The sequence below is a fragment of the Giraffa tippelskirchi genome, chromosome X (assembly GCF_054371585.1).
Source record: "Giraffa tippelskirchi isolate mGirTip1 chromosome X, T2T-mGirTip1v1.2.pri, whole genome shotgun sequence".
Taxonomy (NCBI): domain Eukaryota; kingdom Metazoa; phylum Chordata; class Mammalia; order Artiodactyla; family Giraffidae; genus Giraffa; species Giraffa tippelskirchi.
In genome coordinates this window covers 127,346,168-127,417,594 of record NC_137289.1, presented here as the reverse complement: position 1 = coordinate 127,417,594, position 71,427 = coordinate 127,346,168, and the positions used below count along the sequence as shown (strand labels likewise).

At 44.5% G+C, this 71,427-nt stretch overlaps 3 protein-coding genes and 2 pseudogenes across 5 annotated transcripts; 3 read left to right on the top strand and 2 right to left on the bottom strand.

Annotated features, from left to right (window-relative positions):
- Positions 1-15,174: 15,174 nt before the first annotated feature.
- Positions 15,175-31,701, top strand: LOC145535495 (melanoma-associated antigen B4-like). Of its 2 annotated transcripts, none has more exons than XM_081563936.1 (2): positions 15,175-15,251; positions 30,040-31,701. In XM_081563936.1, the coding sequence occupies exon 2, from the start codon at positions 30,101-30,103 to the stop codon at positions 31,202-31,204; it is 1,104 nt and encodes a 367-aa protein (XP_081420062.1). In that variant the 5' UTR covers positions 15,175-15,251; positions 30,040-30,100; the 3' UTR covers positions 31,205-31,701. The 2 variants fall into 2 exon arrangements, with proteins under 2 accessions (XP_081420062.1, XP_081420063.1); XM_081563937.1 differs by lacking the exon at positions 15,175-15,251 and adding an exon at positions 27,678-27,771.
- On the bottom strand, positions 21,759-22,508 carry LOC145535496 (ubiquitin-conjugating enzyme E2 D3-like; annotated as a pseudogene).
- A 3,756-nt stretch (positions 31,702-35,457) lies between the features above and the next one.
- On the top strand, positions 35,458-39,506 carry LOC145535897 (melanoma-associated antigen B1-like). Of its 2 annotated transcripts, none has more exons than XM_081564239.1 (2): positions 35,458-35,549; positions 37,816-39,506. In XM_081564239.1, exon 2 carries the CDS (start codon positions 37,877-37,879, stop codon positions 39,008-39,010), a length of 1,134 nt encoding a protein of 377 aa, XP_081420365.1. In that variant the 5' UTR covers positions 35,458-35,549; positions 37,816-37,876; the 3' UTR covers positions 39,011-39,506. The 2 variants fall into 2 exon arrangements, with proteins under 2 accessions (XP_081420365.1, XP_081420366.1); XM_081564240.1 differs by lacking the exon at positions 35,458-35,549 and adding an exon at positions 36,043-36,274.
- Positions 39,507-58,097: 18,591 nt separating this feature from the next.
- LOC145537172 (ubiquitin-conjugating enzyme E2 D3 pseudogene) lies at positions 58,098-58,543 on the bottom strand (annotated as a pseudogene).
- Positions 58,544-63,731: 5,188 nt separating this feature from the next.
- LOC145535434 (melanoma-associated antigen B4-like) lies at positions 63,732-67,383 on the top strand. The gene is given in 5 exon segments (XM_081563873.1): positions 63,732-63,823; positions 65,375-65,431; positions 66,088-66,392; positions 66,423-67,184; positions 67,187-67,383. Coding segments are annotated over 3 exon segments (1,203 nt in total). The 5' UTR covers positions 63,732-63,823; positions 65,375-65,431; positions 66,088-66,148.
- Positions 67,384-71,427: the final 4,044 nt, after the last annotated feature.

Genomic DNA, 71,427 nt, shown 5'->3' with positions numbered 1-71,427 from the left:
GCAGTGCCAGAAAACAAATTGACATTAGACAATCTGGCAGAAGCGTTCTGAGTACTCAAGACTGCTTTTGACTTCTCGTACGGCATGGACCCTTCTATGATCCGGGCACTGGAACAAAAGCAAATGGTGGAAGGAGGACTGATAACACACAGAAACGTGTTTAGAGAAATGAAAAAGCAATATCTTTGGAGAGAAATTACAATGTATTTCCGTAAAGGTACACTGAGTGTGCCTGCTTCTCCCGCCTGCCTTTCCATCTCCTCCACTGTTCCATCGCTGCCACTCATCAAGGTCAACCCCTCCTCCTCCTCAGCCTACTCAGCACAAAGGAGATGGGAATGAAGACCTTCATAGTGATCCACGTCCACTCAATGAATAGTAAATAATCATTGTCCCATACAGGTAATAATCTTACCTGTTGAGTATGTGTGTGAGTGTCTTTGTGCTAAGCGCTAATAACTGTAGGCAAGGACTGTATGAGATGCTTCTGTGTCATCATCACCACCAGCTAAGCAATCGTCCTGTAGAACATAGCATGCAAGACTTGTATTGAAGTGGATAGCCTACCATTACATAGGCAGAAGGTGAGTGACATTTAATATAAAATTAATAATGTTTACATTCTCTGTTTTATAATTTTGCTTTCAAAGAATTGTATTACTATACACTGTCCCATCTCTCTCTTGTGAATGGATAAAGTGCACATCAGCCTGTCATCGCAGGTAAGTGTTTTCTCTTAAAGTAGCAATGTTTTCAGTACTCTATTATAAATATGACTGAAATAGTGTAGGATATAAAAACGTTTAGTGATCCACTCATTACTATATATGCTCAGTGACCATGAAGCAATCCTATCAATTATACTAGGCTACTGTAAAGCAATCATATTGCTGCTTCTGCATTATCAACGCTTGAATCATTATACCTGTAACTAAATATGAAATGCTTTTCACATTATTTGTTCCTTTCTGATATTTAGTGTTTCGTATCTATAGTCTTTTGTGTCAAATAAGGCACTATAATGTATGTACTGACAGACAATTCTTGCAAATGCATGCTGTAAAATTACAATATTGATAAATACAGTACTGCGAATATATTTTCTCTTAAAATTTTCTTCATAACATTTTGCTTTCTCTAGCTTACATTATTGTAAGGATACAGTAGCTAATACTTAGAGCTACGTCAACTAGAAAGAAAGGAGTACATCAAGGTTGTATACTGTCACCCTGCTTATTTAACTTATATGCAGAGTACATCTTGCAAAATGCTGGGGTGCATGAAGCACAAGCTGGAATCAAGATCACAGGGAGCAATATCAATAACCTCAGATTCACAGATGATAGCATCCTTCTGGCAGAAAGCGAAGAAGAACTAAAGAGCCTCTTGATGAAAGTGAAAGAGGAGAGAAAAAGTTGGCTTAAAGCTCAACATTCAAAAAACGAAGATCATGGCATCCAGTCCCATCACTTTATGGCAAATAGATGGAAAAACAATGGAAACGGCGAGAGACTTTATCTTGGGGGGCTCCAAAATCACTGCAGATGGAGACTGCAGTCATGAAACTAAAAGATGCTTGCCCATTGGAAGAAAAGCTATGACCAACTATACAGCATATTAAAAGGCAGAGACATTACTTTACTGACAAAGGTCTGTGGAGTCAAAGTTATGGTTTTGCCGGAAGTCACGTATGGATATGAGTGTTGGACCATAAAGAAAGCTGAGCACCGAAGAATTGGTGCTTTTGAACTGTGGTGTTGGAGAAGAATCTTGAGAGCCCCTTGGACTGCAAGGAGATCCAACCAGCCCATCCTCAAGGAAATCAGTCCTGAATATTCATTGGAAGGACCGAAGCTGAAGCTGAAGCTCCAATACTGTGGGCCACCTGATGCAAAGCACTGACTCACCGGAAAAGCCCCTGCTGCTGGGAAAGATTGAAGGCAGGAGGAGAAGGGGATGACAGAGGATGAGATGGTTGGATGGCATCACCGACTCAATGGACATGGGTTTGAGTAAACTCTGGGAGTTGGTGACGGACAGGGAGGCCTGGTGTTCTGCAGTCCTTGAGGTCTCAAACAGTCGGACACAACTGAGTGACTGAACTAAATACTTAGAGCATACAAAATATGCATTGACTGTTTATCAGTAAGGCTTCCAGTCAACAGTAAGTTAGTAGTAGTTAAGTTTGGGCAGAGTGAAAAGTATACAGGGATTTGTGACTCCATGGGGGTGGGGTTGGTGCCTCTAACCTCCACATGGTTCAAGGGTCAATTGTACATCCAAAGGAAGTGAAATCAGTATCTCGAAGAGACATCTTCACTCCTGTGTTCACTGCACCATTATTTACAATAGCCAAGATATGGTAGCAACCTAAATGTCTACCAACAGATAAATGGATAAAGAAAATGTGTCTGTGTCCCGCAGACAATGGGATATAATTTCCCCTTAAAAATGAAAGAAATCTTGTTATATGGGGCAACATGGAGAAACCACAGGGACATTATTCTAAACGAAATAAGCCAGTCACAGAAGGACAAATGCTGCATGGTTCCACTTATGTGAGGTAGCTAAAGTCTTTATACACATAGAAACACAGAGGGCCCAGGGCAGGGAGAAATGGGCAGTTGCTTTTCACTTGGTATAATGTTTCAGTGATTTCAGATCGACAAATTCCATAGAACTGCTGTGTAACATTGTGCCTATATTTAGCATTATTGTATTGTGTGCCTAAATATTTAAGAGAATAGATCTGATGTTAAGTGTTTTTACACAACAATAATTTGAAAAGTTGGTTGTCTTGCTCCCTCTCCAGGGCAGAGTAAGATGATTAAGTGCAAGCATTTAGAGAACTCTTGTATAATGTTAGTGGGAATGTCAATGGGTACAACCATGGTGGAAAACAGTATTGAGGGTCCTCAAAAAATTAAAAATTGAATTACCATATGATTCAGCAAGCCCACTTCTCGGTCCAAAGGAATTACAATTAGACTCTCCAAGAGAGATTTTCGTTCCCGTATTTGTTGCAGCATTATTCACAATAACCAAGACAGGGAAGCAGCCTAAACATCCTTTGATGTACCAATGGATAAATATATGATATATACATATCATGGAGTGTTGTGTGTGTGTGTGTCCTCAGTCACTCAGTTGTGCCTGATTCTTTGAGACCCCGTGGCTGCAGCTTACCAGGCCTCCCTGCCCTTCACTCTCTCCCAGAGTTTTCTCAAACTCACGTCCATTGAGTCAGTGATGCCTTCCAACCATCTCATCCTCTGCTGCCCCCTTCTCATCCTGCCCTCAGTCTTTCATTCCTAGCATCAGGGTCTTTTCCAATGAGTCGGCTCTTCGCATCAGGTGGCCAAAGTATTGGAGCTTCAGCTTCAGCATCAGTCCTTCCAATAAATAGTCAGGGTTGATTTCCTTTAGGATGGACTGGCTTGATCTCCTTGCTGTCCAAGGCACTCTCAAGAGTCTTCTCCAGGACCACAGTTCGAAAGCATCAGTTCTTCAACACTCCGTCTTCTTTCTGGTCCAACTATCACATCCATACACGGCTACTGGAAAAACCATAGCTGTGACTGTAGGGACCTTTGTCGGCAAACTGATGTCTCCGTTTTTTAATACACTGTCTAGGTTTGGCGTCTTAGGAAAACGCAGAGCCTTCAGTGAGAGGTCATTTCAAGTGAACTTGCCTGGTGGGCTAGAGAGACAGTGGGAGTGGTGAACACGGCCAGATCCTCAGATGGAGGGCCTCGGAGAGTCCACAGTCTCCTGGACTGGTGACATTTACCCTGGGTTGAGGGAGCAAGAGACCTCTCCTTAAGGAGGTACTCGATTATTTTATCTTGTGTGTAACTGGGCAAATTCTAGGCAAGTTCTAGGTTTTTTGTTGGTAGTTTACTTCGTGGAAATATTCATTATTTAGATGAAAGGGTAGCTGGGAGGGAAGATACTGGTCAGTGACAAAAATTCTAAGGACTTTGAGTTGTTTCCAACTGGGAAAGATTCTACCTCAAGCACATTCTATGTTACATCCTCTGGTTTGACTGTTACATGATTGTCCTTGCTAGGCAACATTTTAGTTCCCTGTGATTTTCTTTGTCTTGGAGTTTGGTTAATGTGCTGGAGTTCCGGGGGGCTAGTGAAACAGCATGTGAAACAATTGACCAGCTTAAACTGGTTTTACCTTCTCAAAGAGATTGTTGATTAATCACACCTGGAGTCATTTTACAAAGAAAGAACTGCATGTGTCCAAGTAGGAACACATGACCTCAGGAAGACCCCGGAGCCAAGATCTTCAGTCTGCAGAACTCAGAGAAGAGAAATGTTGCCCCAAGGGCCATTTACAAAGTGAGAAGTCCTTCAATAAGGAAAGCCTGGCTTCCAGTAACCTGAGTAGCTCAGATGGATTAATTGAAGACTAGCCAATTAGCTTCCAAGTTAGAAATTCCCATGACCCCTTAGATTTCCCCCAGGCTGCCGGATTGAAGAGAGATTTGAAACCTCGCCTCCTGCACTGGTCGGCCTTGCAGCAAAGCTCTTTGCTCAACAGCTCTTGCCATAAGTATGGGCTTCTGTGCACATCAGGCAGTGAGCCCATGTTCAGTGAGTTTGAGCAGCCCAGTTGAGATTTCGGACTTGTGACCATCTGCCTGAGGCACTGTAGCCTCTGGCAGAGTGTGGGTCCTCAGCACCCACCCTGAGTGGCCACCTCGATTGAGTTTCGTCTAGAGAGTCATCTCTTGGGTTCCTGCCTCCTCACCATGGCCCTCCGGGATCCTCAGGATCCTTTCACTTTTAAGAAAACAAACAGCTCCTGGAGCAGACATCTTTGGGGTGAGTAAACTGATTATAATGTCCCTGTAGGTAAATGTGCTAAATGCAGTTAAAACGTGTCTGTGGTCTAATAATCTCATCAGGACTGTGTGTTAGACAGGGTTGGATGGCATCCCCGACTCAGTGGACATGAATTTGAGCAAACCCCAGGAGATAGTGAAGGACAGGGAAGCCTGGCGTGCTGCAGTCCATGGGGTGGCACAGAGTCAGACATGAGAGAGCCACTGAAGAACGACAACACTGGGTTAGAGTCCCACCTGGGGGGTTTCTTCTGTATGGTTAAAATCCAAGGCTACAACCGTGGGTTAGAGACCCACCCTGAGAGGACAATGCAAGAGGTTAGAGCTGCTGAGGTACTCAAAGGATTGGGTTAGAGCTCTGAACACTGGGTTAGGGCCTCAGGCCTTTGGATTGGCTTGCCTATGTTGTCTATGTCTGACTGTTATGTGTTGGGATTGCCTAATAGGAGTTGGCTATTGGGTCACTGTGGCAAAACTTTATTAAACCTTATATTAGCGAGGGTCCTCTGAATCAGGAGATAACCTTGCTCTTGGACTGGAAACCTTGCTTTCTGGAGGTGACAGAGTTTTTCGCCCATGCCCTAGGTGATTGCCCAGAGGTATTGTTACAGATGTATATTCCTTTCAAAAAAAGAAAAGTTATTGGAGATCGTTGATTTACAGTCTTTTGTTAGTTTCAGGTATACAGCAAAGTGATTCAGTTGCACTTAAGTTCATTCTTTTCCCATGTAGGTTATTACAGAATGTTGACTAGAGTTGCCTAGGCTATATAGGAGGTCCTGTTCGGTTATCTATTTTATATATTGGTGGTGTGCGTATGTTCATCTCCAGCTTCTAATGTTTCCTTCCCCCCAGATTTTCCCCTTTGGTAACCATACGTCTGTCCTCAGACTCTGTCAGTCTGTTTCTGTTTTGTAAATAGGTCCATTTGTGTCATTGAAAAAAATTAGATTGTACCTATGAGCAATATCCTATGGTATTTGTCTTTGTCTGACTTCACTCAGTATGACAATCTCTGGATCCATCCATGTTGATGAAAATGGCAATATTTCATTCTTTTTTATGGCTGAGTATTCTTCCATTGAATTTATGTATCACATCTTTTTCATCTGTTGATGGACCTTTAGGTTGTTTCCATGTCTTGGCTCTTGTGAACAGTGCTGCAGTGAACATGGGGGTGCTTGTACCTATTCAAATTATGGTTTTCGTTAGGTGCATGCCCAGATAGTCTATTTTTAAATATTTTATTGGAGTATGCTTGTTTTGCAGTGTTGTGTTAGTTTCAGGTGTATGGCAAAGTGATTCAGTTACACATATAAATATAGTCATTCATTTTCAGTTTCTTTTCTCAAATAGGTTATCACAGAATATTGATTAGAGTTCCCTGTGCTATGCAGGAGGTCCTTATTGGTTATGTATTTTATATAAAATGGTGTGAGTAAAATCATCCCAAGCTCCTGTTTTATCCCTCCCTCACTACACTTCCCCTTTAGTAACTGTAAGATTGTTGTCAATATCTGTAACTCTTTCTGTTTTGTAAATAAGTCCATTTTATCCCTTTTTAAAATTAGATTCCACATATGAGGGATATATTTGTCTTTGTCTGCCTTACTTCACTTAGTATGACAATCCCTAGGTCCATCCATGTTGCTGAAAATGGCATTCTTTCGTTCTCTTCTATGGCTGAGCAATATTCCTTGGTATTTCTGGACCACATATTTATCTATTCCTCTGTTGACGGACGTTTAGGTTGCTTTCATGTCTTGGGCATTTTAAGTAATGCTGCAATCAACATTGTGGTGCTTGTACATTTTTCAAATTATGATTTTCTCTCAATAGAGTCCCAGGAAAGGGATTGCTAGATATTATGGTAAGATTAGTTTTCTGTTTTATTTTATTGGAGTATAATTGATTTACATTCACACCAGTCAGAATGATCATTATCAAAAAGTCTACAATAATAAATGCTGGAGTGTGTGTGGAGTAAAGGGAACGCTCCTGCTCTGTTGGTGGGAATGTAAATTGATACAGCCACTATGGAAGATGGTATGAAGATTCCTTAAAAATCTAGGAATAAAACCACCATATAACCTAGCAATCCCGCTCCTTGGCATATACCCTCAGGAAACCAAAATCGAAAAAGACACGTGTATCCCATTGTTCATTGCAGCACTATTTACAATAGCTAGAATATGGAAGCCACCTTGATGTCCATATACATATACACATATACATATACACAATGGAATATTACTCAGCCATAAAAATGAATGCATTTGAGTCAGTTCTGATGAGGTGGATGAACCTAGAACCTATTATACAGAATGAAGTGAGTCAGAAAGAGAAAGATAAATATCATATTCTACTGCACATATATGCAATCTAGAAAAATGGCACTGAAGAATTTATTTACGGGGCAGCAATGGAGAAACAGACATAGAGAATAGACTTATGGACATGGGTAGATGTGACGGGAGGGTGAGATGTATGGAAAGAGTAACATGGAAATTTATATTACCATATGTAAAATAGACAGCCAACAAGAATTTGCTGTATGGCTCAGGAAACTCAAACAGGGGCTCTGTATCAACCCAGAGGGGTGGAATGGGGAAAGAGATGGGAGGAAGGTTCAAAAGGGAGGGGATATATGTACACCTATGGCAGACTTATGTTGAGGTTTGACAGAAAACAACAAAATTCTGTAAAGTATTTATCCTTCAATTAAAAAATAAATTAAAAAAATAGTACTTCTGTAACTTATCTCAAAGAGTGTTCTGCCTAGGTTTCCCTCTGAGAGTTTTATAGTGTCTGGCTTTACATTTTGATCTTTGATCCACCTTGAGTTTATTTTTGTGTATGGTGTTAGCGAATGTTCTAATTTTATTCTTTTCCATGTAGCTGACCAGTTTTCAGAGCGCCGCTTATTGAAGAGACTTTCCTGTTTGGTTTGCTAGTATTTTATTCACTATTTTTGCATCTATGTTCTTCAGTGATATTGGCCTGCCATTTTCTTTTTGTGTGTGCGTTTCTCTGCCTGGTGTTGGTATCAGGGTGATGGTGGCCACACAGAATGACCTTTGGAGTGTTCCTTCCTCTGCAAATTTTTGGAAGAGTTTGAGATGGATAGGCATTAACTCTTCTCTAACTCTTTGATAGATTCACCTGTGAAACCATCTGGTCCTGGGCTTTTTATTTCAAATTTTTAAATCACTGTATTAATTACAGGACTTGTCATTGGTCTGTTCACATTCTCTATTTCTTCCTTGTTGAATCTTGGACGGTTTTACCTCTAAGAACCTGTTCATTTCCTCCCGGTTGTGCATTTTATTTGCATATAGTTGTTTGTAGTAATCTCCTATGATCCTTTGAATTTCACACAAGTGTATTCTCGATGAAACCAACCCTGATTACCTTGTTGTGGTGCGAGCGTAAATGTACAATGAGGGAGTGTGAAGCAGGAAAATTCTCCCCCCGCAGAAGAACATACCATGAGCCCAGGTAAAGGAATTTTATACAATTCGGCACATTCTGGTGTTTCCTCACTAAAAAGTCTAGATCTCTTTTGTATCGGCCAGAATAGCAGAGAATTAGAACTGAATCGCTTGTGTGTGTGTGTGTGTGTGTGTGTGATGTTAAAAATCAAATGTTACCAGGAGAAATAACCATTGGTTGTGGTGCTAAAGGCCATGGGCTACATAGAGGCCTTGCGGTGAATGTATTCCCCCTGGAAATTACACAGACATCTAGATTCGCATGTCTGTAGTCTCTGCTGGAGGGGTAAAATGATTTGGTCATCTACCAGAAAGATTAAACCCCAGCATGCTCAGAAAGGAAGGGAGGAAATTGGTGTTTCAACCTGTGTGCTCCTGAGTTGCTCTTTGAAAGACAATCACTCTTTCACCCTCCTCCTCACTAGGTAAGATTTTCAAGGTGGAAAGGGAGACAGTGCCTGAAATTCCTTGGGCCTCTCTTCAGTAGACAAGCTCGACCTCAGCACATGGCGGAGTGGGAAATATTAGGAGCCTCTGACCAAATGGGCTCCAGTCATGGAACTGGACAAATTCCTTGGAAGTTGGGTAGCACGTGTGACTCTCAAGCTATGCTTTGAAAGCCACCTGTAACGGAAAACTTTTCAGGGTTCTTTAAGTGAACCCTCAATTCCAAATTGGTCACCATTGAGACTGTCCATTCTTCTCGGTGGCTTCTCCAGGGAATTCATGCAGCCAAGTCTTCCCAGAAACCAAGCTAGGAGATGGAATTGGGTCCTAAATTAAGGGGAGATGCCTCTAGTTTGCCCATTTTTCTTCCTAGAAAGTAACAAAGAGCTCTGAGCCAAGATAGATAAGTCCTGATGGCTTTCCAACAGCTCCCATGAATGCAAGGCTTTTCCCGGGGGAAGCCAACACTTCTGCCTCATCCAGAGACCTCAAGTTCCTGTTAAGAGTTCTGGTTGACGTTGGCTGCAATCCATGAAGGCTGGGAAGAGGCAGCAAGCATTGGTTAAAGAAAGTTGGTCCAGGCTGTCTGCTGGCCAAGATGTAAACTATTTTGAGCACTAGAGTGGAAGAAATCGGTCAGTCAACTGCAGAGCTCAGTTTGGGCTGATGAGTGGCCAGGAAGAGCCAATACAGCTGACCAAATAGTAACAAACTCCATCCAGGCACCAAAACTCCAAATTTAAAGCAATAGGCTGTAAAGAGACATGTGAAGGAAGCAAAGCCTCTGATAATCACCTTTCTTAAATACCAAGTAATCCAACCTTCTCAGTGCTTATATAACAGTCCAGTCCTGTTGGTACAAAACTCTCGGACCTGGGATTATCATTTTCTACAGAATTTGAGAATTATTAACCAAATTGAGGATGATTTCCCACTAGCTTGAAGAATGTACAAGGAGAAAATCTGGCTTCTACAAACATGAATAGCTTAGATGAACTGATTCAAGACTAGCCAATTAGTTTCCAAGATTGCAGTTCCCCTAAACCCTTTAATTTTACCCCAAACTCTGGATTGAGGGGACGGATTGAGAGCCCTGCCTCCTGTCTTCTTGCCACTCCACCTTGGAATAAAGTTTTTCCCTCAAATGCCCATTCCATCGTATTGGCTTCCATGTCCATCAGGTAGTGAGCCCTTGCTAGGTGGCACTAGTAACTGATAGGCCTGGAATTAGACTCCTCTCTGAATTCCTCTAGATCCTACGCTGTTAGACCCCTCTTGTCCTAAAGCAGAACTTGTGTTCCTTGACACTCCAATGTATATTGGGATAAAAGTAAGGACTCTGGATATATTCCAGTACACTTCTTGAGGCACAAAGCCTTGAAGGCTACCTCAGGAAATGACAGCAATAAGGAGGAGAAACAGATGATAGTGACAATAAGATCATCCCTCTATGCCGTGTCAGAAAACTTCCATCAATATAGCAGAGAACCTTGTTCGACTGCTCCTTTCCTTTAGAAATATGCGCATATCTCAGCTATGGTGGGTTGGGTTCTAGATCACTGCAATAAAGTGACTATTGCCATAAAGTATATCACAGCAATTTGGGGGATTCCCCGTGCTTATAAAGTTTGTTAACCCTGTTGTACACTTACTAGAAGATGTTTAAAAAATGTACATAGCTTAATTCAAAATTAGAATACAGCTACAATAGTAACAGAGACCTGATCAGAGCACCATAAGGAATAAAATAAGGGAAGAGTTTAAAATATTTTACAAATTTACAAAATGTGGCACACGGACCCCAAGTGAACACAACGGTTTTGGGGAAATGGTGCCATAGTCATTTTGAATGCATGCTTACTGTAAACTTTCAGTTTGTAGTGAAACACAAGATATGTGAAGCATGGTTAAGTGAACTACAATTTTTTAAAGGTGTGCCTATAAATCAAGTAAAACAATTCACAAAAGAGACTGACTCTGGCTACGGTTTTGTTTTTTCTTTTAAGTTAATTTAATTGAAGATTAATTACTTTAAAATATTGTGGTGGTTTTTGCCATACAGTGACATGAATCAGCCACGGGTGTACATGTCCCCCCATCCTAAATCCCCTCCCCCTCCAGAAACAGAGAGATCAGCATGTTTCTCTGGGAGCGCACCCCATCCTGCCCCCTGCCTTCTGTGGCATTTTCCCCATCTCACAGCAAGTCTGGGACATGAAAGTGTAAGGTTTGCTTTAGGGACACTTCTCAAGATTTTGCAGGGATGTACTGTACCCCAGAAACCTATTAATCCAAGACATAGACAAAATGAGGGCCCACGTGAGTGAAGACTGGAGGGACAACCACCCTAAAATATAGGTCCTTCACAGACCTGCCCAAACTTGCTCTCAAACCTCGAACACCCAGACAGGGCATTCCCTATTCCAAACCTTAGAGTTCTGTGTGAGGTCAAAGTCTTTCTCTAAGAAAAATGGCCTCAGTTCAGTAGAAGGAGAATATCAGGATGGAGGGTCAGGTCTGAGGACTGGCCAGGATTATGGTGAAGTCCCTGAGTAAAGAAAGAAGTATCACTAGACCCACAAATGAGGAGACTTTAGAGACCCCTGCCCCTATTCCTAACCCCAGAGGCTCCAGGCAGAGTTATAAGGATGAGAAGCCTCTTGATTTCTGTCTGGTCTCAGTGAGGGAAGGGCTTTTTCTATTACGATCAAACCCCAGTTCTGCAGAGGGAGGCATCTTGGCCATCACCACAGTAAAGGTGAGGACCATCAGCGCTAATGAGAGGGTCACTGCCACCAAGGAGGAAGGCTCACAGAGGTGTCCCTCCTGTCAGGGAGAGATGCTCAGAGAAGCACCCTGACTCCCCACTAGGGATTTGGGGAGGCTAGGGCTTTGGGTTGGGAAAAATTTCTTGTGACTCAATTGTCATATTGACTGTCCTTCAGGGGTTGGGAACCAAACTTGCAGTATTTCTGGGTCTGCCTGTGCTTTGGGATTGAGAGTAAATCGGACAGAAATCACGTGAAGCTGGCATGGAGTGGATCATGTAGCTCTTGTTCGGGTGCAGGTAAGCAATATGCAGATTAGATGTTTTATTCACGTTGCCTTCTATCCACAGATTTTCTGAGAAATGAGGGTGACACTCCCCTGAGGTGGGATGATGCCCAGAAGCCGCTAGAATGACACACTCTGCCCTCGCTGGGCATAACTCTCAGCTTTTAGCTTGTGAATATTTTTTAAGTCTACAGTTCCTTCTCATTCACCCTCCCATAGCCCCTGGCAACCGCCACTCTGCTCTCTGCTTCTTTGACTTAGACCATTTTAGACTCCTCATGGAAGGGACATGCAGTATTTGTCCTTCTGTGTCTGGCTAATTTCACTGTAGCATAATGTCCTCTAGATATATCCTCGCTGTCGTGACAGGAGAGGTTAGCTTCTTTTTAAGGCTGAATGATAGTCCATTGCATGTATAGTTTCCTTATTTATCCACTCATCTGTCACTGGACAGGTAGGCAACCTCCCTGTCATGAATATTGTGACTAGTGCTGCAATGATCATGGGAGTGCAGAGCTCTCTTTGAGGTCCTGATTTCAATTCCTTTGGATAGTAGTGGAATTGTGGAAAATATTACGTGTACTTGTTGATGTTTTGAGGAACCCCTATACTGTTTTCCATACTGGCTGTACGAATTTACATTCTTACCAGCAGTGTTGAATGTGTATAGTTTACTAAGAAACTTGCAAACTGTCTTCCAAAGTGGCTCTACCATTTTGCATCACCACCACTGAGGAATGAGAGTTATTGTTGATTCACATCCTTACCAGCATTTGGTGTTTTCAGTCCTTTGGATGTTGGCCATTCTGAAAGGCATGTCGTGGTATCTGCCTGTTTCTTTAATTTGCACTTCCCTAATGGTAGATGATGTGGAGCACCTTTTCATATGCTTGTTTGACATCTGTGTTTCTTCCTTGGTGAGGTATCTATTCCTATCTTTTGTCCATTTTTTATTAGATGTTAGTTTTCTTCTTATGAATTTTAAGAATTCTTTGTATATTTTAGATTAGAGCTTTCATCAGATATGTCTTTTGCAAATATTTTCTCCCAGACTATGGCTCATCTTGTTCTCTTGATGTTGTTATTTTTACAGAGCAGAAGTTTAAAGGGAATGGAATCTAGCTTATCAATTATTTCTTTCATGGATCCCCATCACCTTTTTCTTTGATGATCTTTTATTGACCAATTGATTTGGTATGTGGCATGTGGGATCTTAATTCCCCAACCAGGGTTTGAACTGACACCCGTTGCACTGGAAGCACAGTTTTTTTCTTTAATTTTATTTTTTTATTTTGTGTTGAAGAATAGCAAATTAACAATATTGTGACAGTTTCAGGTGAACAGTGAAGGGACTCAGCCATACATAGACACATATCCACTCTTCCCCAAACTCCCATCCCATCCATACTGCCACATAACACATTACCAAAATAATTAAGAGTGACAAACAAAGGAGACAAATAGATAATAATGCTCAGTAACCATATGATCATCTGCATGCGCAAAACCAGACACCCTCAAGGGATCAAGGGCTTACAAGTTTATCTGGTGCTATCCTTCTATGTAGAAAGTAAATATTTTATTATTTGTACTAAAATATTTTTGTCAATTTATTTTTTGGCTATGCTTGGTCTTAGCTGTGACACTCAGGATCTTTGTTGCCATGTCTGCAGGCTCTTTAGTTGTGGCACGTGAGATTTTTAGTTGTGGCACATCAACTTTTAGCTGTGACATGTGGGATCCAGTTACCTGACCAGGGATCGAACCCGCGCCCCCTGCATTGGGAGCACAGAGTCTTAACCACCGGACCAACAACAGGAGGGTACTGAAAGTAAAGGTTTTAAAACTATCCTAAATCTGGTGCCTCAGATGGTAAAGAATCTGCCTGCAACGCGGGAGACCTGAATTCAATCACTGGGTTGGGAAGATCCCCTGGAGGAGGGCAACCCACTTCAGTACCCTTGCCTGGAGAATCCCCACGGACACAGGAGCCTGGCAGGCTACAGTCCACGGGGTTGCAAAGTGTCAGATATGACTGAGCTACTAAGCAGACACCATAAATCTGGCTGAAGAGAAGGAATATATCAGCCCTTTTTCTCTGACAGCATAACATCTTTCCTGAGTCCCTTGACTTCTGGTGCGTTTTCCTAATCTTAGATCACTTTTGGGACCAAGACCTGTTTTCTCCAACATTTGCTAGAGGTTAACTGTTCAACGTCTGTAGGAATATGCATTTCCCAGGAAGCCTTTAATTAAGAGACAGAAGCTGATATGGGGACCTCCATGAAGGAGGGAGGAGACAATCACCGCTGAATATAGTGGTCATCCAAAGACTAAGAAGAGGAATCTTAGATCAGTAGAAGGCAGAGACCCAGGTTGTGGTAGATGTACTGAGTATGCTGAGCAAAAGGAATCTGAAAGGACTAGAGTTGCATCCCCACGGTCTGTTCTCAGTGGCCCAGATGGACTATGATCACATGAGGATCACCCTGACTTCCCACTGGGAATTCTCAGGAGACTAGGACCTTGATATAAGCAGCTTCATAAAGCAGAGAGTGGAGTTAGAGGATTCGTCATGAGTCAATGTGAGGACCTGAAAATGAACTCATGGTACCACACACTATAAAAGGAGGCCTGGAAAATATCTGACGCTGTGGTCACCAGGAAGCTCTGGGCACAGATGTCAGGTTGATTTCTGGAAAGTCTGGAAAGTCTCAGCAAGGGGAGGCCTTTGTCTAATAGGATCAGCCTCAGTTTCGCAGAGGGACAGACGTGAACCCCGGGAGGATCTCACATGTGATGCTGAGTGTTAGAGGGGACCCCTGGAGAGGGAGCCCAACAGAATTCTGTAAATTCTTAGCCCTAAGAGACCCAGAAGAGCTATTTCTGAGTCGTCTCCTCATTCAACCTGTGTGATCTTAGGGAGGGCAGGGCCTCCTCTAGCAGAATCGGGCCCTAGATCTGCTGAGGGTGTCATCTTGACCATAATCGAACTTAAGGTGAGGACCATTAGTGCTAGTGAGAGGGTCTCTGCCCCAACGAGGGAGGCTCACAGAGTGGCGTCCCCTCCTGACAAGCAGAGATGCTCAGAGCAGCGTCCTGACTCCCGTCACTAGCGACTTCCGAAGGCGAGAGCTTTGTCTGGGAGCTGGAGGACTCGGGTCCATAGAAGGAGGCCTCCTGGGCTCTGATACACTGCACAAGGAGGACCCAGGGACGGATGAATATTGAGCTACCGGGTTCCCGTAGCATGCCGCCCCTGCCCTTGCCCCTCCCCTGGGAGACCCCACGTACGACCGTATGCAGCGCCCCTCCTTTTCCGGTTCGGAGGCGAGGAGCGCGCCTGGTAGCTGCAGCGTCTGTTCAGTGGAGATCGAGTGTAGCAGACTCGTCCGGAGCCAAGGTGAGGACCTGAGTGTAGCTGAAGTGAATTTTCGAACCCCTCCCTGTAAGAAAAGTGACCCAACCGCCTCCCACCCCTGCAATCTGCAGTGTAACACGCCCTGTCCTGAGTTGCGGGCCAAGGAGCCATCTTGTAGTCGCTACGTGGAGGGTCGGTGGCGCGTCGGGCGGCTTTGTTCAAAGAGGATGGACTCTATGCATTGGGAGTGGTCTTGTCCTCAACAGGTGAAAAGATGGGGCTTTCAGTGCTCACAGGGCTGTCTCCTTCCAAAGTGGTGGCTGCACAGAAGCCCTTCCTGCTACCAATGTTGCAGTGCCCTGGAGTAGTGGCCCCCAATTTTTTGGCCCTGGGGGACCGGGTTCTAGGAAGACAATTTTTGCTTGGAGTGGGGTGCAGTGTGTGATGGGGCGCGATGGGGTGGACGAAGGAAGGTGGGGTGGCATGAGGGTAGGGTGAGGTAGCCTAAAGGGATGGTTTCAGGATGCTTCAAGCGCATTACTTTCTTAGTTTATTTCTGTTATTATTACATCGCCTCCAGCTCAGATCATTAGGCATTAAAATGGGAAGGTTTGGACCATAGGGGTCCAAATTACCATAGAGTAATATAGGCTGAGTGCACCCGTCATTTTGCACAGTGTGCGGCGGATGGCGGGCGTTGGGCATAAGGGACATTCAGGTAGAGAAAAGCCTTTATATAAAAGGATGTGGACGTAGAGGGTATTATGTATGCTAAGTGAAGTGAGTCAGAGCAAAAGAAATACTGTGTGATTTCACTTCTATGAGGAATCTGAAAAACAGAAACAGTTGTAGACGCAAGAGAGAAAAACCAGGTGGTTGATGGGGGTTAGGATTGGGGGTGTGGGGGAGGAGAGAAATAGGTGAGGAAGGTTAAGATGCAGAAACTACCAGTTACACAATAAAAGCAATGGTTGTGAAAGGTAAATAAATAAAGAGATAGAATGATAGATAAGGTAACCCCGATAGGCATAGGGAGGAGTCTCAGACTTAGAAGGAGTCAAGCTAGGACCTCTAGTGCTAGTCAGCCGACCTGGCATCCAAGCGGATTGCTGCACTAAGGAGCATCCCTGCTCTCAGATCTGGGCATCCCCAAGCAAGGTAGCTGGATATGGAGCCCCAGCTTCTCCTCCAGCCACTCAGGAGGTGAGAGCTTTGCTCTGGGGCATGGAGACTCGGGTCAGCAGAGGGAAGGCTCCCAAGCGCTACCCAGAATCCTGATTGAGGACTCAGGGAGCCCCTGACTCCAGAACTGGGGGGATCGAGAGTCCCACCCTTGTGGTTAGCGGCACAGCCCCAAATCAGCTTTGGCAGGATGTGGCTCACTCTGTCAGCTTGGGTCCGGGAAAGGTGAGGACCTTTTCACAGGGTCTTGGGCTCAGGTCGGCAGAAGGCAGAGTCCCAGGAAGGATGCGGAGTCGAGGGGAAGATCCATACACGGTAGAGAGAGCCACATCTGATGCCGCCTCTGCTGTCAGCCCCGGGGGATCCCGGGCAGAGCTGGCCAGCTCTGGTGCCCCTGACTTCCGCCTGTGGGGTCCGAGGGAGATGAGGGCCTTGGTTTCAGGTCCGGCTGCCCAGGTCAGCAGAAAACGAGGACTCCCAGGCCATGACAGATGTTGAGGCACCAATTCTATGTGAGGAACGAGACAACTGACACCCCCAGAACAGAGGAGCCCACACAGAGTGCCACCTCTGCCGTCGCCCTGGGACGCCGGGTTAGAGCTCTCAGGCTGAGGTGCCCTCTCATTTCCTCCAAGGATGGTCTCAGAGACATCAGGGTTTGGGTCTGATGGGTGAGGCCTCATTGAACATAGGGAGGAAACCCGGTTCCTAAAAGGCATGACAGTGGTACCACTGAATGAACATGCGAGACCCCCACCCAGAAGGAAGTGAACCACATAGTCGCATCACTCCTCTCAGACTTGGGAGACCCTGGTGTCTCCTTTATTCCCATCATTTCTTGAGCATCTGCTCTTCAGAAGGTTGTGTACTGGTGGGGGTGCTGTGAAGATAAAGGAGACCCTGCACCTGCCTGTAGATGTCTTGAGTATATGAGCAGTGATTCCATAAGGAAGGCGGTGTGATGATGTAAGACAAGTGAGAAAAAGCAGGGAGGATACTGGGGAGGGAGGTGGGATGAGAGCAGTGAGGTGTAAATTCTCTCAGCCTTGATTCTCTCAAACCAAACCTTTGAGGTTTGGTACTTTGGCCAAGGTCAATGGTAACATCCCCAGTGCCTTCCCACCCCATTGTGAAGAGTCTGAGCGAGGACGACGAGAGAGCCCGAGCTGCAGTCAGGGTTTGTAGTCCTGCCAAGGCCAGTGTGTGCTCCAAGGTCACGTCTAGCAGTCCCTCCGGCCCTAGTGAGGTCTGAGGCAACTTCTTCACTCTGCATTTGACCAATACTCCCAATCTTTTAAGTTGTGAGAGGCTAAGGTGGCGCTGGAAAGCTAATCATAATATACATCTTTGCGTTCCTGTTCCTTCTTGGGAGGTCATTTTAAGTTGGCTGCGTGGTGGGATGGATGAGCCTGTGATGATGTTGAGCCGGGCCCAGATCCCCGGTTGGGGGGCCTCGAAGTTGGGAGGCCGAGACTGAAATGAGAAGCTGCCCTGAACAGTTACCCTGAGATTGTGAGTTAGCCAGAGGGAGTCTCCATCTGGGGAAAGAACAGAAGGTGTCCACTGCTCCTGCCCCAGGGCAGGTGAACACAGTCCGCAAACCAGGTTTTTGATGCATATTATTGTCTCCTTTGTGATGGGATGTTAAGAAGTCACTGTGCTGGCCCTTTGGGCCCTGAACGCAAGGAGACCCAGCACACTCCAAACAAGAGGGTGTATCGAGTGTAATCTAGTAGACCTTCTGAGAGGGGCTAGATTTTTGTGGTGGTGAAATACATGAAAATCTAGTTGTTTAGTTGGGAGGGCTTTGGGAGGCAGGGGAGTTACTGGCCCTTGACATGAATTCTATAAGGTTTTGAGTTCCATCCTGGTAAAATACTTGCCTCTAAACTCAATAACATATTCTCTTATAGAGAAAATTTACTTAGGGTTACTTGTTTAGTTGCTAAGTCATGTCTGACTCATTGTGGCCCCATAGACATCAGCCTGCCAGTCTCCTTTGTCCATGGAACTTTCCAGGCAAGAATACTGGAGTGGGTTGCCAATTCCTTCTCCAGGGGATCTTCACAACCCAGGGATTGAACTGGCATCTCCTGCTTGTCAGGTGGATTCTTTACCACTGAGCCCCTGGGGAAGCCCTAGGGTTTCTTGCTAAGCAGCAGTTTGATTGACTTAGCTTTCTTTGTTTAGTAGACCACACAGTCTCTAGTTTCTCCTGGATAAAGCAAAATTCCCATAGATGAAGGTAGACATTCCCATAGATTTTCTTCTGGTGTGAAAATAAGCGTCATAAGACCTAAACATTGCTAGCTGCATTGCCAGGCGCTTTACACAAGCTACATATGTTCCGATACTTCAGTTCAGTTGCTCAGTCGTATCCGACTCTTTGCAGCCCCGTGAATCGCAGCACGCCAGGACTCCCTGTCCATCACCAACTCCCGAAGTTTACCCAAACTCGTCCATCGAGTCGGTGATGCCATCCAGCCATCTCCTCCTCTGTCGTCCCCTTCTCCTCCTGCCCCCAATCCTTCCCAGCATCAGGGTCTTTTCCAATGAGTCAACTCTTCGCATGAGGTGGCCAAAGTATTGGAGTTTCAGCTTCAACATCAGTCCTTCCAATGAATACCCAGGACTGATCTTTAGAATGGACTGGTTGGATCTCCTTGCAGTCCAAGTGCCTCTCAAGATACTTCTGTAACACAAGGCTTATCAAACTCACTTAACAGACAAAGAACTTCCGGCTGATAAAGTGATAGAACTGAGTGTAGAGTCTGGTCTGCATTGCTCTAGAGTCTATAATATTTCACTCCTCCCAGTCTGAGGCTGACATTTTGTCAATTTGTTTCTCTTCACACTGCCTGGCCATGATCCCCTCACAATGGGGGGATCCAAGAGTGCTCCTGTGGGGTCCCAGAGCACTTATGGAAACCAGCAAGGTGAAAGTCCTGGAGTTTTTGGCCAAGGCCAACGATAAGGTCCCCACTGCATTCCTGCCCCATTATGAGGAGGCTTGGAGAGAGGAACTAGAGAGCACTGGGGCCAGAGCTGCAGCCAGGGCTGGCACTTCTGCCTCGGGCAGTAATGGCCCTTCTGCGGCCAGTGCCCACTCCATGGCCGCATCCAGACACTCACCCCAGCCCTAGTGTGGTCTGAATCCATTCTTCACTTTGTAATCAGAAAAGCCTGTCAACCTGTGTTCCTGATATGCAGCAATAACTTTCCGACTTATCCTTTTCTTGCGGCGGTGGGGTGGTAATTTTCAGTGATTTTCTTTTCAGTAGAAAGTTTATTTAGATTCAGAACATAAGCTTATGAATGACACGGGTCACACACTTATTGCTGTTTATCAGATTTGGAAATAAGAATTTTGCTTTCTGAAATACAAACTGAAAAATTTTAAATCATCTCTGTGATCCAGAGCAAGATTGCATGGTATTGGAATAGGGATATCCTTGGTAATGAGGAAAACCCCACACTAAGATAGGATAAGAAGAGAAAAAAAATTTAAAGTGGTTCAGTTATGAGTCTAGCTTACTGTATTCAGTCTCTCATTCCTAAATTTCAAAGATATATGCCTTTTAAATTTAGAAACATATATAACTTTTGCATTTAGGATATACTTATTAATGAAAATGTGACTTTATGAAAATGTAAATTGATGCAGCCACTATGAAAAACAGTATCGATGCTCATAAAAAAAAATCGGAAAATAGAACTCCCATGTGATCTGGCAAATCGACTCCTGGAAATTTAGCTGAAAGAAATGAAGCTACACCTGGAAAAGATATCTGCACCCCCCATGTTCGTTGAAACATTTACCATAACCAAATTATGAAAACAACATAACTGTCATTAATGGATGAATGGATAAAGAAAATGTCACACAGACACAAAGACGCACACTCATCCTCACTCAGATATTATTTAGCCAATAAAAGTAAAAAGGGAAATGTGGCCATTTGCAGTAACACAGATGCACCTTGAGGGCATTATGCTAAGTGAAATAAGTCAGACAAAGACAAATTCTATATAATCTCACTTACATGTGGAATTTTTGAAAAATGAACTCACAGAGAATAGATTGGTGGTTGCCGCAAGTGGGGGTTGGAGGATGGATGAAATGGGTGTAAGTGGCCAAACAGCATCAACTTTCACAACTTGCATGTACAAAATAAAGAAGTCCTGGGGACGTAATGTACAGCATGGTGACTGTAGTTACTAATTGTTGTTAAGTCGCTAAGTGGTTTCCTACTCTCTGCAAACCCATGGATTGTAGCTCACCAGGCTCCTGGGTCTATGGATTTTTCCATGCGAGGATACTGGATTCAGTTGCCATGTCCTTCTCCAGGGGACCTTCCCAACCCAGGACTCGAACCCTCATCTCCTGCATCCACAGGCAGATTCTTTACTGCTGAGACACTAGAGAACCCCATAGTTAATAATACTGTATTGTATATGTGAAAGTTCCTGAGAGAATAGATTTTTTTTAAAGTGAGGTATAGTTGATGTGGGCTTCCCTGGTGGCTCAGATGGCAAAGAATCTGCCTGCAAGGCAGGAGACCTGGGTTCAATCCCTGGGTCAGGAAGATCCCCTGGAGAAAGGAATGGTCAGCCACTCCAGTATTCTTGCCTGGAGAATTGCATGGACAAAGGAGCCTGGTATGCTACAGTCTATGTGGTCAAAAAGAGTTGGAGCAGACTGAGCAACTAATACTTTCACTTCAGTTTCATAGTTGATGTACAATATTTTATAAATTACAGGTGAACAAAAAAGTGGTTCAGGTTTTAAAGGTTATGTTCCATTTACAGTAATTATCAAATACTGGCTATATTCCCTTTGTTGTACAATATATCTTTGTTGCTTATTTTATACATATTAGTTTTCACCTCTTAATCTTCTGTCCCTGCCCTTCCCCTCCTGCTTGCCACTCCCCACTGGGAACCACTAGCTTGTTCTCTATATCTGTGAGTCTGCATCATTTCCCTAGTCTGTTTTATTTTTAAAATTCTCCATGTCAGTGGTATCATACAGCGTTTGTCTTCCTCTATCTCACTTATTTCATTAATACCCTCCAACTATTTACTACTTACTAGCATAAAACCTTCCAACGCCATAGATGTTGAAAAATGGCAAAAGTTCATTCTTTTTAATGACTGAGTAATATTCCATTGTGTGTGTGTTTGAGTGTGTGTGTATATAGGTTGTATACATATAGGTTACCTTTGTACCTTGGCAAATGTCAGTAATGCTGCTATGAACATTGGAGTGCATGGAATTTTTTAATTTGTGGGGTTTTTTTTCATTTTTGGCTGTAATTTAAAGTTTATTCAAGCTTTAATGCCGGTTATTCTAACTTTAAGGTAGCATCATATGGCATACTTCTGAATCCACTCCTGAAAAATTCTGTTGTACTTATTTCTGTCTGTTTTAAAGACCTGAACAACTTCTGGCACTGGGGAGGGTGTCATCAGGGTTCGGAACACGTAGCAGTGAACAAATGGATACCAGAACTTAGAAATCATGAAAGCAAGAGACCACAGTGATCTTAGAATATCGAACCAAGTGCTGCCCTTAGTGTCCATGTCTGGATGATAGATTCTTTTTTTTTTTTTTTAATAAATTTATTTATTTTAGTTGGGGGCTAATTACTTTACAATATTGTAATAGTTTTTGCCATACATTGACATGAATCAGCCATGGGTTTACATGTGTTCCCATTCCTGCACCCGCCACCCACCTCCCTCCCCATCCCATCCCTCTGGGTCATCCCATTGCCCCGGCCCTGAGCCCTTGTCTCATGCATCGAACATGGAATGGTGTTCTGTTTCACATATGATAATATACGTGTTTCAATGCTATTCTCCCAGAACGTCCCACCCTCACCTTCTCCCTCAGATAGATTCTGTTGCAAATGCAACCGTAGGTAGAGTGAACGGGTATTCTTAAGGGAACTGAATTGTCACAGAGAATACACTGCCTCGATATGGGCTGCCATTCTTTTTCATAATTGTGTTTTGCCAGTGAAATGTATCATCCCCAACTGGACCTGCAGAATATTGTGCTGGAGGGTCACTGGCCACATCACTAAGTTCCTTATTCATCCATTTCAGCGCCATAGTCTGTGCTTTCTGTCTGACTCCTCACTGTCTCAGTGTGTGCTCAAAGGTCAGGCCAAAACTCTTGATTCTCTGGTGGCTGGGAAGGACTGTCTCCTCATCTCACACTGGCTCTGCCAGACACAGGTGCCTTCTTAATAAACAGGGAGGTTGGACTGGGGTGGGGTCGCTGGCAAGGAATAGATGAGGCTGGAGGGGAAGGGGAGATGAGCAGTGGAAACCCTTAGACTCAGACAAGCATCGAGTACCTGAAGGAGACCATCCAAATTAGTGGGTTATTTTTTTTTCAAATATACTGCGAGGAGTGGGAATGCTGGGTCTTTTGCTAGTTCTCTTTTTAGGTTTTAGGAACCTTCTTACTGTTACCCATGGTGGCTGCACCAATTAACATTCCCACCAACAGTGTACAGAGCTTGTCCACATGCTCACTAACACTTGTTACTTCTCTTCCTTTTGCTAGATAGCCCTTCTGATAGATATAAGATAATACCTCATTGTAATTTTAATTTGCATTCATATGATGATTAACGATGTTGAACATCTTTTCATGTGCCTCTCGGCCATTTGTATGTCTTCTTTGGAAAAATGTGTAAGACATCTGCCCATCTTTTTCTTGATTGTTTCTTTCAAAACTGTTATACAAACATTATATATTTCAAGTATTAACCCCTTATTGGTTATAACATTGGCAAATATTTTCTCCCATATAGTAGGTTGGCTTTTCATTTTGTTGATGGTTTCCTTTGCTATGTAAAAGATTTTACCTTTCATTGCATCTCATTTATTTATGTTTGCTTTTATTTTCCTAGCTTTAGGAGACAGATCCAAAAAAATATTATTATGAATTACATCAAATAATGTCTCACTCATAGTGTCTTCTAAAGTTTTATGGTTTCCACTCATATCTAGATCTGTAATCCATTTTCAGTTTATTCTTGTATATAGTGTTAGAGAATGTACTAATCTCATTCTTTGAAAGCAACATGTCAAAGAATAAGATTAGAGCCTAAACACAACTTGGTATTATCAGAAAACTAAATATGCTTTTACATTTGAGCCAGTAATTAGAGTTTTCAGAAGTGAACCCTGAAGAGACGTCCACAACCATATGAAAATACTTAAATATCCATGAACATGTTAACTGAAGGAACATGATATATCCACAGAGTGGAGTACTACACAGGTATAAAAAAGACTGACCATGATGTTTGTAAACTAACATGCAGTGCTTCCATGATAGATATATAAAAGAATATGGGAGTTTGAGGCTAATGTCAGTGATACCAAGTCCAGTGCCTTCGCATCCTGGTATGAAGAGGCTTTGAGAGCTGAAGAGGAGAAAGCCAGAGCCAGAGTTGCAGCCAGGGCTCCTACGTGCCAGGGCCAGTGCACTTTCCGGAGCATGTCCAAAGCTCCTCCCAGCCCTAGTGAAGTCTGAGCAGATACTTCACATTGCATGTCAAGAAAGCAGGCAATCTTCCAACTAGTGGAGGGCCAAGGTGTTTCTCATGGAAACAGCATGTAACATCTTTGTGTTCCTATACAATATGAACAAATTGGAGGATTTTCTTTTTTCTATTTTTAAATGTTGTTCCTTTTAATTAAAGATGTGTTTAGCTTCAGCGTCTAAGTATACTAATGGCAAATCTCCCACATATACTGCAGATTATCAAGTTGAAAAATAAGAATTTTCATATTACATAGCACAAACGGAAATCCTTGAATCATTTCTTGTCATTTGGAGCAAGAAAATATGATAATTGGAATGTGGATGTTTTGCAAAAATGGAAATTATTCCACGGTGAAGTCTGTGATATTATCAGATGCAGAAAAAAAATCTTGAGAGGTATTCACTTCTTTGTTTGTTTTATTCCCTTTAGTCTTTCTTCGTAAAAGTGAAATGTATATACCTGGATTGGCTTAGCTTATGTAAGAATGTGGGAGAAGTGAAATCCCAGTAAACTTGACTTCTTGCACACTTGCAGTGTAATTCTTCAAATATCAATTTAGCATCTGTTGTTTGGAGGCTTCTGAGTAGTATTGGGGACGCTGAGAGCAATCTGTTCAGTCCATGGGGTAGAAAAGGGTCAGACACGACTGAGCGGCTAAACGGCAACATGAGTAGACCAGAGGGAAATCCCCCCTGGGGTGGGGACGGAATGTGCCCCGTGCTCCTGTCCAGGTGCCCGTGAACACAGTGCACAACCTAGATGTTTCATGCACATCACGGCCAAGGAGATTCTGTGAAATAAATGTAATAGTAGAGTGAAACTTGGAACTCAGAAGCCAGTGGATGACACTCTATGTATGCTGTGAGTCAGGGAGTCAGAGCTCATTTTATTGAAAGGGCATTCCATTCAGCGTTTTTGGCTGTGTTGATGATTCTACAAAGTGTATGAGATGAGTATATTTTCGGTGATGTTGAAACTGATGAAGGTAGGGGCTTATTTTATTTAGTTACTTATTTATTTGACGGTGCTTGGTCTTATCTTTGGCACGCAGGATCCTCGCTCTTCCTTGCAGCCTGAGAGTTCTTTAGTTGCGGCATGAGGAATGTTTTCGCCGTGGCATATAGGATCTTTAGTCGTGGCATGCAAACTATTACTTGTGGTGTGTGGGGGCAAGTTCCCTTATCAGAAATGGAGCCCAGGCCCACTGATTTGGAGTACAGATTCTTAGCCACTTAGCTACTGGGTCACTAGGCAAGTCTCTAGGAGTTTTTGAAATGAAAAAGCAGCTTGGAAGGAAGAAAGAGTCTCAGAACGAAATTCTGGATTATTTGAATCTCGTTCAGTTAAAAAACGACCCACACTCAACATATGATTTAGTAGTGGAAATGAAAGATTCTTTCTAAACAGCATTTTGGACTGATTTGTTGTTCTATGTCCACGAATGCCACAGATTCTCTGACATCTCCTGGATTTAAAGAATTCATCAGGGTAGGTGGTATCCTCTGGGGACAAAATAATCATAATCATAGTAAAAACAGATATTGTGTAAATTCTCCGTGTGGTCCAGGCACTGTGCCAGGTGCTTCAGCTACATGCCACTAGCCCTACAAAAGCCACTTCACCTGAGGCTCCCAGAGTTTGGGGATGGACCCAAGTCCACACAACAGATAAGTGACAGAGCTGGGACTGGAGCGCTGGTCTGAATTTGTCCAGAGCACGTACCCTTCCACTTGCCCGGCCTGAGGTGCTCATGAGTCAGTTAATTCACTGTCTTCTAGCACTCCAAAACGTGTCTTGAGTGATAGAAAGAACTCTGTGACCAAAACACTGGGCTGGGATTCACAGGCAAGGCAATACAAACACCAAAATAATTAAGAGTTATGACTAAAGGAGAGAAGGAGATAATGCTCAATAACCGTATGATCATCTGCATGTGCAAATTAAGACAGCCTCAAGTGATCGAGGGCTTATAAGATTATCTGACGCCATCCTTCTATGTAGAAAGTAAACTTTTTATTTTGTAATGAAAAATATTTTTTTTATTTTTTGGGTGCGCAGCATTTTAGTTGTGACACTCGGAATCTTTTATGCCACATGCAGGCTCTTTAGCTGCGGCATGTGACGTTTTTTGTTGCGGCACGTGAACTCTTAGTTCTGGTATGTGTAATCCAGTTATCTGACCAGGGATCGAACCCAGGTCCTGTGGATTCGGAGTGCAGATTCGTAAAGAGTGGACCATCAGGCAGGTGCCAAGAGTAAATATTTTAGAACTACCGTAAACCTAGTGGCTCAGAAATTAAAGAATCCACTTGCAATTTGGGAGTCCTGGGTTCGATTCCTGAATTTGGTACATCCCCTGGAGGAGGGTATGGCCACACACTTCAGTATTCTTGCCTGGAAAATCGGTGGTCTGCAGTCCATTGGGTCACAAAAGAGTAACACGTGACTGAGGGACTAAGCACACACCCTTAATCTGGCTGAAGAGCAGGAATATATCAGCTCTTTTTCTCTGACAGCGTAACATCTGTCCTGAGTTCCTTGATTTCTGCTGCGTTTTCCTAATCTTACATCAGTTTTGGGACCTACTCCCCTTTTCTCCAAGATACGCTAGAGGTTGTAACTGCTAACTGTTCGTAGGAATATGCATTTCCCAGGAAGCGTTTAATCAAGGGACAGAAGCCGCTATGGGAACCTCAAGGAAGGAGGGCTGAGGAGACAATCACCCCTGAATATGGCGGTCACCAAAAGACTAAGAAGAGGAATCTTAGATCAGTAGAAGGGGCAGTCCCAGGCTGTGGTAGATGTAGTGAGGATACTGAGCAAGAGGAATCCGGAAGGACTCAGGTTGCATCCCCACTGTCTATTCTCAGAGGCCCTGATGGACTAGGATCACACGAGGATCACCCTGACTTCCAACTTGGAATTCTCAGTAGACTAGGACCTTGATGTAAGACAAGAAGCTTCATAAAGCAGAGAGTGGAATTACAGGATTCGTCACGTGTCAACGTGAGGACCTGAAAGTAGACTCACAGTAGCACACACTATAAAAGGAGGCCCTGGAAAATCACTGACGCTGTGGTCCCCAGGAAGATCTGGGCACAGATACCAGGTTGATTTCAGTCTAGAAAGTCTTAGCGAGGTGAGACGTCTGTCTAATACAATCAGCCGCAGTTTTGCAGAGGGACAGATCTGAGCCCAAGGAGGACCTCACATGTGATGCTGAGTGTTAGAGGGGACCCCTTCAGAGGGAGCCAAACAATTCTATAAATTCTTAGTCCTGAGAGACCCAAAAGAGCTAACTTCTGAGTGGTCCCCTCATTCAACATGTGTGATCTCAGGGAGGGCTGAGTCTCCTCTAGCCAGATCAGAACTCAGATCTGCAGATGGGAGTGACTTGATCATAACCGGACTTAAGGTGAGAACCATCAGTGCTAGTGAGAGGATCTCTCCCCCAACGAGGGAGGCTCACAGACTGGCGACCCACCTGACAAGCAGAGATGCTCAGAGCAGAGCTGGACTCCCGCCACTAGGGACGTGGGAAGGTGAGGGCTTTGCTTGGGAGCTGGAAGACTCCGGTTCATAGAAGGAGGCATCCTGGGCTCTGATACGCTGTACAAGGAGGACCCAGGGACCAATGAATATTGAGCTACTGGTTTGCCGTAGCACGCCGCCCCTGCCGTCATCCCTGGGAGACCCCACGTAGGGCCTGACGCACCTCGCGTCCACATCCGGTTTCAAAGCGAGCGGAGTGACCGGTAGCCGTGGCGTCTGTTCAGTCGTGATTCAGGGTCCAGGACTCGTCCGGAGCCAAGGTGAGGACCTGAATGTAGTTGAAGGGACTTTCCCAACACTCCCAGTAATAAAAGTGACCCATCCACATCCCACCCCTGTGATATGGCTCTTGTGAGTCCCTCAGAGCTATCGGGTGAATGCAGTCTAGAGTACGTCAGGGTGAAGGCGTTGGTCTGTGGGTATAGGCCTGGATATTACCCCCAGAGGAGGTCTAGGTCTAGATAATGACCCTGAGGGCTGATGAGCAGACTTTGACACTGCAAGGGGGCCACACTGAGTGGCTCCCCTATACTGGGCTCTAGGAGGCCCCGGGTAGAGCTGGCCAACTGTGGTGCCCCCTGGTGTCCTCTGGAGGTGGCATCGGGGAGGTGAGAGCCTTGTACTAATGGAATAAACCCAGTTCAACAAAGGGACCTAGTCCCCAACAGTATTAATGGCTGTGACGCTGAGTGAGGATGGGGCCTCCTCCCATAAGAAATGGAGTTGCATAAAGCACCAGCCCTATTTTCATGCCTGGGAGAATCGGGAGTTTTGACGTGACACTTCCCAGGACATCTCAGGGGAAGTGAGAGTCCAGATCAGTGGGGGCAGCCTCAGGTTGGCAAGGGAGGGTTTCGGGTTTTCTGGTGGATGGAGAGAACCTTGGGGGCTGTGGATGTTCCACACCACGTCATTCGGACCACATCTCGCTGTCGTCATGGCTGGGAGACCTCAAGGATACATGTCGGTTCCCACTGCAGGCTAACGGGGAAGTAAGGGTCTTGGTCTGAATGCAGTGGTCAGCAGAGGGAGAAATCTTAGACCCTGTCATGAGTGAGATGTAGACCTTGGTTGCTTCGATGTCCTGGCTATTGTAAATAGTGCTGCAGTGAACATGAATACAAGTGTCTTTTTCCGTTACAGTTTCCTCAGGGCATATGCCCAGTAGTGGGATTGTTGGCTCGTGTGGTAGTTTTATTCCTAGTTTTTTTTATGCAGAGTGAATTAAGTCATAAAGAGGAAAGTGAATATCGTATATTAATGCATACATGTGAAATCCAGAAAGATGGTACTGATGAACGTATTTGCAGGGCAGCAGTGGAGATGCAGACATAGAGAACAGACTCGTGGACACAGTGGGGGAAGGAGAGGGAGGGCCAGGTTGAAAGAGTAACATTGGAAACATACACATTACCATGTGTAGAATAGATAGCCAGTGGGAATTAGTCACATGACCCCGAGAGCACAAACCCAGTGCTCTGTGACAACTTAAGAGGGGTGTGACGTAGGAGGGAGTTTATCGATGGAGGAGACATAAGATATGCCTATGGCGGATTCATATACATGTGTGGCAGAAACTGGTACAATATTATAAATTAATATTGTGATATTAAAAAAGGTAAATTTACTGTTAAGAATACATACAGAAAAAAATAGATGAAAAAGTATATTTTAGACCTTGAATTGGGATCTCGTGAGGGTCCACAGGGACATGAACCTGCCTGCAACAGATTTTATTCTCAGGAGACCATGTTTGGTAAGATAAGGTCATCTTCACTTCCTACTTTTGGGACACCGGGTGGTTGGCTTTTCCTATCAAGCAGTGATCACTTCAGGAGAAAGTTGAGCTTCTCTACCAGGAGCTCAATTGAGGAACCTGAGTGAGGACTCAGTGCATCCATCCCAACCCTCAGATTTCAGCCCAGGAAACCTCAGGGAAGGACTGTGAGGTTGAGCATCTTCTTTACTGTTTAATACAAAGTCTACGGGAGGGGGAATATCTAGCCTGAAGGTTCAGACACCAGTCAGCAAATGGAGAATGGTGCCCAACGTTTTAAGGAGCCAAGGTAAGGACCTTGAATGATGATCCCAGTGAACTGAGGATAGAAAAGACCCTAATAAGTTCTCAGCACATGTGATCTATCTCTTGACAGGGAAGCAGACTGAGGCATCCCTTCACTTGCTTCTGGATCATGGGGAGGTCTAAAGTGTCTGCATCAGAGTAGCAGAGGGAAGGGTGCCCAGGCTTCGCCAGGACTTGATGTGATAATACTGAAGTAAAACTTAGGAAACCCCACTGCTGGCACCTGAGTAAATCCAAAGCAGGGCTGAGAGGACGCAGAGGAAAAGTCAGGCCTCTGCTCTTCCTCCGTGGGATTCTGTGAGGACAGGCTGAGCAGAAAAAGATGAGCCTTGTCAGTTCCTAGGGCAGTGTCCTCATGGACACCTGCAGAGGCAGCCTTTGATGAAGCCAAGGTGGAATCTCCCTGTTGTAAGGTGCTCATGTCACCTCATTCTCCTTCCTCCAGGTGCACCAATCCCCTGTCTGTTGACCCAGACTCCCGCCTGAGGTCCCTGACCACAGCCGTCATGCCCCGTGGGCAGCAGAGTAAGCACCGTGCTCGCGAGAAACGTCGCCAGGCCCGGGCTGAGACCCACGGTCTTCATGATCAGACCACCACATCTGGGGGAGAAGAGACCACCTCCTCCTCCCCTCCTGATTCAGAGAGCGCTCCCTCAAGCTCTTCTGCTGCTGGCACCCCCGAGGGGGCTCAGGGAGCCCAAGGCACCAGCAGTGCTGCTGCAGGTGCTATACGCAAAAGATCTGGTGTAGGTGCCGAGGCCCAGGTTCAGGAAGGTGAAAATTCCGGCCAGGCCTCAGCTGCTGCTGAAAGTTCTCACACAGATCTTCTGACCAGGAAGGCAGAGATGTTGGTGGAGTACATGCTGTATAAGTATAAGGTGAAGGAGCTCATTAAGACGTCCGAAATGCTGAAGGCAATCGATAGAAAGTACAGGAAGCGATTCCCTGAGATCCTCAGCAGGGCCTCTGAGCGCATGGAGCTGGTGTTTGGCCTGGTGCTGAAGGAAGTCAGGCCCAACAGTCAGTCCTATACCCTGGTGAACAGCCTAGATCTCAGCGACAGTGAGTCTATGAGAGGTGTCTGGGGGCTGCCGAAGAATGGTCTTCTGATTCCTCTGCTGGGTTTCATCTACCTGAATGATAACCACGCCCCTGAGGAGAAGATCTGGAAGTTCCTGAATATGCTGGGCATCTATGATGGAAGAAGTCACTTAATCTTTGGAGAGCCCCGGAAGCTCATCACAGAAGATCTGGTGCGGGAAGAGTACCTGGAGTATCGCCAAGTGCCCGGCAGCAATCCCCCTCGCTATGAGTTCCTGTGGGGTCCTAAAGCATTCACAGAAACCAGCAAGACAAGAGTCCTGGAGTTTTTGGCCAAGGTCATGAATTCAGTCCATACTGCCTTCCCGCTGCATTATGAGGAGGCTTGGAGAGAGGAGGTAGAGAGTTCCGGATCCAGACCTGAAGCCAGGGCTTGCCCTTCTGCTTCAACCAGGCCTGACACTACTGCCGTGGCCAGTGCGGTCCCTTCTGTTTGGGCTAGGCCTGGCACTACTGTGTTGGCTACTGCGCACCCCAGGGCCACATCCGGCCGCTCGTCTCGCCCCTAGTGTGGTCTGAAGCCTGTTCTTCACTTTGTGGCCGAAGAAGCCTGTCAACCTGTGTTCCTGATATGCATCAATAACTTGTTGACTTTATTTCCCCCACATTTCAGTTCTTAAAATTTTTCAACAGAGAGTTTATTTAGATTCATGATATAAGTATATGAATAACATGGGTCATACACAGTTTGCTGTTTGTCAAATTTAGCAGTAAAAATTTTTGTTTTCTGAAATAAGTATTGGAAATCCTCACATCACTTTTGTGATCCAGGATGAGAAGAACATCACTTTAGGATAAGAACCTCCTTAGAAATGTGAAAGACACCACACTAATAGAGGCTCAGAACATCGATCCATCAGTAGGGAGATAGCTGAAATTTCTTGAGTTTTTGGCTTGCTTTACTCTGTTTAGTCTCCCTTTTTGTAAATGTAAAAGATACATACTTTCTTCTGCTTATGGTTTACGGTTTTCAAGAATGTTTGAGAATATAAATTATAGCAAATGATTTATTTGTGGCTCTTCTTTTACACAAACATTGAGAATCTGCTCTTCAAAAGTCTTCATGCTTGTACTGGTGATGTTTAGTCAAAAAAAGCCCTAGCCTCCGTCCATTATAGTTTCTCAGAGATGCTGTCATTCTATGGAAGAGGCTGAGATACTCTCTACTTCAAGAAGAACAAGAAAGAAGCAGGGTAAAGAGGGGTTGGAGACAACACATTTCTTTGGTTTCATTGCTAAGCGGAATTTTGGCTGATTTGGGAGGTTGGGTCTTTTTTTCTTTCCACTTGTAACACTTCATAATTTCTAACACCCGATAGATCAAAAAAAATCTAGCTGATGTAACATCTGAGGTCAAGATAATCATAGTAATAACTGACATTGCTCCTAATGTCTGAATAGAGACAGGCGCCATGACAGAAGCTTTCCATAAGTACTTATATTCCACCAATCTGACAAGAAAGGGCTTTTCACACTTACTTCACAATGCAGAGTCCAAGGCTCATAGAGTTAGAGTTTGGTTTTGTGCCGAACTACATAAGGCTGGAAAATATACCTTGTCTTTTTTTTAACAACTACTTTGAACATTTGACATTTCCTTTTCCTTATTGATTTACTTTTTATTTATTGATTTATTTGGCTGTGCTGGATTTATCTGCGGCACGTGTGGTCTAGTTCCCTGACCAGGGATAGAACCTGGCCCCCTGCATTGGGAGCCTGGAATCCTAGCCACTGAACCACCAGGAAAGTCCCCACCCTGTATCTTTTATTTCAGTGCTTTTCTCTGTACTCCAAAATTTGTCCTAGGTGATAGAAAAGAATGCCCTGTGCTCAAGTTACTGGATCAAAATTTGTAGCCAGAGCAGTAAGAATACCAAATATACTTAACCAAAGATACGTATCCCTTGTTCATTCCTCATAGATAAGTGAAAGAAACAATATTCAGGGACAGTGTAAGCATGTACATTGGCCCTGGTAGATAACCTCTGAAGACCGAGGAGTTTCCATATCATCCTTACAGTCTCTTCTCTGTAGAAAGTAAACCTATCAGAACAGGAATGACATGAGAATCTTCACCTGGCTGTGATAGATTGATCTACCTTTTTCTCCCTAAAGGACTACCACTTGTCCTGGGACTCCTCCTGCCTTGGACTAGAGGTTCTCCATCTCCCATCACTCCTGGGACAGGGACCCATTCTCTGCAGCACTGCAGAGCAAACAGCTCAAGGGTTTGTAGAGACGTGGGATTTCCCCAAAGGCCATTAATCCAAGACAAAGAAAGCAAGATGAGGGCCCCATGTAGGAGGACTGAGGAGAGGAAGACCCAAGAATATGGGGGATGGTGGTCGCTGGGACAGCACTCCCTTCTGCTCTTAGCCTCACTTGTTCTTCAGGGTTCTCAGAGACCTAAGAAACTTGGTCTCCACGCAGAGTTCTGAGGTTGGTAGAGAGAATCAATCTCTCCAGAAATGATGGGGATTAACCTGAATGAGGGTAATGGAAAGACCCATCCAGACCAGAAGGATCCTGTAAAGACCCGTCCTCGTTGGCAAGCCCATGAAGTCCAGAAGTATCTGGGCTGCTGTGGTTAACACTTTCAACTCAGGTCCCGGGAAGGTGGGGACACTGGGAATCAGCAGAGCCCTCAGCCTCAGATCAGCAGACAATAGAGCCCCAGGGAGGGTGCAGAGTCAAAGTGAGCACCCAGGGTGTGGACATGGAAGCCCCTCAAGCTGAGCCGACAGGGCTACACTTGGCCCCTCTTCTCCAGTTAGCCCTGGGAGGTGTAGGTAAGTACTGGCCAGCTCAAAGGCCCCATGACTTCTGCCTGGAGGGTTTCAAGGAGATGACCTTGGTTTATAGGCTGGCTCTTCATCAGAGAGTGGAAATCCCAGGCATGGCATTTGCACAGTCCTGTATGAGGAGTGTGACAGCCACGTACCCCATTACAGATAAATTCTTAGAAAGTCCTGCAAATGTAATGGGCCCTGGGAGGGAGCAGGCAGGGCTTTCAGAGTAAGTGTATCCCTTATCTCCTGAAGGAGAATGGCTTCAGGGCATTAAAGTCCTTGGACTAATGGAGGAAGCCTCTATCAGCTGAGGAAGGGTACCCAGTTCCTAACAGGAGTCAACTGATGATACTGACCGACAACAAAGGATCCCTCCCAGAAAGAAGGGGGCTACAGAGGGCACTGTCCCTGTTGTCAGGCCTGAGACTGTGCCACTTAGGCCTGGTGACATGGTGGGTCCTACGCACTTCCTCCCAGAGCATCACATGGAGGTAACGAACCTCATCCTGATCAAAGGGAGCAGCCACAGCTCAGCAGAAGGATGTTTTCCAGGTTGTGCCAGAAGTCAAGGTAAGGACCCTGAAGACTTGAAAACCCACCCGCCTCAAAACAGTGGAGTCAGAACCATTCCTTCCACTACTGTTAGCCTCAGAAGACCATGGCCTGTGGTGGCCCTATGAGGCAAACTCCTCTTCTTCCTCAGGGATCAGGGAATTAGTGGCCTGGGTGGAGAAGTTTTAAGGCAAGTCAGGGAATGTTTCCAGTTGGTGAATATTTCCAGGTTATTTCCAAGACTGGGTGAGGACAGTAAAGAACATGGGAACACACATCCCAGGATGGCCACACAGTATCTTCCCTACTCTCAGCCTAGAAGGCCTCAGCAGATTTACCAGGCCAAGGGGCCCTTCAGTTCTGACCGAGGAGTAGCAAGAAAGTTAGGATTTTGGTCTGATGGTGGTGTTCCCATGTGAACAGAGGGGGGATTCTAGGGCTTGGCTGAGAGTCAAATTTGGGACCCTGAGAGGAACTGTCTGTCATCCTCAAGGAGCTTGCCACAGCTTTCATTCTTGTGAGACTATGGGCAGGGGTGGCTAGATAAGGCCACCCTTATTTCCTCCTCCAGGCTCACTGGGAGGTATGGGTCTTACTATGAGGAGATAGGCCTCAGGTCAAGAAGGAAGGGATTCCCCAGGCCCCACCAGAAGTCAAATTGTGGAGCCTGAGTGATGACGGAGGGGTCTACTCATCCCTGAATAGAGGGGACAAAAGAGAGTCATGCCTTACCCTTTGATGTCAGTTCTAGAAAGCTCAGGCGAAGACTGTCAGGCACGGCTCTCCCTCACTTCTTTATACCAGGCCTTCTTGTTGTTGTTGAATTGCTAAGTCATGTCTGACTCTTTTGTGACTCCGTGGACTGTAGCCCACCAGGCTCCTTTGTCTATGGGATATTCCAAGGAAGAATTCTCGGGTGGGTTGCCATTTCCTCCTCCAGGGGATCTTGATGACCCAGAGACTGAGTCTGCGTCTCCTGTAGCTCCTGTACCACAGGCAGATACTTTACTGCTGAGCCATCAGGGAAGCCCTATATCAGGGAGGGCTGAGTCTCCTCTAGCCAGATCAGAACCCAGATCTACAGATGGGGGTGTCTTGATCATAACCGGACTTAAGGTGAGAACCATCAGTACTAGTGAGAGGATCTCTCCCCCAACAAGGGAGGCTCACTGACTGGCGACCCACCTGACAAGCAGAGATGCTCAGAGCAGAGCTGGACTCCCGCCACTAGGGACTTGGGAAGGCGAGGGCTTTGCTTGGGAGCTGGAAGACTCGGGTTCATAGAAGGAGGTATCCTGGGCTCTGATACGCTGCACAAGGAGGACCCAGGGACGGATGAATATTGAGCTACTGGGTTCCCGTAGCACGCCGCCCCTGCTGTCATCCCTGGGAGACCTCACGTAGGACCTTACGCAGCTCCCGTCCACTTCCGCTTTGAAAGCGAGCAGAGCGACTGGTAGCCGTGGCGTCCGTTCGGTGGTGATTCAGGGTCCAGGACTCGTCCAGAGCGAAGGTGAGGACCTGAATGTAGTTGAAGGGACTTTCCCAACCCTTCCAGTAATAAGTGACCCATCCACATCCCACCTCTGTGATATGGCTCTTGTGAGTCCCTCAGAGCTATCGGCTGAATGCGGTCTAGAGTACCTCAGGGTGAAGGCGTTGGTCTGTGGGTATAGGCCTGGATTCTACCCCCAGAGGAGTTCTAGGTCTAGATAATGGCCCTGAGGGCTGATGAGCAGACTTCGACGCTACAAGGGGGCCACACTGAGTGGCTCCCCTATACTGGGCTCTAGGAGGCCCCGGGTAGAGCTGGCCAACTGTGGTGCCCCCTGGTGTCCTCTGGAGGTGGCATCGGGGAGGTGAGAGCCTTGTACTAATGGAATAAACCAAGTTCAACAAAGGGACCTAGTCCCCAACAATATTAATGGCTGTGACGCAGAGTGAGGATGGGGCCTCCTCCCATAAGAAATGGAGTCGCATAAAGCACCAGCCCTGTGTTCAGGCCTGGGAGAATCGGGAGTTTTGACGTGACACTTCCCGGGACATCTCAGGGAAGTGAGAGTCCAGGTCAGTGGGGGCAGCCTCAGGTTGGCAAGGGAGGGTTTCAGGTTTTCTGGTGGATGGAGAGAACCTTGGGGGCTGTGGATGTTCCACACCACGTCATTCGAACCACATCTCCCTGTCGTCATGGCTGAGAGACCTCAAGGATACATGTCGGTTCCCACTGCAGGCTAACGGGCAAGTAAGGGTCTTGGTCTGAATGGAGTGGTCAGCAGAGGGAGAAATGTTAGACCCTGTCATGAGTCAAATGTAGACCTTGGTTGCTTCGATGTCCTGGCTATTGTAAATAGTGCTGCAGTGAACATGAGTACAAGTGTCTTTTTCCGTTACTGTTTCCTCAGGGCATATGCCCAGTAGTGGGATTGTTGGCTCGTGTGGTAGTTTTATTCCTAGTTTTTTTTATGCAGAGTGAATTAAGTCATAAAGAGGAAAGTGAATATCGTATATTAATGCATACATGTGAAATCCAGAAAGATGGTACTGATGAACGTATTTGCAGGGCAGCAGTGGAGACGCAGACAAAGAGAACAGACTCGTGGACACAGTGGGGGAAGGAGAGGGAGAGACAGATTGAAAGAGTTACATTGGAAACATTCACATTACCATGTGTAGAATAGATAGCCAGTGGGAATTACTCACATGACCCCGAGAGCACAAACCCAGTGCTCTGTGACAACTTAAGAGGGGTGTGACGTAGGAGGGAGTTGCACGATGGAGGAGACATAAGATACAACTATGGCGGATTCATATTGATGTGTGGCAGAAACTGGTAGAATATTATAAATTAATATTGTAATATATAAAAAATAAATTTATTGTTAGGAAGACATACAGAAGAAAACAGATGCAAAAATATATCTTAGACCTTGAATTGGGATCTCGTGAGGGTCCACAGGGACATGAACCTGCCTGCAACAGATTTTATTCTCAGGAGACCATGTTTGGTAAGATAAGGTCATCTTCACTTCCTACTTTTGGGACACCGGGTGGTTGGCTTTTCCTATCAAGCAGTGATCACTTCAGGAGAAAGTTGAGCTTCTCTACCAGGAGCTCAATTGAGGAACCTGAGTGAGGACTCAGTGCATCCACCCCAACCCTCGGATTTCAGCCCAGGAAACCTCAGGGAAGGACTGTGAGGTTGAGCATCTTCTATACTGTTTAATACAAAGTCTACGGGAGGGGGAATATCTAGGCTGAAGGTTCAGACACCAGTCAGCAAATGGAGAATGGGGCCCAACGTTTTAAGGAGCCAAGGTAAGGACCTTGAATGATGATCCCAGTGAACTGAGGATAGAAAAGACCCTAATGAGCTCTCAGCACATGTGATCTGTCTCTTGGCAGGGAAGTAGACTGAGGCATCATCCCTTCACTTGCTTCTGGATCATGGGGAGGTCTAAAGTGTCTGCATCCGAGTAGCAGAGGGAAGGGTGCCCAGGCTTCGCCAGGACTTGATGTGATAATACTGAAGTAAAACTTAGAAAACCCCACTGCTTGCACCTGAGTAAATCCAAAGCAGGGCTGAGAGGACGCAGAGGAAAAGTAAGGCCTCTGCTCTTTCTCTGTGGGATTCTGTGGGGACAGGCTGAGCAGGAAAAGGGAACCTTTTGGGTTTCTTGGGCAGTGTCCTCAAGGACACCTGCAGAGGCGGCCTTTGATGAAGCCAAGGTGGAATCTCCCTGTTGTAAGGTGCTCATGTCACCTCATTCTCCTTCCTCCAGGTGCACCAATCCCCTGTCTATTGACCCAGACTCCTGCCTGCGGTCCCTGACCACAGCCGTCATGCCCCGTGGGCGGAAGAGTAAGGCTCGTGCTCGTGAGAAACGTCGCCAGGCCCGGGCTGAGACCCAGGATCTTCATGATCAGACCACCACATCTGGGGGAGAAGAGACCACCTCCTCCTCCCCTCCTGATTCAGAGAGCGCTCCCTCAAGCTCTCCTGCTGCTGGCACAGCCAAGGCGCGTCAGGGAGCCCAAGGCACCACCAGTGCTGCTGCAGGTGCTATACGCAAAAGATCTGGCGTAGGTGCCAAAGCTCGCAAAAGATCTGGCGTAGGTGCCGAGGGCCAAGTTCAGGAAGGTGAAAATTCTGGCCAGGCCTCAGCTGCTGCTGAAAGCTCTCACACAGATCTTCTGACCAGGAAGGCAGAGATGTTGGTGGAGTACATGCTGTATAAGTATAGGGTGAGGGAGCTCATTAAGAGATCCGAAATGCTGAGGGTAATCCATAGAAGGTACAGGGAGCGATTCCCTGAGATCCTCAGCAGGGCCTCTGAGCGCATGGAGCTGGTGTTTGGCCTGGTGCTGAAGGAAGTCAGGCCCAACAGTCAGTCCTATACCCTGGTGAGCAACCTAGATCTCAGCGACAGTGAGTCTATGAGAGGTGTCTGGGGGATGCCGAATAATGGTCTTCTGATGCCTCTGCTGGCTATCATCTACCTGAATGATAACCACGCCCCTGAGGAGAAGATCTGGAAGTTCCTGAATATGCTGGGCATCTATGATGGAAGAAGTCACTGCATCTTTGGAGAGCCCCGGAAGCTCATCACAGAAGATCTGGTGCGGGAAGAGTACCTGGAGTACCGCCAGGTGCCCGGCAGTGATCCTCCTCGCTGTGAGTTCCTGTGGGGTCCTAAAGCATTCACAGAAAGCAGCAAGACGAAAGTCCTGGAGTTTTTGGCCAAGGTCATGAATTCGGTCCATACTGCCTTCCCACTGCATTATGAAGAGGCTTGCAGAGAGGAGGTAGAGAGTTCCGGAGCCAGAGCTGAAGCCAGGGCTGGCCCTTCTGCTTCAACCAGGCCTGGCACTACTGCCGTGGCCAGTGCTGGCCCTTCTGCTTCATCTAGGCCTGGCACTACTGCCTCGGCCACTGCGCACCCCGGGGCTGCATCCGGCAGCTCATCTCGCCCCTAGGGTGGTCTGAATCCTGTTCTTCACTTTGTGGCCGAAGAAGCCTGTCAACCTGTGTTCCTGATATGCATCAATAACTTGTTGACTTTATTTCCCCCACTTTTCAGTTCTTAAAATTTTTCAACAAAGTTTATTTAGATTGATGATATAAGTATATGAATAACATGGGTCACGCACAGTTTGCTGTTTGTTAAATTTAGCAGTAAGAATTTTGTTTTCTGAAATAAATATTGGAAATCCTCACGTCACTTTTGTGATCCAGGATGAGAAGAACATCACTTTAGGATAAGAACCTCCTTAGAAATGTGAAAGGCACCACACTAATAGAGGCTCAGAACATCGATACATCGGTAGGGAGATAGCTGAAATTTCTTCAGTTTTTGGCTTGCTTTACTCTCTGTTTAGTCTCCCTTTTTGTACATGTAAAAAATACATGCTTTCTTCTGCTAATGGTTTATGGTTTTCAAGAATGTTTGAGAATATAAATTATAGCAAATGATTTATTTGTGGCTCTTCTTTTACACAAACATTGAGAATCTGCTCTTCAAAAGTCTTCATGCTTGTACTGGTGATGTTTAGTCAAAACAAGTCCTAGCCTCCGTCCATTATAGTTTCTCAGAGATGCTGTCATTCTATGGAAGAGGCTGAGATACTCTCTACTTCAAGAAGAACAAGAAAGAAGCAGGATAAAGAGGGGTTGGAGACAACATATTACTTTGGTTTCATTGCTAAGTGGAATTTTGGCTGATTTGGGAGGTTGGGTCTTTTTTTTTTCAACTTGGAACACTGCATAATTTCTAACATCTGATAGATCAAAAATAATCTAGCTGATGTAACATCTGAGGTGAAGATAATCATAGTAATAACTGACATTGCTCCTAATGTCTGAATAGAGACAGGCGCCATGACAGAAGCTTTCCATAACTACTTATATTCCACCAATCTGACAAGAAAGGGCTTATCACGCTTACTTCACAGTGGAGAGCCCAAGGCTCACAGAGTTTGGTTTTGTGCCGCAATACATACGGCTGGTAAATGACAGATGGGAATAGACTCCTGCTCTAAACTACTTTAGCACTCATACTGTTGTTCTCCCCCCAACCTGAGACATACCCTTGTCTTTTTTTTTAACAAGTACTTTGAACATTTGACATTTCCTTTTCCTTATTTACTTTTTATTTATTTGGCTGTGCTGGATTTATCTGTGGCACGTGTGGTCTAGTTCCCTGACCAGGGATAGAACCTGGGCCCCCTGCATAGGGAGCCTGGAATCCTAGCCACTGGACCACCAGGAAAGTCCCCACCCTTTATCTTTTATTTCTGTGCTTTTCTCCGTACTCCAAAGTTTGTCCTAGGTGATAGAAAAGAATGCCCTGTGCTCAAGTTACTGGATCAAAATGTGTAGCCAGAGCAGTAAGAATACCAAATATACTTAAAGATATGTATCCCTTGTTCATTCCTCATAGACAAGTGAAAGAAACAATATTCAGGGACAGTGTAAGCATGTACATTGGCCCTGGTAGATAACCTCTGAATACTAAGGAGTTTCCATATCATCCTTACAGTCTCTTCTCTTTAGAAAGTAAACCTATCAGAACGGGAATGACATGAGAATCTTCACCTGGCTGTGATACATTGATCTACCTTTTTCTCCCTAAAGGACTACCACCTGTCCAGGGACTCCTGCTGCCTTGGACTAGAGCTTCTCCATCTCCCATCACTCCTGGTTCAGGGACCCATTCTCTGTAGCACTGCAGAGCAAACATAGCTCAAGGGTTTGTAGAGACATGGAATTTCCCCAAAGGCCGTTAATCCAAGACACAGAAAGCAAGATGAGGGCCTCATGCAGGAGGACTGAGGAGAGGAAGACCCAAGATCTGACCTTGTGCCCTTAATTCCCTTTTTATTCTTGTTACTGAGAAATGTATGAAGGATTAAGAAGAGGGACTCTCGGGTCGAACTATCATATTGTAATACACAGCCAGACCAATAATAATATTAATGCCAAAATAAATGTGACATATGAAGAGAGGAAAAAAGAGATAGTATTTGCTGACAATAGGATCATCTATCCATACGTATGAGGTTTCAAACATCTTAAAAGATATGACAATTTTAAGTTTCAGATCAGCTTATAAGATCAGTAAGGGACTCAAAAAAATCATCTCACAGCCATTTCTTTGCATAAAGTAATATCTATTAGATGTAAAATATAAAGTTTATTTATTAGAACAGAAGTTGCCTGAGAAGTCTGGCTGAAGGAGAGAAGGGACAGGTTACCGCGTTTTGTTTCTCTCACAGGTCTCTACCTGGGCCCCTTACTTATGCCATGGGTTTCCCATCTCCTCTCACCCCTAGGACAGGGACTCCTTCTCTGCAAGGTGTGCAGTAGGGAAAGTACTCAGGGCCTTTCAGGCATGTGGCATTTCCCAAGAAGTCTTTAATCAAAGGGAGAAGGGCCTTTAGGAAGACACCCATGCAACTCCATGGACGGAGGAATGCAACACCCCAGAATAGTAGGTGTAAGAAGGCTCCAGGCAGAGCTCCCAAGCTGAACATTTTGCTCACAGTACAGATGTCAGGGACTTGAAACCTTTGGTCTAAGGAGGGTAATCTCAGGTCCGAGTAGAAATTGTCAGATATATATGGGCAGCCTCTTAAAAAGAAGTGAAAGAAATAGCCACCCAGAACCACTGGGGTTCTGTAGCATCCACTTCCTGCTGTCAGCCGTCGGAAGTCCTGAATTCCATCATAGGATGAGGTAGAGAGAGGCCTTGAGAGCTGAGAAAGAGAGAGTGATACTGCCATGGGCAGCGCACGTTCCAGAACCAAGTCTTCCAGCTCCTCCTACATAGTGACATCCAGGGCAGATCCTTCATCTTATGGTTGAAAAGAGAAGTAAGTATTCCAGGTAATTGAGTGCCAAGGTGGATCCAAAGGGAACACATTTTATGTCTTTTTGTGTTCTTGCTTGACCTCAGTAACTGGGAGATGTATCTTTTCCTGTTTAGGGCTTTCTTTTTGGCACTATTGAAATACTCTTCTTAAAATTGAAGGTTAATTTGACTTCCGTAGTTGTGTTTATGAACAAAGTATATCCCTTTATTGCTGTTTTTCAGTTAAGTACAAAGGTTTTTATATTTTGTATAATGAGTCAAAAATCCTTAAATCTCCTTTTGTGGTTCGGAACAAGATGACATATCAAGAGAATTGGGAGTTTCTTGCCAATGATAATGGACAGTGAGTGAAATTGTTCATATCAGGAAATGAGAAAAAGGGTCTTGCCTGTGTGGCATCTGCAATAGAGTGGAACAGGAATTCCAAGACCCTGTTTCCCCTCAGCAACCCAGATTTTAAAATTATATAAGTAGCAAAAGAACCTTTATAGAAGGTCCAGAATCCAATGAAGAATTTGCAGTACCACAGGTAAGCATAAAACTTAGACCAGCTGCACTTAAAATGGGTAAGAACAACACACACACACATACACACACACACACACACACACACACACGATTATGGATCATGAATAGCACTATTCATCTCTGATGAACAGTTTCTATACTAAACTGTTATCTCAAAAAATGTGATCACCAATGGTTCACAGCTATTTCTTACTCTGTTTAGTACGATACCGTAAACCTTGAGTAACACAATAGGACTCATATGAAGTGCCGCTAGTGGTGCTGGAAGTGCTCTCAAGAAGCAGAGAGAAGTCATGACATTATACAAAAAAGTTGAATTGCTTGTTGTATACCGGTTTGGATCTGCAGTCGTGGTTGCCGCCGTTTCAAGATGAATGAATCCAGCATAAGGACTACTGTAAGGAAAAGAAATGGAAATTTATGAAGCCTTCACTGCAGCTACACCAGCAGGTGTGAAAATGTTGTGCTTTTTGTGAAATACATTTTTATCTTGTATTGAAAATATAACTTGTATGTGGGTGCAGGGTTGCTAAAAGCAAGGCATATCTATAGACTCTAATATGATGGAAGAAAAAGCAAAGCCATTATGACAACCTAAAGCAAAAGTGGGTGAAGGATCTAATGCCGGAAAATCTAATGCCAGCAAAGGGTGATCTGATAATTTCAGAAAGAAGTTTGACTTAAAAATATCAAAATAATAGAAGCAGCTTTTGCAAAATCAAGAGGTAACAGGTGGTTTCCCATATGTCATTAAGAAATCACTGGATATTGATTTTGTATCCTGCAACTTTACCAATTCATTGATGAGCTCTAGTAGTTTTCATGTAGCAACTTTAGGCCTTTCTATGTCTAGTATCATGTCATCTGCAAGCAGTGCCTGTTTTACTTCTTTTCCAACTTGGATTCCTTTTATTTCTTCTGTTCTCTGATTGCCACGGCTAGGACTTCTGAAATCATGTTGAGTAAAAGTGGAGAAAATGGACATCTTTGAAATTTTCATATTAAGTGAAGTCACACAAAGACAAATATCACATCACTCAAATGTGGAAATATGATTTTAAAAAATGATAGAAATAAACTTATTTACAAAATAGAAAAAGAGTGAACAGATATCAAAAATGAACCTATGGCTACCAAGGAGGAAACGTGGCAGGGAGGGTTAAATCAGGAGCTTGGGATGAACATATACACAGTACGGTATTTACGCTAGATAGCCAACAAGGATCTATTGTATAGAACCGGGAAGTCAATGTTCGGTGATACCTTATATGAGGAAAGAGGCTCTAAAAGGGTGCATATATGTCACTTTGCAGTACACCTGAAACGAACACAACATTGTAAATCTAATATACTCCAATAAAATTTAAAACAGAAAATCCCTGAGGAGAAAGGAGATCTGTCTGGACAGGTTTTAAGGCAGATGAAAGGGCCCTGTTCTGGACGAAATGCCACAAAGTACATTCATGGGTAAGGAAGGGAAATGAGCTCCAGGATTTGAGACAGAAAGAGATAGGCTAATTCTATGATTCTGTGTAAATGTCGTCAGGTTTTTGTGCAGATGATCAGGACTCCCCTAACCTGTAGAGCTGCAAACTCTGAGCTTTAAGGGGAAATGATAACCATCATCTGTCAGTGTTTCAGTTGTACAGCAAGAAGGCTAGAGAGCAGGAACCCTTTGGGGGGATTGGTTTTATCAGTGCTTTGTCCCTGGATGCAGAAAGTACCTTGCCAGTAAGGGACTGCCTTTTAAAATTCTTTTGATACTGGACAGTGCCTTGGCCACCCAGAACCCTGTGAGTCCAACACTGAAGGTGTCAAAGTGTCTCCTTTCCCCTAAACACAACATCTCTAAGTAAGCCTCTAGGTCAGAGGGTCAAAGGAAACTTTAAGGGTCATTACACATGGTACTCTATGGAAATGATTGCCCATGCTATGGAAGAGAACCCTGATAGAACATCATGAAGTCTGGAAGGATTACATGACTGAAGACGCGATTGTTGTTACCAAAAAAACCCCCATGAAAGTCCCAAACAATAAATTCCCGCTTAAGAAACCTGTCCAGGTGTTGTACATGCCTTCACAGGATTTGTGACAGAGCCAGTTAAGGAAATCATGAAAGAGACCGTGGATATAGCATGAAAAGGTGGGAGGGGTGAAGAGTCCCAAAATATGGATCTTGGAAATATCCAAGAGCTAGCAGACCCTACAGCAGAGGAATTAACAGAATACGACCTGATGGAGATGAGTGGTTCTGAACCAGAGCTGGATGATGAGGAGGAAGACATAGAAGAAGCAGTGCCAGAAAACAAATTGACATTAGACAATCTGGCAGAAGCGTTCTGAGTACTCAAGACTGCTTTTGACTTCTCGTACGGCATGGACCCTTCTATGATCCGGGCACTGGAACAAAAGCAAATGGTGGAAGGAGGACTGATAACACACAGAAACGTGTTTAGAGAAATGAAAAAGCAATATCTTTGGAGAGAAATTACAATGTATTTCCGTAAAGGTACACTGAGTGTGCCTGCTTCTCCCGCCTGCCTTTCCATCTCCTCCACTGTTCCATCGCTGCCACTCATCAAGGTCAACCCCTCCTCCTCCTCAGCCTACTCAGCACAAAGGAGATGGGAATGAAGACCTTCATAGTGATCCACGTCCACTCAATGAATAGTAAATAATCATTGTCCCATACAGGTAATAATCTTACCTGTTGAGTATGTGTGTGAGTGTCTTTGTGCTAAGCGCTAATAACTGTAGGCAAGGACTGTATGAGATGCTTCTGTGTCATCATCACCACCAGCTAAGCAATCGTCCTGTAGAACATAGCATGCAAGACTTGTATTGAAGTGGATAGCCTACCATTACATAGGCAGAAGGTGAGTGACATTTAATATAAAATTAATAATGTTTACATTCTCTGTTTTATAATTTTGCTTTCAAAGAATTGTATTACTATACACTGTCCCATCTCTCTCTTGTGAATGGATAAAGTGCACATCAGCCTGTCATCGCAGGTAAGTGTTTTCTCTTAAAGTAGCAATGTTTTCAGTACTCTATTATAAATATGACTGAAATAGTGTAGGATATAAAAACGTTTAGTGATCCACTCATTACTATATATGCTCAGTGACCATGAAGCAATCCTATCAATTATACTAGGCTACTGTAAAGCAATCATATTGCTGCTTCTGCATTATCAACGCTTGAATCATTATACCTGTAACTAAATATGAAATGCTTTTCACATTATTTGTTCCTTTCTGATATTTAGTGTTTCGTATCTATAGTCTTTTGTGTCAAATAAGGCACTATAATGTATGTACTGACAGACAATTCTTGCAAATGCATGCTGTAAAATTACAATATTGATAAATACAGTACTGCGAATATATTTTCTCTTAAAATTTTCTTCATAACATTTTGCTTTCTCTAGCTTACATTATTGTAAGGATACAGTAGCTAATACTTAGAGCTACGTCAACTAGAAAGAAAGGAGTACATCAAGGTTGTATACTGTCACCCTGCTTATTTAACTTATATGCAGAGTACATCTTGCAAAATGCTGGGGTGCATGAAGCACAAGCTGGAATCAAGATCACAGGGAGCAATATCAATAACCTCAGATTCACAGATGATAGCATCCTTCTGGCAGAAAGCGAAGAAGAACTAAAGAGCCTCTTGATGAAAGTGAAAGAGGAGAGAAAAAGTTGGCTTAAAGCTCAACATTCAAAAAACGAAGATCATGGCATCCAGTCCCATCACTTTATGGCAAATAGATGGAAAAACAATGGAAACGGCGAGAGACTTTATCTTGGGGGGCTCCAAAATCACTGCAGATGGAGACTGCAGTCATGAAACTAAAAGACGCTTGCCCATTGGAAGAAAAGCTATGACCAACTATACAGCATATTAAAAGGCAGAGACATTACTTTACTGACAAAGGTCTGTGGAGTCAAAGTTACGGTTTTGCCGGAAGTCACGTATGGATATGAGTGTTGGACCATAAAGAAAGCTGAGCACCGAAGAATTGGTGCTTTTGAACTGTGGTGTTGGAGAAGAATCTTGAGAGCCCCTTGGACTGCAAGGAGATCCAACCAGCCCATCCTCAAGGAAATCAGTCCTGAATATTCATTGGAAGGACCGAAGCTGAAGCTGAAGCTCCAATACTGTGGGCCACCTGATGCAAAGCACTGACTCACCGGAAAAGCCCCTGCTGCTGGGAAAGATTGAAGGCAGGAGGAGAAGGGGATGACAGAGGATGAGATGGTTGGATGGCATCACCGACTCAATGGACATGGGTTTGAGTAAACTCTGGGAGTTGGTGACGGACAGGGAGGCCTGGTGTTCTGCAGTCCTTGAGGTCTCAAACAGTCGGACACAACTGAGTGACTGAACTAAATACTTAGAGCATACAAAATATGCATTGACTGTTTATCAGTAAGGCTTCCAGTCAACAGTAAGTTAGTAGTAGTTAAGTTTGGGCAGAGTGAAAAGTATACAGGGATTTGTGACTCCATGGGGGTGGGGTTGGTGCCTCTAACCTCCACATGGTTCAAGGGTCAATTGTACATCCAAAGGAAGTGAAATCAGTATCTCGAAGAGACATCTTCACTCCTGTGTTCACTGCACCATTATTTACAATAGCCAAGATATGGTAGCAACCTAAATGTCTACCAACAGATAAATGGATAAAGAAAATGTGTCTGTGTCCCGCAGACAATGGGATATAATTTCCCCTTAAAAATGAAAGAAATCTTGTTATATGGGGCAACATGGAGAAACCACAGGGACATTATTCTAAACGAAATAAGCCAGTCACAGAAGGACAAATGCTGCATGGTTCCACTTATGTGAGGTAGCTAAAGTCTTTATACACATAGAAACACAGAGGGCCCAGGGCAGGGAGAAATGGGCAGTTGCTTTTCACTTGGTATAATGTTTCAGTGATTTCAGATCGACAAATTCCAGAGAACTGCTGTGTAACATTGTGCCTATATTTAACATTATTGTATTGTGTGCCTAAATATTTAAGAGAATAGATCTGATGTTAAGTGTTTTTACACAACAATAATTTGAAAAGTTGGTTGTCTTGCTCCCTCTCCAGGGCAGAGTAAGATGATTAAGTGCAAGCATTTAGAGAACTCTTGTATAATGTTAGTGGGAATGTCAATGGGTACAACCATGGTGGAAAACAGTATTGAGGGTCCTCAAAAAATTAAAAATTGAATTACCATATGATTCAGCAAGCCCACTTCTCGGTCCAAAGGAATTACAATTAGACTCTCCAAGAGAGATTTTCGTTCCCGTATTTGTTGCAGCATTATTCACAATAACCAAGACAGGGAAGCAGCCTAAACATCCTTTGATGTACCAATGGATAAATATATGATATATACATATCATGGAGTGTTGTGTGTGTGTGTGTCCTCAGTCACTCAGTTGTGCCTGATTCTTTGAGACCCCGTGGCTGCAGCTTACCAGGCCTCCCTGCCCTTCACTCTCTCCCAGAGTTTTCTCAAACTCACGTCCATTGAGTCAGTGATGCCTTCCAACCATCTCATCCTCTGCTGCCCCCTTCTCATCCTGCCCTCAGTCTTTCATTCCTAGCATCAGGGTCTTTTCCAATGAGTCGGCTCTTCGCATCAGGTGGCCAAAGTATTGGAGCTTCAGCTTCAGCATCAGTCCTTCCAATAAATAGTCAGGGTTGATTTCCTTTAGGATGGACTGGCTTGATCTCCTTGCTGTCCAAGGCACTCTCAAGAGTCTTCTCCAGGACCACAGTTCGAAAGCATCAGTTCTTCAACACTCCGTCTTCTTTCTGGTCCAACTATCACATCCATACACGGCTACTGGAAAAACCATAGCTGTGACTGTAGGGACCTTTGTCGGCAAACTGATGTCTCCGTTTTTTAATACACTGTCTAGGTTTGGCGTCTTAGGAAAACGCAGAGCCTTCAGTGAGAGGTCATTTCAAGTGAACTTGCCTGGTGGGCTAGAGAGACAGTGGGAGTGGTGAACACGGCCAGATCCTCAGATGGAGGGCCTCGGAGAGTCCACAGTCTCCTGGACTGGTGACATTTACCCTGGGTTGAGGGAGCAAGAGACCTCTCCTTAAGGAGGTACTCGATTATTTTATCTTGTGTGTAACTGGGCAAATTCTAGGCAAGTTCTAGGTTTTTTGTTGGTAGTTTACTTCGTGGAAATATTCATTATTTAGATGAAAGGGTAGCTGGGAGGGAAGATACTGGTCAGTGACAAAAATTCTAAGGACTTTGAGTTGTTTCCAACTGGGAAAGATTCTACCTCAAGCACATTCTATGTTACATCCTCTGGTTTGACTGTTACATGATTGTCCTTGCTAGGCAACATTTTAGTTCCCTGTGATTTTCTTTGTCTTGGAGTTTGGTTAATGTGCTGGAGTTCCGGGGGGCTAGTGAAACAGCATGTGAAACAATTGACCAGCTTAAACTGGTTTTACCTTCTCAAAGAGATTGTTGATTAATCACACCTGGAGTCATTTTACAAAGAAAGAACTGCATGTGTCCAAGTAGGAACACATGACCTCAGGAAGACCCCGGAGCCAAGATCTTCAGTCTGCAGAACTCAGAGAAGAGAAATGTTGCCCCAAGGGCCATTTACAAAGTGAGAAGTCCTTCAATAAGGAAAGCCTGGCTTCCAGTAACCTGAGTAGCTCAGATGGATTAATTGAAGACTAGCCAATTAGCTTCCAAGTTAGAAATTCCCATGACCCCTTAGATTTCCCCCAGGCTGCCGGATTGAAGAGAGATTTGAAACCTCGCCTCCTGCACTGGTCGGCCTTGCAGCAAAGCTCTTTGCTCAACAGCTCTTGCCATAAGTATGGGCTTCTGTGCACATCAGGCAGTGAGCCCATGTTCAGTGAGTTTGAGCAGCCCAGTTGAGATTTCGGACTTGTGACCATCTGCCTGAGGCACTGTAGCCTCTGGCAGAGTGTGGGTCCTCAGCACCCACCCTGAGTGGCCACCTCGATTGAGTTTCGTCTAGAGAGTCATCTCTTGGGTTCCTGCCTCCTCACCATGGCCCTCCGGGATCCTCAGGATCCTTTCACTTTTAAGAAAACAAACAGCTCCTGGAGCAGACATCTTTGGGGTGAGTAAACTCATTATAATGTCCCTGTAGCTAAATGTGCTAAATGCAGTTAAAACGTGTCTGTGGTCTAATAATCTCATCAGGACTGTGTGTTAGACAGGGTTGGATGGCATCCCCGACTCAGTGGACATGAATTTGAGCAAACCCCAGGAGATAGTGAAGGACAGGGAAGCCTGGCGTGCTGCAGTCCATGGGGTGGCACAGAGTCAGACATGAGAGAGCCACTGAAGAACGACAACACTGGGTTAGAGTCCCACCTGGGGGGTTTCTTCTGTATGGTTAAAATCCAAGGCTACAACCGTGGGTTAGAGACCCACCCTGAGAGGACAACGCAAGAGGTTAGAGCTGCTGAGGTACTCAAAGGATTGGGTTAGAGCTCTGAACACTGGGTTAGGGCCTCAGGCCTTTGGATTGGCTTGCCTATGTTGTCTATGTCTGACTGTTATGTGTTGGGATTGCCTAATAGGAGTTGGCTATTGGGTCACTGTGGCAAAACTTTATTAAACCTTATATTAGCGAGGGTCCTCTGAATCAGGAGATAACCTTGCTCTTGGACTGGAAACCTTGCTTTCTGGAGGTGACAGAGTTTTTCGCCCATGCCCTAGGTGATTGCCCAGAGGTATTGTTACAGATGTATATTCCTTTCAAAAAAAGAAAAGTTATTGGAGATCGTTGATTTACAGTCTTTTGTTAGTTTCAGGTATACAGCAAAGTGATTCAGTTGCACTTATATTCATTCTTTTCCCATGTAGGTTATTACAGGATATTGACTAGAGTTGCCTAGGCTATATAGGAGGTCCTGTTCGGTTATCTATGTTATATATTGGTGGTGTGCGTATGTTCATCTCAAGCTTCTAATGTTTCCTTCCCCCCAGATTTTCCCCTTTGGTAACCATACGTCTGTCCTCAAACTCTGTGAGTCTGTTTCTGTTTTGTAAATAGGTCCATTTGTGTCATTGAAAAAAATTAGATTGTACCTATGAGCAATATCCTATGGCATTTGTCTTTGTCTGACTTCACTCAGTATGACAATCTCTGGATCCATCCATGTTGATGAAAATGGCAATATTTCATTCTTTTTTATGGCTGAGTATTCTTCCATTGTATTTATGTATCACATCTTTTTCATCTGTTGATGGACCTTTAGGTTGTTTCCATGTCTTGGCTCTTGTGAACAGTGCTGCAGTGAACATGGGGGTGCTTGTACCTATTCAAATTATGGTTTTCGTTAGGTGCATGCCCAGATAGTCTATTTTTAAATATTTTATTGGAGTATGCTTGTTTTGCAGTGTTGTGTTAGTTTCAGGTGTATGGCAAAGTGATTCAGTTACACATATAAATATAGTCATTCATTTTCAGTTTCTTTTCTCAAATAGGTTATCACAAATATTGATTAGAGTTCCCTGTGCTATGCAGGAGGTCCTTATTGGTTATGTATTTTATATAAAATGGTGTGTGTAAAATCATCCCAAGCTCCTGTTTTATCCCTCCCTCACTACACTTCCCCTTTAGTAACTGTAAGATTGTTGTCAATATCTGTAACTCTTTCTGTTTTGTAAATAAGTCCATTTTATCCCTTTTTAAAATTAGATTCCACATATGAGGGATATATTTGTCTTTGTCTGACTTACTTCACTTAGTATGACAATCCCTAGGTCCATCCATGTTGCTGAAAATGGCATTCTTTCGTTCTTTTCTATGGCTGAGTAATATTCCTTGGTATTTCTGGACCACATATTTATCTATTCCTCTGTTGATGGACGTTTAGGTTGCTTTCATGTCTTGGGCATTATAAGTAATGCTGCAATCAACATTGTGGTGCTTGTACATTTTTCAAATTATGATTTTCTCTCAATAGAGTCCCAGGAAAGGGATTGCTAGATATTATGGTAAGATTAGTTTTCTGTTTTATTTTATTGGAGTATAATTGATTTACATTCACACCAGTCAGAATGATCATTATCAAAAAGTCTACAAAAATAAATGCTGGAGAGGGTGTGGAGTAAAGGGAACGCTCCTGCACTGTTGGTGGGAATGTAAATTGATACAGCCACTGTGGAAGATGGTATGAAGATTCCTTAAAAATCTAGGAATAAAACCACCATATGACCCAGCAATCCCACTCCTTGGCATATACCCTCAGGAAACCAAAATCGAAAAAGACACGTGTATCCCATTGTTCATTGCAGCACTATTTACAATAGCTAGAATATGGAAGCCACCTTGATGTCCATCGACAGATGAATGGATAAAGATGTAGTGGTACATATACACAATGGAATATTACTCAGCCATAAAAATGAATGCATTTGAGTCAGTTCTGATGAGGTGGATGTACCTAGAACCTATTATACAGAATGAAGTGAGTCAGAAAGAGAAAGATAAATATCATATTCTACTGCACATATACGCAATCTAGAAAAATGGCACTGAAGAATTTATTTACGGGACAGCAATGGAGAAACAGACATAGAGAATAGACTTATGGACATGGGTAGATGTGACGGGAGGGTGAGATGTATGGAAAGAGTAACATGGAAATTTATATTACCATATGTAAAATAGACAGCCAACAAGAATTTGCTGTATGGCTCAGGAAACTCAAACAGGGGCTCTGCATCAACCCAGAGGGGTGGACTGGGAAAGAGATGGGAGGAAGGTTCAAAAGGGAGGGGATATATGTACACCTATGGCAGACTTATGTTGAGGTTTGACAGAAAACAACAAAATTCTGTAAAGTATTTATCCTTCAATTAAAAAATAAATTTAAAAAATAGTACTTCTGTAACTTATCTCAGAGTGTTCTGCCTAGGTTTCCCTCTGAGAGTTTTATAGTGTCTGGCTTTACATTTTGATCTTTGATCCACCTTGAGTTTATTTTTGTGTATGGTGTTAGCGAATGTTCTAATTTTATTCTTTTCCATGTAGCTGACCAGTTTTCAGAGCGCCACTTATTGAAGAGACTTTTCTGTTTGGTTTGCTAGTATTTTATTCACTATTTTTGCATCTATGTTCTTCAGTGATATTGGCCTGCCATTTTCTTTTTGTGTGTGCGTTTCTCTGCCTGGTGTTGGTATCAGGGTGATGGTGGCCACACAGAATGACCTTTGGAGTGTTCCTTCCTCTGCAAATTTTTGGAAGAGTTTGAGATGGATAGGCATTAACTCTTCTCTAACTCTTTGATAGATTCACCTGTGAAACCATCTGGTCCTGGGCTTTATATTTGAAATTTTTAAATCACTGTATTAATTACAGGACTTGTCATTGGGCTGTTCACATTCTCTATTTCTTCCTTGTTGAATCTTGGACGGTTTTACCTCTAAGAATCTGTTCATTTCCTCCCGGTTGTGCATTCTATTTGCATATAGTTGTTTGTAGTAATCTCCTATGATCCTTTGAATTTCACACAAGTGTATTCTCGATGAAACCAACCCTGATTACCTTGTTGTGGTGCAAGCGTAAATGTACAATGAGAGAGTGTGAAGCAGGAAAATTCTCCCCCTGCAGAAGAACATACCATGAGCCCAGGTTAAAGGAATTTTATACAATTCGACACATTCTGGTGTTTCCTCACTAAAAAGTCTAGATCTCTTTTGTATCGGCCACAATAGCAGGGAATTACAATTGAATCGCTTGTGTGTGTGTGTGTGTGTGTGTGTGTGTGTGTGTGTGTGTGTGATGTTAAAAATCAAATGTTACCAGGAGAAATAACCATTGGTTGTGGTGCTAAAGGCCATGGGCTACATAGAGGCCTTGCGGTGAATGTATTCCCCCTGGAAATTACACAGACATCTAGATTCGCATGTCTGTAGTCTCTGCTGGAGGGGTAAAATGATTTGGTCATCTACCAGAAAGATTAAACCCCAGCATGCTCAGAAAGGAAGTGAGGAAATTGGTGTTTCAACGTGTGTGCTCCTGAGTTGCTCTCTGAAAGACAATCACTCTTTCACCCTCCTCCTCACTAGGTAAGATTTTCAAGGTGGAAAGGGAGACAGTGCCTGAAATTCCTTGGGCCTCTCTTCAGTAGACAAGCTCGACCTCAGCACATGGCGGAGTGGGAAATATTAGGAGCCCCTGACCAAATGGGCTCCAGTCATGGAACTGGACAAATTCCTTGGAAGTTGGGTAGCACGTGTGACTCTCAAGCTATGCTTTGAAAGCCACCTGTAACGGAAAACTTTTCAGGGTTCTTTAAGTGAACCCTCAATTCCAAATTGGTCACCTTTGAGACTGTCCATTCTTCTCGGTGGCTTCTCCAGGGAATTCATGCAGCCAAGTCTTCCCAGAAACCAAGCTAGGAGGTGGAATTGGGTCCTAAATTAAGGGGAGATGCCTCTAGTTTGCCCATTTTTCTTCCTAGAAAGTAACAAAGAGCTCTGAGCCAAGATAGATAAGTCCTGATGGCTTTCCAACAGCTCCCATGAATGCAAGGCTTTTCCCGGGGGAAGCCAACATTTCTGCCTCATCCAGAGACCTCAAGTTCCTGTTAAGAGTTCTGGTTGATGTTGGCTGCAATCCATGAAGGCTTGGAAGAGGCAGCAAGCATTGGTTAAAGAAAGTTGGTCCAGGCTGTCTGCTGGCCAAGATGTAAACTATTTTGAGCACTAAAGTGGAAGAAATCGGTCGGTCAACTGCAGAGCTCAGTTTGGGCTGATGAGTGGCCAGGAAGAGCCAATACAGCTGACCCAACAGTAACAAATTCCATCCAGGCACCAAAACTCCAAATTTAAAGCAATAGGCTGTAAAGAGACATGTGAAGGAAGCAAAGCCTCTGATAATCACCTTTCTTAAATACCAAGTAATCCAACCTTCTCAGTGCTTATACAACAGTCCAGTCCTGTTGGTACAAAACTCTCAGACCTGGGATTATCATTTTCTACAGAATTTGAGAATCATTAACCAAATTGAGGACGATTTCCCACTAGCTTGAAGAATGTACAAAGAGAAATGGGGGGATTGAAACATAAAACACTGAGCAGTTTAAACTGGTTTTGCCTTCTTACAACAGGTTGTTGATTAATCAAACCTTGAGTTATTTTTAGAGGCAGCACCATGCATGTGCAAAGAAGGAGCCTATGTTCCCAGATGACCCCAGAACCAAGAATGTTCAGTCTGTGGAACTCTCAGAGTAGAAATGTTTTCATTGGAGAACTGTATGAAGTCTTTCAATAAGGAAAATCTGGCTTCTACAAACATGAATAGCTTAGATGAACTAATTCAAGACTAGCCAATTAGCTTCCAAGATTGCAGTTCCCCTAAACCCTTTAATTTTACCCCAAACTCTGGATTGAGGAGACAGATTGAGAGCCCTGCCTCCTGTCTTCTTGCCACTCCACCTTGGAATGAAGTTTTTCCCTCAAATGCCCAGTCCATCGTATTGGCTCCCATGTCCATCAGGCAGTGAGCCCTTGCTAGGTGGCACTAGTAATGGATAGGCCTGGAATTAGACTCCTCTCTGAATTCCTCTAGATCCTACGCTGTTAGACCCCTCTTGTCCTAAAGCAGAACTTGTGTTCCTTGACACTCCAATGTATATTGGCATAAAAGTAAGGACTCTGGATATATTGCAATACACTTCTTGAGGCACAAATCCTTGAAGGCTACCTCAAGAAACGACAGCGATAAGGAGGAGAAACAGATGATAGTGACAATAAGATCGTCTCTCTATGCCGTGTCAGAGAACTTCCATCAATATAGCAGAAAACCATGTTGGACTGCTCCTTTCCTTTAGAAATATGTGCATATCTCAGATATGGTGGGTTCGGTTCTAGATCACTGCAATAAAGTGAATATTGCCATAAAGTAAATCACAGGAATTTGGGGGATTCCCCGTGCTTATAAAGGTTGTTAACCCTGTTGTACACTTAGTAGAAGATGTCTAAAAAATTTACATAGCTTAATTTAAAATGAGAATACAGCTACAATAGTAACAGAGACCTGATCAGAGCACCATAAGGAATAAAATAATTGAAGAGATTAAAATATTTCACAAATTTACAAAATGTGGCACATGGACCCCAAGTGAACACACGATTTGGGGGAAATGGTGCTATAGTCATGTTCAATGCGTGGTTACTGTAAACTTTCAGTTTGTAGTGAAACACAATATATGTGAAGCATGCTTAAATGAAGTACAATTTTTTAAAGGTGTGCCTATAAATCAAGTAAAACAATTCACGGAAGAGACTGACTCTGGCTAAGGTTTTTATTTTCTTTTAAATTAATTTAATTGGAGATTAATTACTTTACAATATTGTGGTGGTTTTTGCCATACAGTGACATGAATCAGCCACGGGTGTACATGTCCCCCCATCCTAAATCCCCTCCCCCTCCAGAAACAGAGAAATCAGCATTTTTCTCTGGGAGCGCACCCCATCCTGCCCCCTGCCTTCTGTGGCATTTTCCCCATATCACATCAAGTCTGGGACATGAAAGTGCAAGGTTTGCTTTAGGGACACTTCTCAAGGTTTTGCAGAGATGTGGTGTACCCCAGGAACCTATTAATCCAAGACATAGACAAAACGAGGGCCCGCATGAGTGAAGACTGGAGGGACAACCACCCTAAAATATAGGTCATTCACAGATCTGCCCAAACTTGCTCTCAAACCTCGAACACCCAGACAGGGCATTCCCTATTCCAAACCTTAGAGTTCTGTGTGAGGTCAAAGTATTTCTCTAAGAAAAATGGCCTCAGTTCAGTAGAAGGAGAAGATCAGGATGGAGGTTCAGGTCTGAGGACTGGCCAGGATTATAGTGAAGTCTGTGAGTAATGAAAGAAGTATCACTTGACCCACAAATGAGGAGACTTTACAGACCCCTGCCCCTACTCCTAACCCCAGAGGCTCCAGGCAGAATTATAAGGATGGGAAGCCTCGTCATTTCTGTCTGGTCTCAGTGAGGGAAGGGCTTTTTCTATTAGGATCAAACCCCAGTTCTGCAGAGGGAGGCATCTTGGCCATCACCCCAGTAAAGGTGAGGACTATCAGTGCTAATAAGAGGGTCTTTCCCACCAAGGAGGAAGGCTCACAGAGGTGTGCCTCCTGTCAGGGAGAGATGCTCAGAGAAGCACCCTGACTCCCCACTAGGGATTTGGGGAGGCTAGGGCTTTGGGTTGGGAAAAATTTCTTGTGACTCAATTGTGTTATTGACTGTCCTTCAGGGGTTGGGAACCAAACTTGCAGTATTTCTGGGTCTGCCTGTGCTTTGGGATTGAGAGTAAATCGGACAGAAATTACGTGAAGCCGGCATGGAATGGATCATGTAGCCCTTGTTCGGGTGCAGGTAAGCAATATGCAGATTAGATATTTTATTCACATGGCCTTCTATCGACAGAGTTTCTGACAAATCAGGGTGATACTCCCCTGAGGTGGGATGATGCCCAGAAACCTCTAGAATGGCACACTCTGCCCTCACTGGGCGTAACTGTCAGCTTTTAGCTTGTGAATATTTTTTAAGTCTACAGTTCCTTCTCATTCACCCTCCCATAGCCCCTGGCAACCGCCACTCTGCTCTCTGCTTCTTTGACTTAGACCATTTTAGACTCCTCATGGAAGGGACATGCAGTATTTGTCCTTCTGTGTCTGGCTAATTTCAGTGTAGCATAATGTCCTCTAGATATATCCTCGCTATCGTGACAGGAGAGGTTAGCTTCTTTTTAAGGCTGAATGATAGTCCATTGCATGTATAGTTTCCTTATTTATCCACTCATCTGTCACTGGACAGGTAGGCAACTTCCCTGTCATGACTATTGCGAATAGTGCTGCAATGATCATGGGAGTGCAGAGCTCTCTTTCAGGTCCTGATTTCAAATCCTTTGGATAGTAGTGGAATTGTGGAAAATATTACGTGTTCTTTTTGATTTTTTGAGGCACCCCTATACTGTTTTCCATACTGGCTGTACCAATTTACATTCCTACCAGCATGTGAACAACAAAGTGATTCAGCTTTTAAAGGTTATGTTCCATTTACAGTTATTATCAAATATTGGCTATATTCCCTTTATTGTACAGTATATCCTTGTTGCTAATTTTATACATATTAGTTTGCACCTCTTAATCTTCTGTCCCTGCCCTTCCCCTCCTGCTTGCTGCTCCCCACTGGGAACCACTAGCTTGTTCTCTGTATCTGTGATTCTGCTTCATTTCCCTAGTCTGTTTTATTTTTAAAATTCTCCATGTCAGTGTTATCATACAGAGTTTGTCTTCCTCTATCTCACTTATTTCATTAATACCCTCCAACTATTTACTACTTAATAGCATAATACCTTCCAACGCCATAGATTTTGTTGAAAAATGGCAGAAGTTCATCCTTTTTAATGACTGAGTATTATTCCATTATGCGTGTGTGTGTGTGTGTGTGTGTGTGTGTAGGTTGTATACATATAGATTAATTTTATACCTTGGCAAATGTCATTAATGCCGCTTTGATCGTTGGAGTGCTAGGAATTTTTGAATTAGTGTTGTTTTTTTTTTCATTTTTAGCTGTAATTTAATGTTTATTCAAGCTTTAATGCCGATTATTCTAACTTTAAGGCAGCATCACATGGCATACTTGCGAGTCCACTCCTGAAAAATTCTGTTGTACTTATTTCTGTCTGTTTTAAAGATCTGTGCAGCCTCTGGCACTGGGGAGGGTGTCATCAGTGTTCGGAACACATGGCAGGGAACAAATGGATACCAGAACTTTAGAAATCATGAAAGCAAGAGACCACAGTGATCTTAGAATATCGAACCAAGTGCTCCCATTAGTGTCCATGTCTGGATGATAGATTCTGTTGCAAATGCAACCTTAGGTAGTGTCACCGGGTAGTCTTAAGGGAAATGAATTGTCACAGAGAATACACTGCCTCAGTATGGGCTGCCGTTTGTTTCATAATTGTGTTTTGCAAATGAAATGTATCATCCCCAACTGGACCTGCAGAATATTGTGCTGGAGGGTCACTGGCCACATCACTAAGTTCCTTATTCATCCATTTCAGCGCCATAGTCTGTGCTTTCTGTCTGACTCCTCACTGTCTCAGTGTGTGCTCAAATATCCAGCCAAAATTCTTGATTATCTGGTGGCTGGGAAGGACTATCTCCTCATCTCACACCGGCTCTGCCAGACACAGGTGCCTTCTTAATAAACAGGAAGGGTGGACTGGGGTGGGGTCACTGGCAGGGAGTAGATGAGGCTGGAGGGGAAGGGGAGATGAGCAGTGGAAACCCTTATACTCAGACAAGCATTGAGTACCTGAAGGAGACCATCCAAATTAGTGGGTTATTTTTTTTCAGATATACACCCAGGAGTGGGATTTCTGGGTAATTTGGTAGTTCTTTTTTTAGGTTTTAGGAACCTCCTTACTGTTATCCATGGTGGCTGCACCAGTTGACATTCCCACCAACAGTGTATAGAGCTTGTCCACATGCTCACCCACATTTGTTACTTCTCTTCCTTTTGGTTGATAGCCCTTCTGATAGATATAAGATAATACCTCATTGTGGTTTTAATATGCATTCATATTATGATTAACGATGTTGAACATCTTTTCATGTGCCTCTCGGCCATTTGTATGTCTTCTTTGGAAAAATGTGTATGTAAGTCTTGTGCCCATCTTTTTCTTGATTTTTTTTTAAACTGTTATATAAACATTATATATTTCAAATATTAACCCCTTATTGGTTATAACATTTGCAAATATTTTCTCCCATATAGTAGGTAGGCTTTTCATTTTGTTGATGGTTTCCTTTGCTATGTAAAAGATTTTACCTTTCATTACATCTCATTTATTTATGTTTGCTTTACTTTTCCTAGCTTTAGGAGACAGATCCAAAAAAATATTATTATGAATTATATCAAAGAGTGTCTCACTCATAGTGTCTTCTAAGAGTTTCATGGTTTCCACTCATATCTATGTCTCTAATCCATTTTCAGTTTATTCTTGTATATAGTGTTAGAGAATGTACTAATCTCATTCTTTGACAGCAACATATCAAAGAATAAGATTAGAGCCTAAACACAACTTGGTATTATCAGATAACTAAATATGCTTTTACATTTGAGCCAGTAATTAGAGTTTTCAGAAATGAACCTTGAAGTGACATCCACAAAGATATGAAAATACTTAAATATCCATGGACATGTTAACTGAAGGAACATGATATAGCCACTGAGTGGAGTACTACACAGGTATGAAAAAGACTGAACACGATGTTTGTAAACTAATATGGAGCGCTTCCATGATAGATATAGATATATAAAAGAATCTGGGAGTTTTGGGCTAATGTCAGTGATACCAAGTCCAGTGCCTTCGCATCCTGGTATGAAGAGGCTTTGAGAGCTGAAGAGGAGAAAGCCAGAGCCAGAGCTGCAGCCAGGGCTCCTACGTGCCGGGGCCAGTGCACTTTCCGGAGCATGTCCAAAGCTCCTCCCACCCCTAGTGAAGTCTGAGCAGATACTTCACATTGCATTTCAGGAAAGAAGGCAATCTTCCAACTAGTGGAGGGCCAAGGTGTTTCTCATGGAAACAGCATATAACATCTTTGTGTTCCTATACAGTATGCACAACTTGGAGGTTTTTCTTTATTCTATTTTTAAATGCTGTTCCTTTTCATTAAAGATGTGTTTAGCTTCAGCATCTAAGTATACTAATGGCATATCTCCCACATGTACTGCAGATTATGAAGTTGAAAAATAAGAATTTTCATATTACATAACATAAGCGGAAATCCTTGAATCATTTCTTGTCATTTGGAATAAGAAAACATGATATTGGAATGTAGATTTTTTGCAAAAATGGAAATTATTCCACGGTGAAGTCTGTGTGATTATCAGATACAGAAAAAAAAATCTTGGGAGGTATTCACTTCTTTGTTTGTTTTATTCCCTTTAGTCTTTCTTTGTAAAACTGAGGTGTATATACCTGGATTGGCATAGCTTATTTACGAATGTGGGAGAAGTGAAATCCCAGTAAACTTGACTTCTTGCACACTTGCACTATAATTCTTCAAATATCAATTTAGCATCTGTTGTTTGGAGGCTTCTGAGTAGTATTGGGGATGCTAAGAGCAATCTGTTCAGTCCATGGGGTAGAAAAGGGTCAGACACGACTGAGCGACTAAACAGCAACATGAGTGGACCAGAGGGAAATCCCCCCTGGGGTGTGGACGGAATGTGCCCTGTGCTCCTGTCCCAGTGCACGTGAACACAGTGCACAACCTAGATGTTTCATGAACATCATGTCCAAGGAGATTCTGTGAAATAAAAGTAATAGTAGAGTGAAACTGGGAACTCAGAAGCCAGGCTGACACTCTTTGCTGTGGGTCATGGAGACAGAGCTCATTTTATAGAAAAGGCTTTCCATTCAGCATTTTTGGCTTTGTTGATAATTCCACAAAGTGTATGAGATGAGTATATTTTAGGTGATTGTGAAACTGATGAAGTTAGGGGCTTATTTTATTTAGTTACTTATTTATTTGACTGTGCTTGGTCTTATCTTTGGCACGCAGGATCCTCACTCTTCCTTGCAGCCTGAGAGTTCTTTAGTTGTGGCATGAGGAATGTTTTAGCCGTGGCATGCAAACTATTACTTGTGGTGTGTGGGGGCAAGTTCCCTTATCAGAAATGGAGCCCAAGCCCACTGATTTGGAGTACAGATTCTTAGCCACTTAGCTACTGGGTCACTAGGCAAGTCTCTAGGAGTTGTTGAAATAAAAAAGCAGCTTGGAAGGAAGAAAGAGTCAGTCTCAGGACCAAATTCTAGATTATTTGAATCTTGTTCAGTTAAAAAACGACCCACACTCAACTACCCACACTACTATGATTTAGTAGTCGAAATGAAAGTTTCTTTCTAAACAACATTTTGGACTGATTTGTTGTTCTATGTCCACGAATGCCACAGATTCTCTGACATCTCCTGGATTTAAAGAATTCATCAGGGTAGGTGGTATCCTCTGGGAACAAAATAATCATAATCATGTTAAAAACAGATATTGTGTAAATTCTCCGTGTGGTCCAGGCACTGTGCCAGGTGCTTCAGCTACATGCCACTAGCTCTACAAAGGCCACTTCACCTGAGGCTCCCAGAGTTTGGGGATGGACCCAAGTCCACACAACAGATAAGTGACAGAGCTGGGACTGGAGCGCTGGTCTGAATTTGTCCAGAGAACGTACCCTTCCACATGGCCCGGCCTGAGGTGCTCATGAGTCAGTTAATTCACTGTCTTCTAGCACTCCAAAACGTATCTTGAGTGATGGAAAGAAGAACACTGTGACCAGAACACTGGGCTGGGATACATAGGCAATACAAACACCAAAATAATTAAGAGTTATGACTAAAGGAGAGAAGGAGATAATGCTCAGTAACCATATGATCATCTGCATGTGCAAATGAAGACAGCCTCAAGTGTTCGAGGGCTTGGCTTACAAGATTATCTGACGCTATCCTTCTATGTAGAAAGTAAACATTTTATTTTTTAATTAAAAATTTTTTTTATTTTTTGGGTGTGCTGCATCTTAGTTGTGACACTCGGAATCTTTGATGCCACATGCAGGCTCTTTAGCTGCGGCATGTGACGTTTTTTGTTGTGGCACGTGAACTCTTAGTTCTGGCATGTGGAATCCAGTTACCTGACCAGGGATCGAACCCAGGCCCTGGGCATTGGGAGTGCAGAGTCATAACCACTGGACCATCAGGGAGGTGCCAGGAGTTAATATTTTAGAACTACTGTAAACCTGGTGCCTCAGAAATTAAAGAATCCACTTGCAATGAGGGAGTCCTGCGTTCGATTCCTGATTTTGGTACATCCCCTGGAGGAGGGTATGGCCACACACTTCAGTATTCTTGCCTGGAAAATCCTCATGGACAGAAGAGCCCGGTGGGCTACAGTCCATGCGGTCACAAAGAGTAAGATATGACTGAGCGACTAAGCACACACCCTAAATCTGGCTGAAGAGCAGGAATATATCAGCTCTTTTTCTCTGACAGGATAACATCTGTCCTGAATTCCTTGATTTCTGCTGTGTTTTCCTAATCTTACATCAGTTTTGGGACCTAGTCCCCTTTTCTGCAAGACTTGCTAGAGTTTGTAACTGCTCACTGTTTGTAGGAATATGCATTTCCCAGGAAACCTTTAATCAAGGGACAGAAGCCGAAAAGGGAACCTCCATGAAGAGGGCTGAGGAGACTATCACCCCTGAATATGGGGGTCACCCAAAGACTAAGAAGAGGAATCTTAGATCAGTAGAAGGGGCCGTCCCAGGCTGTGGTAGATGTAGTGAGGATGCTGAGCAAGAGAAATCTGGAAGGACTCAAGTTACATCCCCACTGTCTATTCTCAGAGGCCTTGATGGACTAGGATCACACGAGGATCACCCTGACTTGCAACCTGGAATTCTCAGGAGACTAGGACCTTGATTAAGACAGGAAGCTCCATAAAGCAGAGAGTGGAGTTACAGGATTTATCATGTGTCAATATGAGGACCTGAAAGTGGACTCAGGGTCGCATACACTGCATCAAAAGAGGCCCTGGAAAATCACTGACGCTGTGTTCCCCAGGAAGCTCTGGGGACAGATGTCAGATTGATTTCAGTCTGGAAAGTCTCAGCGAGGTGAGATCTCTGTCTAATAGAATCCGCCTCTGTTTCAGAGAGGAATGGACCTGAGTCCAAGCAGGACCTCAGCTCACAATGCTGACTGTTAGAAGGGACGCTTGGAGAGGGAGCCAAACAGAATTCTGTAAATTCTTAGCCCTGCGAGACCCAGAAGAGCTACTTCTGAGTGGTCCCCTCATTCCACCTGTGTGATCTCAGGAAGGGCACGGCCTCCTCCAGCAGGATTAGGCTCCAGATCTGCTGAGGGGTGCATCTTGACCATAACCGGACTTTAAGCGAGGACCATCAGTGCTAGTGAGAGGGCGTCCTTCAGAAGAGGGTGACTCACAGAGTGGCACCCCTCCTGACAAGCAGAGATGCTCAGAGCAGCGCCCTGACTCCCCCCACTAGGGAATCAGGGAGGCGAGGGCTTTGTTTGGGGACAGGAGGACTTGGATTCATAGATAGAGACATCCCGGGCACTAATACACTGCGCAAGGAGGACCCAGGGACGGATGAATATTGAGCTACCAGGGCTCCCGTAGCGCCTTGGCCCTGCCGTCATCCCTGGGAGACCCCACGTAGGAGCGTACGCCACTCCTCTCCATTTTCCCTTTAATGGCGAGGAGCTTGAGCAGGAGTCGTGGTGTCTCTTTTGCAGAGATTCAGTGTCCAGGACTCGTCCGGAACCAAGGTGAGGATCTGAATGTAACTGAAGGTACTCTGCCAACCCACCATTAAAAAAGTGACCCAGCCGCATCCCACCACTGGGATCTGGCTCTTTCGAGTCCCTGAGAGGTATCGGATGAATGCGGTCTAGCGTGGCTCAGGTGAAGGCATTAGTCTGTGGGAATAGGCCTCGATTCTACACCTGGAGGAGCTCGAGGTCCTAGATGAGGGCCCTGAGGGCTGATGAGCGGACTTCGACACCACATGGGGACCACACTGAGCGGCCCCCCTGCACTCAGCTCTCGGAGGCCCCGCGTGGAGCTGGTCGACTGTGGTGACCCGTCGTTTACTGGAGGTGATATCAGGGAGGTGAGAGCCTTGCTCTGAAGGAATAAACCCAGTTCAACAAAGGGACCAAGTCCTCAACACGATTCATGGTTGTGAGGCTGAGTGAGGATGGGGGCTCCTCCCATCAGAAACGGAGTGGCAATCGGAGTCGCGTTTTGACATGACACTTCCCAGAGCATCTCAGGGAAATGAGAGACCAGGTCAAAAGGGGGAGCGTCAGGTTGGGAAGGGAGAGTTTCAGGTTCCCTGGTGGGATAGTGAGAACCTCGGGGCTGGGGGAATGTTCCACATCACTTCATTCGGAACACATCCTCCCTGTCATCATCCCTTTGAGACCTCAAGGATACATGGCGGTTCCCACTGTGGGCTAAAGGGAAAGCAACTCCCCTTAGACCACCCGCCCTGGTCTGAGGGGCGTGGTCAGCAGAGAGAGAAATCTTAGACCCTGTCATAAGTCAAATGTAGACCTTGGTTGCTTCTATGTCCCGGCTAGTGTAAAGAGTGCTGCAACGAACATTGGTGTACAAGTGTTTTTTAAGTGACTGTTTCCTTACGGTATATGCGCAGTAGTGGGATTGTTGCCTCATGTGGTAATTTTATTCCTAATTTTTTATGCAGAGTGAAGTAAGTCAGAAAGAAGAAAGCCAGTATTGTATATTAACGCATATACATGGATTTCAGAAAGAGGGTATTGATGAACCTACTTGCAGGGCAGCAGTGGCGTTGCGGACATAGAGAACAGATTCATGGACACGGGGGGAAAGAGAGGGAGGGACAGACTGAGAGAATAACATTGAAAACATGCACATTACCATATATAAAATAGATAACCAGTGGGAATTAGACATAGGACACAGAGAGCTCATACCCAGTGCTCTGTGATAGCTTAGAGGAGTGGGATGGTGTGGGAAGTGGGAGGGAGTTTCAAGAGGTAGGGGATGTAAGCTATACCTATGGTTGATTCATAGTGATGTGTGGCTGAAACAAACACAATACTGTAAAGCGATTATCCTCCAATTAATAGTAAATAAATTTAGTTTTAAAAAGACATAGAGAAGAAAAGAGAAGCAAAAAAATACAGACCTTGAATTGGGATCTTGTGTGGGACCACTGGGACATCAACCTGCCTGTAACAGCACCTGTTATTAGAAGATTGTGTGTGGTAAGATAAGGTCATCTTACTTCCTCTTGTTGAGACACAGGGTGAGTGGCTTTTACTATCGCACAGGCATCGATTCAGGAGAAAGTGGAGCTTCTCTACCAGGAGCCCAATTGAGGAACCTGAGTGAGTACTCAGTGCATTTATCCCAACCCTTGGATTTCAGCCCAGGAAATTGCAGGGAAGGACTGTCAGATTGAGCATGTACTTCACTGCTTTATATCAAGTCTAGGGGACGGGAAATGTCTAGTCTGAAGGTGCAGCCACCAGTCAGCAAATGGAGAATGGTGCCCAATGATTTAAGGAGCCAAGGTAAGGACCTTGAATGATGATCCCAGTGAACTCAGGATTAAAAAAACCCTACTGAGCTCTCAGCACTGGGTATCCCCTGGCAGGGAGGTGGACTGAGACATCTCTTCACTTGCTTCTTGATCATGTGGAGGTCTAAAGTGTCTGCATTAGAGTAGCAGAGGGAAGGGTGCCCAGGCTCCGCCACGTCTTGACGTGATCATACTAAACATGAGCTGAGAGGACCCCACTGCCAGGAGCCGCTGTCACCTCACTAAATCCAAAGCAGGGCTGAGAGGATGCAGAGGAAAAGTCTAAGGCCTGTGTTCTTCCTCTGTGGGATTCTGCGGGGGACAGGCTGAGCAGGAAAACAGGAGTCTTATGTGTTCCTAGGGTAGTGTCCTCAAGGACACCTGCAGAGGTGGCCTTGATAAAGTCAACGTTGAATCTCCCTGTTTTAAGGTGCTCATGTCACCTCATTCTCCCTCCTCCAGGTGCACCAATCTCCTGTCCTTTGACACAGACGCCTGCCTGTGGTCCCTGACCACAGCCATCATGCCCCGTGGGCAAAAGAGTAAGGTCCATGCTCGTGAGAAACGTCGCCAGGCCCAGGCTGAGACCCAGGGTCTTAGTGATCAGACCACCACATCTGGGGGAGAAGAGACCACCTCCTCTTCCCCTCCTTATTCAGAGAGTGCTCCCTCAAGCTCATCTGCTTCTTGCACGCCCAAGGGGCCTCAGGGACCCCAAGGCACCACCAGTGCTGCTGCAGGTGCTATACACAAAAGATCTGGTGTAGGTGCCAAAGCACGCGCAAGATCTCATGTAGGTGGCACAGCACGCTCAAGATCTGGTGTAGGTGCCGAGGGCCAAGTTCAGGAAGGTGAAAATTCCAGCCAGGCCTCAGCTGCTGCTGAGAGCTATCACACAGATCTTCTGACTAGGAAGGCAGAGATGTTGATGCAGTACATGCTGTATAAGTATAAGGTGAAGGAGCTCATTTAGAGGTCAAAAATGCTGAAGGCAATCAATAGAAGGTACAGGGAGCGATTCCCTGAGATCCTCAGCAGGGCCTCTGAGCGCATGGAGCTGGTGTTTGGCCTGGTGCTGAAGGAAGTCAGGCCCAACAGTCAGTCCTATACCCTGGTGAGCAACCTAGATCTCAGCAACAGTGAGTCTATGAGAGGTGCCTGGGGGCTGCCGCAGAATGGTCTTCTGATGCCTCTGCTGGGTGCCATCTACGTGAATGGCCGCCGTGCCTCCGAAGAGGAGATCTGGAAGTTCCTGAATATGCTGGACATCTATCATGGAAGAAGGCACTTCATCTTTGGAGACACCAGGAAGTTCATCACAGAAGATCTGGTGCGGGAAGAGTACCTGGAGTACCGCCAGGTGACCGGCAGCGATCCCCCTCACTATGAGTTCCTGTGGGGTCCTAAAGCACACACGGAAACCAGCAAGATGAGAGTCCTGGAGTTTTTGGCTAAGGTCAGTGGTATGGCCCCTGCTGCCATCCTGGCACATTATGAGGAGTCTTGCAGAGAGGAAGTAGAGAGCCCCGGGGCTAGAGCTGCAGCCAGGTTTGGCACTTCTGCTCAGGTAGGGCTCGCACGTCTGCCTGGGCTACTGCATGCATTTCTACCTCCGTCTGGGATGGCTCTTCTGCTGCAGCCCTGGCCGAGTATCCTGCCTCAGCCAGGCCTGGCATTTCTGCTGCAGCCAGTGCTGGCCCTTCTGCCTCGGCCAGTGCCCATGCTAGGGCCACATCCAGCCGCTCATCTCACCCCTAGTGTGGTCTGAAGGCTGTTCTTCACTTTGTGGTTGGAAAAGCCTGTCAACCTGTGTTCCTGTTACACATCAATAACTTGTTGACTCTTTTCCCCCCAATTCTCAGTTCTTTGTTTTTTCAACAGAAAGTTTATTTAAGTTCATGATACAAGTACTTCAATAATGTGGGTCACACACAGTTTGCTGTTTGTCAAATTTATGAGTATGAATTTTGTTTTTTGAAATGCATATTGGAAATCCTCAAATCACTTTTGTGATCCCAGATGAGAATAACATCACTTTAGTATGAGAATATACTTAGAAATGTGAAAGACACCACACTAATAGAAGCTCAGAACATAGATACATAGAGAGCTGAAAGTTCTTCAATTTTTGATTTGCTTTACTCTGTTTAGTCTCCGTTGTTGTAAATATGAAAGATATATACTTGATTCTGCTTATGGTTTTCAAGAATGTTTGAGAGTATAAATTAGAGCAAATGATTTATTTGTGGCTCTTCTTTTACACAAACATTAATTGAGCATCTGCTTTTAAGAAGACTTTCATGCCTGTACTGGTGATGTTTAGTCAAGGAAACTCCCAGTCTCTGCCCATTCAATCATTGTTTCTCAGAGAAGCTGTCATGCTATGGAAGAGGCTGAGATACTCTCTACTTCAAGAAGAACAAGAAAGAAGCAGGGTAAAGAGGGAATGGAGAATATATTACTTTGGTTTTATTGCTAAGCATAATTTTGGCTTAATGAGGAGGTTGGGTCATTTTTTTTTTCTTTCAGTTAGAACGCTGCATAGTTTCTGACATCTGATAGATGCAAAAGAAGAAAAAAAAAAAACCCAGCTGATGTACCATCTGAGGTCAAGATAATCATAATAACAGCGATTGCCCCTAATTTCTCAATAGAGCCAGGTGCTGTGACAGATGCTTTCCATAAATACATATATTACACCAGTCTGACAAGGCAGGGCTTATCAAACTGACTTCACAGTGGAGAGCCCGAGGCTCATAGAGTTAAAGTTTGGTTTTGTGCCGAAATACTTAAGGCTGGTAAATGACAGAGCTGGGACTAGACTCCTGCTCTAAACTACTGTAGCATACATAGTGTTCTTCTCCCCCCACCCTGAGACATACCCTTGTCTTTTCTTTTAAACAAGTACTTTTAACATTTGATATTTATTTCATTTCATTTTCTTATTTATTTACTTGGCTGTGCTAGATCTTAGTTGCGGCACATAGGGTCTACTTCCCTGACCAGGGATAGAACCTGGGCCCCCTGCATTGGGAGCCTGGACTCCTAGCCACTGGACCACCAAGAGAGTCCCCACCCTGTATCTTTTATTTCATGGTTTTGTCAGTACTTCAAAATTTGTCCTAGGTGATAAAAAAAGAATGCCCTTGTGCTCAAGCTACTGGATCAGAATGTGTAGCCAGCGCAGTAAGAACACCAAATATATTTAACCAGAAATATGTATCCCTTATTCATTACTCATAGATAAATGAAAGAGACAATATTTGGTGACAATATTAGCATGTGCATTGGCCATGTTAGATAACCTCTGAAGACCAAGGGCTCTCTATATCATGCTTACCGTCTCTTGTCTGTAGAAAGTAAATCTACGAGAACAGAAATGACATGAGAATCTTCAGCTGGCTGATGAGATAGATTTATGTACTTCTTTTCCCTGACAGCTGACCTCCTGTCCTGGGACTCCTGCCTTGGGCTGTAGCTTCTCCATCTCCTATCACTCCTGGGACAAGGACCCATTCACTGTCTGTAGCATTGCAGAGCAAACACGGCTCAAGAGTTTGCAGAGATGTGGAATTTCCCCAGAAGCCTTTAATCCAAGACACAGAAGGCAAGATGAGGACCCCATGTAGGAGGATTGAGGAGAGAAACACCCCAGAATATTGGGGTTGGTCACTGGAACAGCACTCCCAACTGCTCTCAGTCACGGGATCTCAGAACTGTTAGGCTAAGCATAGCCTGGCTTATTCTTCAGGCTTCTCAGAGACCTAAGAAACTTGGTCTTGGTGCAGAGTTCTGAGGTTGGTAGAGGAGAGAGGATCAATCTCTCAGAAATGACAGTGATAAACCTGAATGAGGGTGAAGGAAAGATGCAGCCACATAGTAGGAACCTGTAAAGATATACTTGTCCTCATTAGCAAGTATGTGAAGTCCAGAACAATCCAGGCTGCTGTGGTTAACACTTTCAACTCAGGTCCCAGGAAGGTGGGGACTTTGGGAATCAGCAGAGCCCTCAGCCTCAGATCAGCAGAGCATAGAACCCCAGGAAGGGTGCAGAGTCAAAGTGAGGACCCAGGGTGTGGACATGGAAGCCCCTCAACCCACAGCCGACAGGGCTACACTTAGTCCCTCCTCTCCAGTTAGCCCTGGGAAGCATAGGTAAGGGCTGGCCAGCTCAAGGGCCCCGTGACTTCTGTCTGGAGGGTTTCAGGGAGATAGCCTTGGTTTATAGGCTGGCTGTTCATCAGAGTGAAAATCCCAGGTATGACAGTGGCACACTCTTGTCTGAGGAGTGCAGCAGGCAACTACCCCATTACAGATAAATTCTTAGAAAGTCCTGCAAATGTAATGGGCCCTGGGAGGGAACAGGTAGAGCTTTCAGACTAAGTGTATCCCTTATTTTCTGAAGGAGAATGGCTTCAGGGCCTTAAATTCCTTGGACTAATGGAGGAGGCCTCATTCAGTTGAGGAAGGGTACCGAGTTCCTAACAGCAGTCAACTGATGGCACTGACCGACAGCGAAGGATCCCTCCCAGAAAGAAGGAGGCCACGGAGGGCCCTGTCCCTGTTATCAGGCCTCAGACTGTGCCACTTAGTCCTGGTGACATGGTGGGTCCTCCTAGAGCATCTCATGGAGGTAAGGAGCCTCATCCTTGTCAAATGGAGCGACCACAGCTCAGCAGAAGGACGATTCCCAGATTGTACCAGAAGGTAAGGACCCTGATGACTGAAAAGAACATCCGCCTCAAAACAGTGGGGCAGAACATGTTCCTTCCACTACTGTTAGCCTCGGAAGAACACAGACTGCTGTGGCCCGATGAGGCAAGCTCCACTTCTTCCTTGGGGGTCTCAGGGAATTGGGGGCTTGAGGGGAGAAGCCTTAAGGAAAGTCATGGAATATTTCCAGTTTGTGAATATTTCCAGGTTATTTCCAAGTCAGGGTGAGGATGGTAAAACTGTTTAAATACACATACCAGGATGGCCACACAGAATCTTCCCTACTGTCAGGCTGGAAGGCCACAGGTAGAGTTGTCAGTTCTGACTGTGTAATAGCAGAAAAGTTAGGGTTTTGGTCTGATGGTGGTGATCCCATGTCAACAGAGAGGGGAGTCTTGGGCTTGGCTAAGAGTCAAATTTGGGACCCTGACTTGGGACCCTGAGAGGAACCGTCTGCCATCCTCAAGGAGCTTGCCAGAGCTTTCATTCTTGTGAGACTATGGGCAGGGTTGTCCAGATAAGGCCACCTTATCTCGACTCACAGGGAGGTATGGGTCTTACTATGAGGAGATAGGCCTCAGATCAAGAAGGAAGGGATTCCCCAGGCCCCACCAGAAGTCAAATTGTGGAGCCTGAGTGATGACTGAGGGGTCTACTCATCCCTGAATAGAGGGGACAAAAGACAGTCATGCCTTACCCTTTGATGTCAGTTCTAGAAAGCTCAGGGGAAGACTGTCAGGCAAGGCTCTCCCTCACTTCTTTATACCAGGCCTTCTTCTTCTTGTTGAATTACTAAGTCATGTCTGACTCTTTTGTGACTCCGTGGACTGTAGCCCACCAGGCTCCTTTGCCCATGGGATATTCCAAGGAAGAATTCTGGGATGGGTTGCCATTTCCTCCTCCAGGGGAACTTCCTGACCCAGAGACTGAGTCTGCATCTCCTGTAGCTCCTGTATCACAGGCGGATACTTTACTGCTGAGCGATCAGGGAAGCCCTATATCAGGCCTAAGGGAGGTCAGATCTTTGTTGGAAGGTACAGCCACCAGTCATGAGAAAGGAGGGATATGGTGCCTGCCAGACACTGTGGC

Bases quoted from the DNA above. Each gene is read 5' to 3' on its own strand.
- LOC145535495 (XM_081563936.1), top strand. From the start codon at position 30,101: ATGCCCCGTGGGCAGCAGAGTAAGCACCGTGCTCGCGAGAAACGTCGC.
- LOC145535897 (XM_081564239.1), top strand. From the start codon at position 37,877: ATGCCCCGTGGGCGGAAGAGTAAGGCTCGTGCTCGTGAGAAACGTCGC.